Here is a 72,089-nt window from a genome sequence, read left to right as displayed (position 1 = left end):
ATGTGATGTGTTATGTGAATTGCTTTTTCTTATAATCATATGCCAAACCATTAATCTGGAACATGGACTTCACAGCATTTTTATGGCTTCATATATTCTATAATTATTCCCATGTTAAAAACTAAAAACTATCTGTCTAAAAGTTTTTTTTTTCACAACACATCTAAACATTTTGGGAGCATTCCTGTAAATAAAAGTAATCATCTGATTTTGTGCTATAATCGAAATCATACAGCAGTATTTGAGAAAGCAAAAAAAAAAAAAACAGCATTTCATCATATATTCATCTCCATATCTTCATATCTCCATCCGAGAAGCTTCATTTTCAATAATGTCGAGGTCGACAAAGATAACGTTAAATTAGTAATCGTTTTAACTTATCAAAGAGATCTCTTTATTTTCTTCATTAGAGACTAGTATGACCTTTCTCACCACAATGTTGATGCACAAAACTCAGACTCGAGTGTCTCAGACCTCCCCGGCCCTTTTTGAGCCGGACTAAAAGCGTTCCGCCGGCACATCATGGAACAGTTTAGGGCCTGTAAGATCCCAAGAGATTCAAAGATGAGAGAAATCCATACAGCAGGCAGCTGATGCCTGTCATCACAGTTCTACAGCAGCCTGAGATGCCCTTTTAATTACCCAACATCCCCTGCACAGTCTGGCCCTCACAAATTACCGTCCATTTAGGTCGAGCGATAGAGCTGTCAGCGAGAGATCTGCATTTCAGTCCCGGAGGGTTAGAGGGGGGAGACTGGTGATTGTTTGCCGGTAGAGGAGATGACGCGTGCACACACACACACACACACACACACACACACACACACACACACACACACACACACACACACACACACACACACACACACACACACACACACACACACACACATGCACACTTAACTTTCTGCACCACCAGCAAAGGCAAACCAACAGCTGAACTGACACTCTAACAATTCAGAGAGATGGTGAAATAGCAGTGATGGTGGAAATACATTGTTACTGTGTTTGTGTAAAACTATATACCCCCTGCTTAAATATTACTCCATTAAAGTTGAAGTTTTTCTTCATGAAATGTAAAGTGCACTTTTTAAATTTCTACTTCAGTACAATTACAAAATTACTCTTCTGAATGTACTTAAATCTATTAAAAGTAGAACAATTGATTAGATTCAGTGTTCCATTCTCCTGCATATCATACCCGTTGACAGGGTCCTTATTTATCACATTCTATGTATTCACTTCAAGGTAGTGAGAAACGGCATTTGATTCTGAAATGTAGCAGATTAAAAACTCCCAAAATGAGAATGGTCTGATAAAAAAACAGAAAGTTAGTACTTAGTAAAAAATATTTTGTTTCTGTCCATTATTGGCAAGGTGTGAATGTATTATTGTGTTTGTGTGTGTATATATATATATATATGATAAAAAGAAAAAAACAAACAAACAAACAAACAAACAAACCCCAGTATGTGTCTATGAGACACAAAAGAAACTGGAAGTAAAAAAGAAATAAAAATGTGTTTAAGAGACAGCAATAATAAAAAGCATCATATGAGTTTATTAAAAATATGTTCTATAATCTGTAGTCTATTATTATTAATAATAATACTAATTATTATTAGCATTGTTAATATTAACAACTTATTATTATTTTTATTGTTAATAAAATAATAATAATAAAACGCATCATATAAGTATAATCAAAATATGTTCTATAATCTGTAGTCTATGACAACAATTATAAAAATAATAATACATTATTAATAATATTAATAATGATAATAATGATAATAATAATTATAATTATTATTATTATAATCACAATACATTATTACACAGAGATTATATGCATTATATGAATTTTATAACTTTAGATCACAGGCTCATCATAACAGCTTTTCTATTCTCTAAGTAGCAGAAAGCCCATTCAAAGCATTAAATAATGATCTCTGAGTCTTTTGAGGGAAATGATGCCATAAAGAGAAATGAAGGCAAATAAGAACTGAGTGGTGGAACAGACAGCACCATGCCTTTCTTTGACAGACATCACACGAGAACCCTCATGGCCCCTGGGCACAACCCAACTCTTGTTTTATGAAATTGCAGGTCTCCACATGGACTTGGCCCTGTCCATCACACACAACATCTCAAAGACACTGTGCAGAGAACGAAGTCACGTCATTATGAGATTATTTAACAAAGGCAGAAAATACGAGGTATCATTTTGCTGGGTTGAAGTCGTAAAAGCCAAAATGTAGCAAAATATAAAAAGATTTTATTGGTGCAAGAAATATCTGTAAATCCTCTTTTCATTTCATCTTCATAGGTTGTGTATTGGTAGTCAATTTTAATATTATGCATTTAAAAATGAAATAACAAAATCACTTATAATTAATGAAAAAAAGAAACATTAGCATTACCTCATATCATGGTAATATATATAAAAATATAAAAAGCAGTTCTCCAACTTCTTTGCAAATCCACATGTGTTAAGTGCATATTTAAAGGTGTATAATAAATAATAATATTCTGCACAATCATTGGAACCATTTATCATTTTCTTTTTTTTAATTGTTGAACACACCCCAGAACATAAGAGTTTCAACATGACAATTCATAGACCTGCTTGTTTTTGAGTTATTGTGGTTTTAACTTTATGTGGATTTAACATTTATGAGACCAGTTAAGCAGGCTACTAAGCCATTAATAATGATATTTGCTTTGATGAATAGTTGGCTGTGATTTTAATCATTGTAAAAAAAAAATATATATATAATAAACTCTTGTAATAATAATAATTAAAAAAATTAAATTTCACTGGAAAAGATGTGCGTGAGATATACTATATATATATATATATATATATATATATATATATATATATATATATATATATATATATATATATATATATATATATATATATAGTGAATGACTGACTATAAAAGAAGGATTTATGTAAAATGAAGCACAGGAGAACTGCAGGGTCGAGCAACATCCAATTACAAATAAATCAGCAAACAAATACATTTTTTTTCAATATAAATATTTCTGTATTTATTATTTATTTAATTCAAATAGTCTTGTTTCTAAAAAAAATTAAAAATAATTAAATCACATTAGTATAGAAAACATTATCTAAACAATATTTCCAGTTTTTTTTCTATCTATCTATCTATCTATCTATCTATCTATCTATCTATCTATCTATCTATCTATCTATCTATCTATCTATCTATCTATCTATCTATCTATCTATCGATCTATCGATCTATCTATCTGTATATAATATGTAGATATACACTATATTGTCAAAAGTATTGGGTCACCTGACCTTTCCTGCTGTATGTGGCTCTTTTCCAAACTGTTACCACAAAGATGGAGGCACACAATTGTGTAGGACGTCTATAGATGCGCTATAATAACATTTTGCATTCACTTGAACTTGGAAACCCAAACCGGTTCCAGCATGGCAATGCCCCTGTGCACAAAGTGAGCTCATTGAAGATCTGGTTTACATGGTTTGGAGAGGAAGATCTTGAGTGGTCTGCTAATAGAGCTCTGATCTCATCCCTACTGAACACCTTTGGGATGAATTGGAATGCTGACTGCACCCCAGGTCTCCTCACCTGCATCAGTACCTGACTTAAGTCAAGTCAAGTCAAGTCAAGTCAAGTTTATTTGTATAGCACTTTTCACAACAGACATTGTCTCAAAGCAGCTTTACAGAAAACAGCAGCTTTACAGAAAACTTATAGTAAGTAATACCCTTAATACCCCTATAAGTAATACCCTTGTGGCTAATTAACACAGATATCCATAATTCACACTCCAAGATCTAGTGGAACATCTTCCCAGAAGAGGGGAGAGAATTATAAGAGCATATTGGAACTTAATGTGGAATGCAATGTTAAAAAAAATCAAATACCAAACTTATAAACAGATATATATATATATATATATGGTGCTAGAGAAAGGAGTGGTGTCTTATTTATATTACATTTATTTTATATCTTAGTAATTACAGATGAAACTGAAAATAATACTGCATAAACACACAATTCGGTCTCTCACTCGTCATGTCCAGAACTGCCAGGCAAGTCAAGTCAAGTCAAGTTTATTTGTATAGCGCTTTTCACAACAGACATTGTCTCAAAGCAGCTTTACAGAAAACAACAGTGAAGGTGAATGGTGTGCGTTTGTCCCTGATGAGCAGCCGTGGCGACAGTGGCAAGGAAAAACTCCCTTAGATGATATGAGGAAGAAACCTTGAGAGGAACCAGACTCAAAGGGGAGGTGTGGCTTTCAGCACATTAATTGTCCAAAATTTGCTGAAAGGTGCCAAAATAGGGTGGGGTGTACATGAGTGGGTATAAATGGGTGTGACTGTGAGCAATTATTCTATAACAGTGCATTAGGGATCAAGATCCGCAATATCTTTTCTTCTTGTTCCAACTCCAAGTTACACATTAGTTACACAAAATAGTGCTTTTAAGGGTTTTTGTGATTCTTAGGTGTTTAACATAGAAAGCTGCCTGGCAAGAAAACACTCTCATCTGTACTCTCTATTAGATTCATAAAGACCTTTTAAGAATTTCCTAACGGTATAAGCCATTAAACCAAAAACTTAACATTATCAGTGTCTTCCTTTAAACACACACACACACACACACACACACACACACACACACACACACACACACACACACACACACACACACACACACACACACACACAAAAGGAACAAAAATTCCAGAAATAGCTTTATTTTTAAGTATGTTTACACACACAAGGAATTTGACTTGGTGACAGGAGCTTCCAGTGCAGGAGAAAGTACAGACATAATATAACAAAATATAAGTAAAACAGAGAATTAAATAATGCACTTTATACAGAAGTAGAAATATTGTTTAAATGAATGTACAGATGCTATTTGATGGACAATTTATGGTAAATATAAATGTGTAGTTATGCATATTTAATTGTTCAGACTGAGTATAGCCTGCAAGGAAAAAACTGTTTTTGTGCTTGGCTGTTCTGGTAGTTGGTGCTTTGTAGCGCCAACCAGAAGGCAATAGTTTGAAGAGAGAGTGTGCTGGATGTGTGGGGTCCAAAGTGATTTTCTTAGCCCTTTACTCCACACTGGAGGAGTGAAGATCTTGGAGATTGGGCAGTGGGGCACCTATAATCCTCTCAGCAGTCCTGACCGTCCGCTGTAGTCTCTTGAAGTCTGATTTGGTTGCTGAACTTGGGGGGATTTGATAGGTTGTTCTGATTGCACCAGACAGCCAGTTCTTTAACCTCCTGTCTGACTCGCAGTCTCGTCTCCTTCCTGGATGAGGCAGAATACTGTAATGTCGTCTGCGAATTTTAGGAGCTTGGCAGAGGGTTTTTTAGAGGTGCAGTCATTTGTGTACAGGAAGAAGAGCAGCGGGGTGAGAACGCAACCCTGGGGAGCACCAGTCCTGATAGTGAGAGACCTGGATGTGAGTTTGCCCCTGCCTGCATTGAGAGCCTGGTCAGTTTGGCTGAGAGAAGGTCTGGTATGAATGATGGTGTTAAAGGCCGAACTGAAGTCTACAAACAAGATCCTTGCGAAGGTTCCGGGTCTATTAATATGTTGCAGAATATAATTCAGTCCCATGATGACTGCATCATCCGCAGCAAAGGTCCAGTGATGTCCTTCAGGTAGGACCAGTCTTTCAAATGAATCCATGATCACAGACATGAGAGCAAGAGGTCTGTAGTCATTAAGACCAGTGGTTCGGAGTTTTTTGGGGGAATGATAGTGAAGCATTTAAAGCAGCAGGGAACTACACATAGCTCCAGTGATCTGTTGAAGATCTGAGTGAAGAGGGGGGCCAGTTGGTCAGCACTTTTAGACAGGCAAGTAAAACACCGTCTGGGCCTGAAGCTTTCCTAGTCGTCTGACCTAAAGACTCATTTCACATCCTCTACACATACCTTTAGCGCAGGTTAAATGAAGAGGGAGGCAGAAAGGGGGGGTTGCAGGAGGGTTATGTGAATGTGTAAAGTTATTAAAACAAAGATGAAATGATATTGGCCTGTGTTCAGAGATGAAACACATGCACCAATTTACTACTATTAACTAAAAGATTTACTACCATTGCTGTGTACACTGGCAGTTAGATCTGTTCAGAAATTGCGTGACAGTTATGTGCATGAGGTGTGACTCAGTCAGGTGCAGCTCTGAACTTGAACACAGGCATTTATTTCTTGTAATGAATAGATAAATGTAACCACAAATATGTCATGTTTGAGTATATGCTTTGTCTTGAACATACCCACACAATAAACTGTAAACAACATGCAGGTCATTTGCATAATTTTTATGCAGACCGGATATAATTTTAATACACAACTTTTCTAATGCAAATATACATTACATGGACAAAGGTATTGGGACACCTAACATTCGACATGCGATATGTGGTTCTAACCCAAACTGTTATTGCAATGCTGAAGGCACACAATTGTATGTCCTTAGATGCAGTAGCATGAAATTTTCCCCTTACTTTAACTAGGAAACCCAAATCTGTTCCAGCATGACAGTATCCCTGTGCACAAATCTGTCTCCATGAAGACATGCTTTTCATAGTTCAAAGTGAAGTGAAGATCTCCTGCTATAAAGTTGTGACCTTCACCCTGTTAAACATCTTTCGGATGAATGTGAACAATGACTGCACCTCAGGCCTCCTCACCTCACCTACATCAGTATTTGACTTTACTAACACCCTTCTGTCTGAATGAGCACAAATCTCCACAAACACTCCAAAATATAATGGAACATCTTCTCAGAAGAGTGGAGAGAATTATAAGAGCAAATGAGACTAATTGTGAAATGCGATGGTTAAAAAAGCACATACCCTATTTAAGACCAGCACAATAGTGTAGATGGCACTGATGCAAAATTTGTATTGATGAATCTAGGTGGAACGTTGGTGACTCATGGTTGCAAGGTTCAGGGTTTTTCACCCAGAATAGGATAAGTAATTATGCATAATGACTAAAGATAATACATTTATTATGATTATTATGATAATGATTATTATTATACAATTTATGCCAATCCAGTGTGAACTCGCAACAAATTCGAAAAAACAGTCTAACTGCATGATCTGTTGGACCAATCTGGCAACACTTGTCTAATTGCTATAAAAGAAGATCAGAGATCTACCACTGGGCCAGACACACTGACGTAGCGCCATGGCTGTGTGTGCATTTGCGAGTCATTAAAATACTTTTTGCCCTGTAATTAATTTGTTTCGCCTCTTGTCCCATTTGGTTGGACAATGTGGGGTGTGTTATTTTCTGGAATGTGTATAAGCCTTTTATACGCAAGTGTGCCTTGGGTCTACATTATATAGTGTTACCATCACATTTTATGGGATTGAACTGTCTTTCATTGAAAGAAAGTACAGCCAATTTGCTAATTACAGCAAATAGACATTTCTTGCGTACGTAAAATGAGAACTACTTTTCCATTCAAGCAAGACAAAACATTTCTGGATGTGTCCCTGTACTACTATAGTAAATGCAATGTTTAATTAGTAGTCTGTCATGACATTTTGGTGCACTTCTAGTATTTTAGTATTAGTAAAGTCATTAGTAAAGTCAGGTGTTAATGTAGCATGAGGGGCAGTGGGGTGCAGTCAGCCTTCTAAGTCACTGCAAAAAAGTTCAGAAGTTCAGAAGTCTATTGCAGTAAACTATATTTTCATGGCACTCACTTTCTGTACAAATGTCTTTGTCATGATGGAACAGGTTTGGGTCTTTAGTTCAACTTTCAAGGTAAGCCTTATCCAAAGACCTCCTATACAATTGTGTGCCACATTTGGAGAACCACATTTGGCTGAGAAAGTAAAGTGTCCCAATACTCTTGTATATGTAGAGTATTTTAGGCCACCTCGAGGCTATGAATGAATACTAAAGCAGTAATTGGTATGTTAAAATATCTATTATGGCGAAAAAAAAAATAAAATCCACCCTGACTTCCATATTAATCTTTATAATTCACATGCACTTTTCAATGGAACGCAAGGTTTATTTTATAATGACATTTTGGGTTTGTGCAAATGTAACATCACGTCACACACTAAATACAACCCTGGCAAAGCTCAGTGCACCTCAGTCCTATCCAGCTTCTTACTCCACACATCAAACCCAGTTTGGTTTGATGAAACTAGCTTGCGTACACAAATTACATCACCTAGGAGAAGAGCGAAGTTCACAGTCCTGCCTCTCCTACCTGCGTTCTAGAAAGCAGCAATGGCATGCTTTTTATTTTGACAAAATTGTGTGTGTGTTGTGTGCGTTACCAGGCTTCATTAAAACTGGCATTCGAGTCCACATAAATCCATTGATTATGTTATAAAGAGCACTCAAATGTTTGTTTCGGTGTTTCCCTCATATAATGTAAATTGCTGCAAGCTGCAGGGCTTCGGAAAGTTTTTTTTCTGAACTGTGCTGCCCCTCGCCGACTAAATTGAGGCTAAATGTTGTTCTTAAATAGCTACAGACAATTTAGTCTTGGAATTGGTACCCCTCTAGGTAATACACACACACACACACACACACACACACACACACACACACACACACACACACACACACACACACACACACACACACCCCTTCTCTTCATTTCATGGCTTTCAGCTGTCATTTTGACAGTTGTTACTCATTTCATTTTTCCTTGTTGGCTTTACAGCTCCAATATGGCCTTATTTTTTGTTGAAGTCAAAATCCACATAAGGAAATGTGGCATTGCTGAGAGCACAAGCAGACTAATGAATGACATGCAAGCGTTCCATTTTGAAAAGTTCAGCTCAGTGGTTAAACCGAACAAAGTCATTACAATCTGTTTGTTTTTCTTGTAAGGGCTCTGAAACGTACAAACGGCAAAAAAGACCTATAAAAACTCTGTTCTGTGCACTGCAGAAGACGATTTTATGACCCAGGCACAAATCACAGGCAGGCCGAGCACAAATTCCACACGGTAGCTGAAGAACAGTGATTTATAAAGTCACTTTAAATACACATTATCATGGGGCCTTTAAAACAGTCCGACATGCTGATCTGTGCCAGGATCCAATATACAGTAGAGCCAACTAGCCTTGTGATCACACCCGTCTTTAAATGCTGTGGGGAGAGTGTGAGAAAGAATAGCATGAGTTCAGCAATTACAGCTGAGCCACGATAACAGTAGTTTATTTTATAAGGCAATACGTCAAATTCAACAACAAAATAAAATCCACCTCAACTGACACTAAAGATAATTTAATCCCAACTGAAGCTATAATGAACTAAAAAAAAACCTCTAACTAAATTGAAGCTTGTTATACTTTAAAATAATGTATACTATAAAAAATTATATTAATTTAGAATTATACTTTAAAAAACCCTCATCCTCACCAAAAACTATAAAACTCAAATTCAATTGAAACTAAACTAAACTCATACACACAGTGCATTAAAATCAACTAAAACCCAACCAAATATATTACATAATCTTAATCTAATACTCAAATTACTCCAATATAATTAAAACTCATCAGAAAATGTAATGAACTCAAACTAAACTGACTAAAATTATATCAAATTCACCTGAAAACTGAAACTCACCCGAAACTATTATAAACTCAAATTAATCTAAAATTAATCTAAAATTATAAAGGACTCAAACTCAAGTGATGTTTAAAATGCTAAATTACATGCTATTAAATAAAAAAAAATGAAATCATAACACACACAAATATAAATATATATAAAATAAGTAAAATATTGTACAATGTTCAAAACAACACAGAACCCAGTATGTTTGGTTGATGTGCAACTGAGCTGAAGGGTCTTGCTTGTGTAGTGATGCTGGGATTTAAACATATGACTTTCATACAGAGTCATGTGATTCAATGCAATCTATCAGTGGATTGAAAGTAGTGGTGGAAGTGGGTGACTCACTGTATGCTAGTTGAGGTGTGGTTGTGGTTTCGTTGTAGTGACTCAGTGGTTGAAGCTTTCAGAAGGTTGTGTTCAAATTCTAGCACCGCCAAGCCGTCACGGTAACCAAGATTCTTCATCTTCAGCTGTCCTGGTTTATGTATTAGTTATACAACATTAAGATATTACAGTATTATGTTTTACAGCTGTTGCCAGTAAATTGCTGTAAATATATAACACTTTTTTCTACAGTGGAGAGTGGAAAGTGGTAAACTCTGTGATGTACCTACTTTAATCGAAATATGCTTTGCTGTTGTCAAAACTTTTTTTTTTTCTTTTTTTCTTTCTGCAAATGGTTTGTATTTTGCTAGAACTGCACATCTGGTCTGGATTGGGTTTTTTTTTTGGAAAGCATCTTTTACTAGAAAGCATATAGCAACAGCTGGGCAGAACCAATCAACACCAAACAGACAGATTGATTACTTGTAACTGTCAGCTGCTTGCAACACAATAGTAAGATGGCTAACTTTTTCATTATTATTATTATTATTATAGCATGTATTGCATGTATAAGCTACACATTTGATTGGATGCATGCACACAAAATGTAAATGTGGATGAGATGATGCACTGACATGCACCCATATCTCACACAGTACAAGCTCACTAATAAGTGGTTTCCATCTATAATAACCACACATTTTATTTGTGAATTCAATTAATCAAGATGAGGAACAAAGTTTCATTCTGTCAAGACATTTTTTTTTTTTTAGAAAAAAAAGTACTATTTGTCAAATATTTTGATCTCAAATTTACACTTTTATAACAAGTTCTACATTTAGCTTTAGCTATTGTGTATGAGAGAAAGACTAAAAGAATGAAGGAGGGAATAGAAATAAATCTGAACATGACTACACTGCTAGACTGTGCTGTCCTGATCAAGCTGAGTCAGCAAATAATTACCCCTATATTAGAATGATTGGCTGTGACATGGGCTGAGGTAGGAGTCATCCTTCATCAGATTTAGTATCAGACAGGATAAATGACTCGACTGAAACTGTACATGACACTCCCTTTGCTGGTCCAATCTTCTCCGCTCGGACAATTTTAAATGGACTTGTATTAAATTCGAAATCGCTTTGATCCAATTGAGGCGTCAATCCAAGCAGCTAGCTGTTAAAAAAAGTTAAAACTAACACAGGTGGTACACGACTTCCCATTTCTATACAGCCTTAAATATTTCCACCCAAGTAGAACATTATACAATTATACAAGCATCCAAGGAAACAGGGATTGTGGGAACACTTTAGCTAAGGCCAATTTACAATCTAATTTCTCAATTACTAGCTATACAACAACCGTGACAATACAGATAGAATGCAGATAACAACCATGACAAGTCACAATACAAATTAGCTGAATGCTAATAGTCACCTGTCACAATTCAACCCCTTGCTAAATACAAAGTGTTTACAGAGGCAGATAAATGATGACTGTTACTGGAATAAGTCTAATTCTGGCTGTCATGCGCTACACTTTAGATATGTTAGGAATTTACATCAAGTCTTTGAAAGTATCTGAGGATTAAACATCATCTTAAGGCTTTTAAATTATGGTTTTTTTATTTTAAACTATCAAAGTCTATCAAAGTCGAAGTATTAGGTATTTGCTGTTATAATAAGCTCTGCTCTTTAGGGAAGATTTTCCACTTGATTTTGGGGTGTGGAGATTAGTACTCGTTCAGCCACAAAGGTGTTAATAAAGTCAGGTGCTGATGTAGATGAGGTGAGGAGGCCTGGGCTGCATTCAGCGTTCAAATTCATCCCAAAGGTGTTCAAAAGGGTTGAGGTCAGAGTTAAGAGAAGTTTCCACTTCTAAACTAGATCTTCATGGAGCTTGCTTTGTGCACAGGGGCATTGCCATGCTGGAACAGGTTTGAGTCTCATTGTTCAAGTCAGGACTCCCAATAGTCCTTTATTTTTATATCTATGAATGTGTGACAAAATTATTTAGTTACTTTTTATAGTACACAGTGGAAATTGTCTGGCATCATTATACATTGCACACAAAGACAGAATAAAAAAACAACACAAAAATACACAAAAACAATTGTTTATTCAAAATCTCAGTTTTTAAGATCTTGAGCTAATTTGTTATTCTGGTGATGTATTTTTGATATTGCCATGAGATGTTACAATGTAGTTGCAATAGACCTGTAATAGAAGATAAAACCCTGAACAATCAGGTTTTACAAAACTTTTTTTATGATCATATCATGTATTGATAATGAAAGTATTAATACAAAATATTGTTTGAAATCTTTTTATTGTAATAGAGTAATTTTAAATCCGGCGGAAATGTGGTAAATGCAAAATAGTGAACATTGAACTCCAAACTAGTGAGTGGACAATACAGTAAAGTGTGTGTGTGTGTGTGTGTGTGTGTGTGTGTGTGTGTGTGTGTATGTGTGTGTGTGTGTGTGTGTGTGTGTGTGTGTGTGTGTGTTTAATTTTTTATACCAAAGTGAAAATACACCAATAAGTTAAAGGAAAAAGAATCATTGCAAAATGAATTTTGGACATTGTTAAGGATCCAATATATATATATATATATATATATATATATATATATATATATATATATATATATATATATATATATATATGCAAGTTATTCAAGCTTGAATTTTTCCCATAGGTTATTATACTATTTTGTATTAAAAAGTATTTGACCTTTTGTATTTCTCACCTCTGCCACCAAGTGACCAGAAACAACACAAGGTATTTGAAAGAAAAACAATAAAGCCAAAGTTAAACATGAGGCTTGGAGCAATTTGCTAGTACTTTGGAGTGACACAAATACTAACCACAAAAACTAGCCAAAACACTTAGGATTGTACATAAACATGAACTATCTGAGGGGGTCTGACTCAGAGGTTCCCTTCCCATATTTTAACCATAATAACTACAATAGAAAAAAAACACAGTCTAGGACAACAAACACCCCCCGCCCCCCCCTTTACCTCCAACCCCAGCACACAAACACACGCAAGCATGCTGAGATGCCATGCGTAATGAAAACCCTCTGTTTTTCCTTGACATTTCACCCATTAGTTACTAGCCTAAGGTTTAATTACAGGATGTTGTAAAAATAATTTGTCCAGTGACTAAAGGAAGAGGAGATTAAACAGGCCTGTTTTATTTATTTTTTTGAGTGGGATGGCACAGACGATGCCATTTGAGTCAGTAAAATGACTAAAGTGACCTCGTATTCTCAACCACAAGCTCTCGGATAATTACTACCTCCAGCTTAAACCTCTAGCAAATTCTCTTCCAGAGCAAGCTGGAGTTAATTAAGGAAAATTTATTTACATCCAAAAAAAAAAAACATTCTTTTTTTTAATCAGTCCGAAACCATTATTCAGGATTAATCCAATTTCTGTAATAATGGCAGTTGCCAGGTCTTCTGCAAATACCCCACATGGCCTCTAGGTGGCTCTGTTGGTGTTTATCCCTTCTTACATCCTATTCAGCTCTGTGTTTGATGTAAGGGTGGGTGTGTGTGAGCAGAGTGTGAGGTGGGTGACACTAATGGTGTGATGATGAGGGACTGGATTGTAGGGCCGAGATAATTATGGTGTAGGTCAGGGGGAATGTGTAATGCTGCTGTCATCAGTCTGTTTGTCTGAGAGAGGGCGAGATGTGTGCGTGTGTGCGTGTGTGTGTGTGTGAAAGCAAAGTGCTTCTAAGTGTGCATGTTTAGGTTGTCTGCTGTGAGGGTGCTTTTCTCTTCTGGCGCCATTGCTGGGGAGATCATACAGACTAACACACACACACACACACACACACACACACACACACAGCCAATGGGTTTGACCCTTATCAACTCAGCACTTCACCACTTCACAAGCCCCCTCAACTCTGTTTTAATCATCCTGTCTGGATTTCCATCACTTTCTTCCTTCATTCGTTTTCTACTCAGGCATCTCGCTTGCTTTTTTTTCACCTGTATCTTTTCTCGTTTTTATTTTACTTGTCCATAGAAAAAAAAGTGCACACTTACTGTCATCAGCTGGATTTCTTCTGCTCTGTTCAGCTCTCACATTCAGACTGCTGTCTCGATCATGTTCGATATTTTCAATGGAATTAAAACCCCCAAAACCCACTTTACTTTAAAAACTATAATGATTAAAAGAAATCTAAGGTTCGTTGATGGGGTATCATAAATCATTCCTGAGCCAATGAATTTGTTAAGATATTTGCGTATTATTCTGTAGAACTCTCAGATAGGCGATATATTTTTCACTAACAAAGATATATGTGCGACATGCATAGTCTCAGTCAGCGATCCAAGAGCAAATGAGTTTTCAATCCTTTTAAACAATGGCGCAAGTAAAAAAACATTTCCTGCTGCTATGTTAATCGGCGTAACCACAAATTCTTTTTTCTGTGAAAAAGTAGTTCAGTCTCTGAAAGGAATAATTACATTCTGAGCAAAACGAACTACCTGTATCTAGTGACCTGCTCCAATTAAACTGGTTTGTGATTCTTTTGCTCATGAGAAGAAAAAAAAAAACCTACACAAACTGAGCCTGATGTAGGATCAATTGGAAAAACACAGAGCTTATACTGTTATTGAACACATTTTTTTTTATTTTTTATAAATGATATATTCCAACCCGGTATAAGAAAATGTTTTAAAAGGTAATGCCATCAAAATATTCAGTGTTTTAACATTTTGAGGACCTTCTGTGTTTCTTTCCGGGGACCATGAAATGAGAAAAAAAAAGAAAAAAGGCACCGAGTCACTCCCACTCTGCTATTCATCAAAGACACTTCTGTCTAGGGGGGAAACGCCAAATCCGAGTCATGGACAGTCACAACAAATCGAACAGTTTCAACAAATGAACAGTCATAACAAACGAAAAGCGTCCAAACAAATGCAACCTAAACTAATAGTTTACACTGTAGAACTGCTCCTGCTGTAAACTAGCTGTTCCAGAAAGGGGGCGCCGCTGCTAGCCGGAGTCCGTGACAGATTTAATACGTTTCTTTGAAAACGCTTTCTGTTTCTTCATCAAACACACAACACACACACCCACACACACCTTACACATTACCCAGTGCATGCGCTTTCGATCTCCTGGCAACGTTAGCTGTGCCTTGACCAAGCCAAGGCCCAGTAAATGCCCTCATAAATACTTTAAAACACTTTATTTGGTTCCATGCCCTGGGCAAAGTGAAATTTTAGGTCCTGTCACTTGGAGCGAGTGTGAAAAAGCGAGAGAGAGAGAGAGAGAGAGAGAGAGAGAGAGAGAGAGAGAGAGAGAGAGAGAGAGAGAGAGAGAGAGAGAGAGAGAGAGAGAGAGAGAGAGAGAGAGAGAGAGAGAGAGAGAGAGAGAGAGAGAGAGAGAGAGAGAGAGAGAGAGATGAAAATGTTGATTTCATTATAGAGCAGAGAGTGCAAGGTGGTGGTGTGAAAAATGTGGGAGTGTAAATGAGATGCAGACAGACGCACAGCAGGCTCGCCAAACACTCTCGCACATACCTACGTGTGCACACGCGCACACACACACACACTTGGTCTCATTTACACGTGCATCTTTATTTGTTTAGTTTTTAAAACCCTTTTGCGGCATTTTGTAAGCATGGAGTTGTGTGGTACATCACCAATACACTGCATATAGATACATGAGCTTTAATTTGCATGCTAATGCACATGTTAATTAGTGGTGAGAAAGACATGCCAAGTTCTAAGAACAGACTTGAAAGGCTTAAAATAACACCGTTTGGTGTTCTAATTAAAAAAAAAAAGAAAAAACAAGCAACTGGACTTTAAGGTTCTGAATACTGAAATCTTTATTTCCATAAGATGAAGCCAGTTAATAACAGCAGACTGCCACATATACACATGACTTAATAGTCGAGAATTAACATCAGTAGCTGCTTCTTCAAAAGAATTTTCCACCTAATCGTTCTGTTCCAGTAAAAAAATACATACCCAACCAAAAAGTATGAAAATAAATTGAAAATAAATCTCGAGCTTAATAATATACCACAAAGTAACACATTTAACTCAGTAGTTACAGTAAATAAATACTCAAAAAGCTATTTATTAAATAAAAAAAAATTGATGCATAAATAAACAATAAATAAATCATTTTCGGTACAATGAAAACAAAGTGTGGGGGGAATATTGTACAGGTGGTATTCAGAGATGGTAAAGTGAGCACATTCATAGCGGCATCCTTTTAAATACATACATTGCGAGGACACCTTCGCTTCGTTTTGGGGTTTCACATTCTCGAACAGGATGTTTAATGAAATATGTCGACAGTTGCTGGTGGCTTGAATTTGACGTGGAATGTCCATTTGTGTGCAAAAAAAAAAAAAACGAAAAAAAAAAAACGGAATACACCAAGTGATAAAATACATATCAAAATCCTGTTCACTTTGTATTTTCACGTTACATTCAGCAATTTGTTCATTTTCATGTAAACAGCCTGTGATTATATAGCGATCTCTACATGGGTATAAAGTCTTGTCTATGCATAAAGCAAAACATGGCTTGCTAGCTTTATTATATTTCTAGAACTGATCACATGTTCTAAGCAAAATGTAATTAGGAGAAAAAAAATTTATAGGTTAATGATTTTTGATTTTTTTAGAAAAAAAATTTATAGGTTAATGATTTTTGATTTTTTTTCCTGGTTAGGTTTTTCTGAAGAGCACATTTTACACGCCATGCATGTTTTATTTATTTATTTTTTTCTGCTAATCTAAGCTACTTTCACGTTAAAAACGAGTGAGAGGTGGAACTGGTGAAAAGCACAAACACCGAAGCGAAAAACTAATGAATCCACAAGAGCACAATGAAGTCGTGAAAGCTAAAGAATGAGTCGCTAATATCTACGCTGGATTTAATACACCGAGACGGGTTTGTGAAAAGCTGATAGCGTTTGTATTGTCAAGTATAAGTTAAGGAAGATTCCTCAGAGAGGCCTGCTGACTTCAAAAGGCTTTTCAGTATTTTAAAGACGATATATTCTTGATTTCGTCAGGATTTCTGGATGCTAAGGACACACACACACACACACACACACACACACACACACACACACACACACACACACACACACACACACACACACACACACACACACAGGTACACGCTTCCTGTAAAATGCTGTACTTGCTCTTTCACGCAAACAAAAATACACATAACCTCTCGGCCCTAGCTCCTCCTCCTCCAGCGTCCCCTCTTTCCGTCTTTCACTGCTGGGAGTGGCTCGGCTCGCCCTTGGCCTTCTGGGATTCCTTCATGGCGTTAATTACAGGCAGCCAGGGAGATGAGAGCTCAGGGAGAGCCTTCTTAGCTGGGTTCAGATGGCTGATGGCGGTGTACAGGCTTCCCCTCGAGCCCGCGTCCTGCTCCGGGTAGTACATCTCCAGAGCAGCTGGGGTGCAGTGCTTATGCTGCGAAATCAGGGAATATGTTCATTTATACATAATGGCAAAATGTAACAGAACGCTTTAATGCAGAAACCTAATAAGGATTGAGTCATTTTGCGCTTCACCATCTGATTTAATTTCTGTTCAGGATGGCACAATATAATCATGCTGTACGCACACATTGTGCGGCTTGAATTTGGATTTTTATAGCATTCTTTTTTCTCTCAGCACCTGTCAATTTTCTAAACATTTTCTTTTTTCTTCCGCCATTTGGTTTGCTACATTTCCACACACACACACGGGGGAAAAAACTCTCATATTTACATGATTAATCCTTTTCTACTCTAGAAAAAGGCTCTGATTAGGTTTTATTATATTAATAATAATAATAATAATAATAATAATAATAAACATGGCAGGGGACCAGTGTGTTCATTGTCTAATTCAGCAATATAAACGTGATTAGAATTCTGTATCTGATACAATGATACTTCATACTATTATTTTTACTCCCTATTTATTTACATTTTAAAATATCTTCTAGTTACCATTTACACTACTGCACCTATACAATTTTTCAAGTGAATACGATAAAACAAAACACTTAAAAAGCACCGACTCTATATAGAAATTGTTAAAAATACAGTGTAGGTTTTCTTACAAATATGATTTGAGCTATTTAATTTTTTTGTTATGAGGTATAAAAATTAAGCGTCTGCAATTCAATTTCTTGTGAATGAGCTGTTACCATAGAAACAATAATGCATTGAAATATCGAGTGTGGTAATCTGATTCAAGGTTTCAGTGGTATAATCCAGTGTAAAGATGGTGAGTGTTTAAGGTACTTATCCTGAACAGAAAAACATTCCTCGGCAAACAAATAAATAATACATTTGGTAACCTTAAATATTAGGATAAACGTATTATACAAGCTCATAGTGCACTGATATCGCTAATGTCTGTTCTAATTAAACACTTTGTTTATTAAATCACTACGCCTAGAAGGTTTGATTATATATGTATATAATCAAACCTTCTAGGCGTAATGATTCCTTCGTGAAAAAATGTTGTGAAATTGGGTTAGGGTTGTTTTTTGTGAACGTGACCAGAGTACCAGAGTACTTTTACTAAGAATGAGCTCATTTTGAAACACAGGACGAGGCTAATTTACAGCTGGGATCACACACGCGAGCAACAATGTACATACAGCCATTCTGACAGACTTATTAAAAGTATGAAATAGTCGTGTCATAAAGGATGATGGACGGCTGCCAAATTAAAAGTGATTCTGTGTTGTTCCTCTGACTGAAAGCTACTGCATGTCAACAAGCCTTGGCGGACCTCATTCCTCCTTAATGAGAGGCAATTTTCCTTCTTTTCAAGTCGACTGTACTGCGTTAGCATATCTCGCTAATGGCATCTGTGGCATCGACTTCAAAGGGGCAGAGGTGGAAGCTACCGTGGGCCTTAATCACAGTTTAGTCACAGCTAGGACTAATTAAAGACATTCTGACACTCCTACGCTGAAGGAAGGGAAAATGCCCTGAATGCTACTCTGCTGGTCAAGTAACCGCAGGCTATAAGCTGGTAGCTTGTATTTAGAGGACACAGTAGCTTTGTGTGAGATTATTAGATGCATTGTTACGAATGTTCTGAGGTAAACCCTTCATATAGGAATGTTTCTAATGGCTTCTTTAAAACCATCTACTATAAAAACACTTATTTGAGAACTAAGAACACAGCAGCGGCTAATTCACTAAACATGAACAACGCTTTGAGCTAACACTAGTTTCTCCTTCTAGCTTACATTACCAGCAGGATGTCTGTCTGAGGTAAAGATTTCCTGAAGGCTTGTTTTGTTTTTGTTTCGAAAAAAAGTTTGAGCAAAACTGTAGTTACCTTGAGGACAAAGCCTTCGGGGCAGCTGAGCTGGTCATACCACAGAGCTTTATACATAACCAGTAGCAGCAGACACGCGAGGAAAGCCAAGGTGATAAGAATTAAGCCTGTGAGCTGAAACACACACACACACACACACACACACACACACACACACACACACACACACACACACACACACACACACACACACACACACACACACACACACACACACACACACACACACACACACACAGCATATTAAAATAAGCTGATTAATACCCAAAGTCATTATGCAAATATTTAATGAGAGGGGAAACATGACATGAATTACAGCCCCACCATTTTGTATAGGAGCGTGGGAATTCGTTTTTTACAGGCATTTATAGAAAACCCAGTTTCAGCAATAACATTTTAAGGTGACGTCAGTGAATGTTATTTTTTTTATCCAGCGAATGGAATATGTTTAAATACCTGACTTTTCCAGCTGTATGTGGTTCTACCCCAAACTGTTACCTCAGAGTTGGAGGCACATAATTGTATAGAATGTATTTGGATGCAGTAGCATTAAATTCTCCCTTCACTTGAACTCGGAGACCCAAACCTGCTACAGCATGACAATACCCATGTACAGAAAGAAAGCTCCATGAAGATATGGTTTATTACTATAGAGCTCTGACCTTAACCCTACAAAACACCTTTTGGATGAATTGGAACGCTGAGTGCACCCCAGATCAGTACCTGACTTTAATAATGCCTTCGTGACTGAATCTACACAAACACACTCCGAAATCTTGTGAAACATCTTCCAAGAAGAGCTGCCAATGCTGGGCCCTTGAGCAAGGCCCTTAAATCTCAACTGCTTGGATGTAATTCTGGATAAGGGTGTCTGCCAAATGCAAAAAATTTTTAATGTGGATACAACAGCATTAAATTCTCCCTTCCCTTGCAGTGTGAGATCTAAACCTGTTCCAGCAAGACAATTCCCCTGTGCACGAAGAGAGCTTTATAAACATACGGTCTACACGGGTTTCTGAGGAAGATCTTGATCGTCCTGCTCTAGAGCTCTGACCTTAACCCTACTGAATTCTCTTGGGATAAAAACATCCACAAATATTCACAAACACACCCCAAAATCTTCCTAGAAGTGTGCAGCTCATTATAACAGCAAATGAGGACTAAATGCATGTATATTAAACTTGATTGCATATTAAAAATGATCTCTACAGTAGGATTGTTTCAGCTATACCAATCTTGCGCTACTATACATCGGACCTGCTTCTATTTTATAACAAATAGGTTTTTTTTTTTTACTTAAAGCACAGTGTCAGCTTACCTTGACCTTCTCTGACACCTCATCGTAAAGGTTTATGTTCAACTTCTTAATGCTCGGCATGTACAGTTTCTTCTTTTGCTTCTTCTGCAGCTGATACTCGGTGGTTGTTTTGACGATGACCTGCAGGAATGATGAAAGGAAGAAGACAATTCATGCTTTGCACGCAGACCGTCATGCGGAAAAGCTCTTTGGAATGGTGCAGAGACGCCATTGCACCAGGCGTGTTTGAACGTTTTTACGGACGTTGGCACGAGTAGTAAAACGATAATGAAATACAGAATATGGCTGAGAGAGGACGAGTGAATTATTCTGCATCCGAATGCAGATGCAAAATGATGACATCTCGCATTATTTACCTTTCTGACACACTCGCACACAAAACACATCTGGCTTACAATACAATAAGCAGCTTTGACAGAATTGGTAATGCAGTTGATTAGTGCAAATCCTATTCTCTGCTGCGGTAAACCCAAATGTCACCAAAACACTTACACCTTGCTAATGCCTATAGAAAACTTTGCTTCGATATGTTCAGATTCTTTGCCAGTGCATTGCAGATACAGTGTACCACTGTGGACCCACAATTCAGTGCAGGATTAAACAACAAGTCTGACTATGCATCAGCATCACTTCACGACTGTTGTTCTGGGCCAAAGAGTAACAACTGAAACCAGTGGGTAGGCAGAAAATCTTATATTGTTTAATTCAGAAAGCTCTTTCGCTCTCGCGCTCACTCTCTCTCTCAAAGACACACACGAAAGCAATGATAAACACACAGATCTGGTAATGCTATGTAATTTTGGCCGTTACTGTCACTGAGAAATGAGTCACTTGCCTATGAAATACAAACACTCTGCTCCGATTCTCTCTCAGCAGATCGAGTGCTGCTCACGCCATCCGTGTGTGTGAAATCACAGCCAGTCCTCATGAGACGCTTAACAAGAGAGTGCATCAGAACGCATTCACGAGCATTATGTATGACAATGTCTCTGCTACGACACCCGACAATCCCATGACACCCTCGAACGCTTGAAAACAGTCACGCTCGCTTGTACTGCACTCCCGTCCTTAAGCACCTTCCGGACTCATGTGTACGATACGCCGAGGAGGAAGGGAGTTGCCGTGGTAATACGGAGATGTGCTAGATGTGCTGGCTGTCTTGGGTGATTGCTTACCTTATCGGGAAATGGTTTCTGGAGCTGGTTAACCTCCAGTGGCGTGATCAGAGGGATGTTATCAAAGCCATCTTCCAAAGACGGCTCCCTCTCCACCTTCTCGCCAAGAGTGCTCCCCAGTTTCACCATGTCTGGCAAACACACACACACACACACACGTGCACTTTTATGACGCACACATTCCAAAGGTTTTTCGATACATAACACAATTAATAACCCCAAAGCGTTATGATGTTAAGGTGAACTAGTAGAGAGAGTGTTAAATGTGATGCTCGCTCCCTCACTTAGCTCTGATCTTTGTATGATTCGATGCTTATGGGGAAACTCTCATCATTAAAAAAAAATTAAATGCAGTTGGAGTTACAACAAAATGACGGCGCAGATAATCAGAGAAAACGTACATAACGCACAGTGTGGCTTCACAAAGACGACGCAGCTCTATAAACTGCTCCACACAAAACAGACACACAGATTTTTCCACTTATGTGTTAACAGTCACTCAACACTCTACACAGCTTGAAGCATAAAGCAGGCAATATTTGTCTACACTGACTCAAGAACTGATTTTGCGATTAAATGTATGTTTAATGTTTAAACATATTTAATTTCAGCCCCCAAGTGGCCCATGTGGGAGCTACAAGGCACCCGGGAAAAGACGTCCTCTTTATGATGTCGGTCACCTCAACAAGGTGAAAACCAACCCCTCATGATTATATCCAGAAATAAATAAATGCATAAAAAAATAAAATAAGGAAAAATAAAAATAACAAAATAAGAAATCAATAAATATACAAACATTACATTCACAGTGTTATTGTGTTGTTGCACTAAATGTCTCTTGTACACAGGCACTTGATGTAATGCCCTGTGTATGTAAAAGGTCTGTATGTTCTAGAAAGTTTTGCGCTATTTTGTGTTAATTTATGCTGTTTCATGTTCAATGTGTACTGTAATCTACAAAACCCCCAAAAATCAAAAGAAAAAACAAAAAAACCCCAGAAATAAACACTTAAAAACAACATTGTAATCAAATACAAAATAAATTAAAAATACTTACATTAATAACTGTGTGATAAAAATTGTTCATTTTTAATTGTTTTTTTATAACCAATTGCATTTCTTTTTTATGTATGTATATTAGCGGAGCAACAGTACATGTATTTTCTGGTACAGGGCTTTTGGTTCGGTACACACGTGTACACATAAGATTTGTTTTTGTGAATGCATAAAAACGCTAAAGAATTCATAACCAGGAAGTGGCAAGAGGCTAACGCTCGCACTGTGGATTCTTCAGCCTTTTATGTCCAGCTTCAAGAATTTCTCTTAAAAGGAGAAAATCCTGACAAAAGGAATGAAGACATTTGTTAAAGTATGCTGTGTTTTACCCAAATGGGGTCTAACAAGTGTAAACTATTAAAGTTTTAGATTTATAATTTTTTTTTTATCAATTTAATTTGAGGCAATTTAATCAATATTTAAAAAAAATTGATTGCTTTAATTTGATGTATCCTATTTTATTTATTTTTTTTAAATAAAATATTATTTTATATATTATTTAACCTGGCTGGCATTTTATTTAAAAGTATTTTATAAATGTAAACTGATGATGTTCACAAATGTTAATAATAAACTGCTTTAATAAAAACAACTAGCAATTTATATATATATATATATATATATAAATTTATTACAGTCTATAGTATTTAACACATTTATTTGACTTGATTATATGTAAAATCTTTCTGCCACAGTATGACTCTCTTCCAGCGACTCATCAAATAATTATACTATATTTAGCTCCAATATCACACGTTACAAATTATCAAAATATTGAAACGTGTAAACATGTTTACTCCCCATGTCGCTATTTTACTAAAGCGTGAGCTAAGGTTAATTGAAAACTAGTTAGCAGGGGACACATGTCAGTTTGATAAATAGCTCTTGGCAATATGAAGAAAAATCTGTAAACCAAAACAGCACACAAAATATTGGCTTAAATAACTTCAATTAGCATATTCTTCATCCTTCATTGATTCTGCAGATTACGTATTCGGGAAAACATCATTCTGATGCAATGTTGCTGAATTCTACTATATATACGAACATTGTATTATATGAAGGATTACATATACTACTGATTATATATACTGCAGTTCTGTGAAAAGACATTTGATGCACATGTTGTTTTTCTCCACTTCCCTGCATCTCAAGCCAGGTCATTATGAGTCAGTGTGAACACACATTCTCTCACACACACACACTCCCACACACAAGGATGAAACAAGCACAGATACATTATCCGTAGAAGAGCATAGGACAGCATGTATCTCACAGTCGACTCCTACTCGCTTTCTGTTTTTGTTTTTGTCGTTCACTGTGAGCTTATGGATCAGCTGGAACATCTAAAACAGCTTCCTAGCTGTTTGGGGATTTTTTTCTTTCAACACTACACAATCTGAATGTACTTTAAATATAAAAAAAGTTTGATTGGTTTCACCTCCTCCAGCTTCACACATATGAAACACATCTGTCCGGATGTCTCGCTTGTCTGAGTAATAAAATGTATGATGCTTACATTTATGACTGGATTTACACTCTGGAGTTCCTATAACACATGTACATCAACAGAGATGATTTTTTAATTGAGCTGCCAGCGATTCAATCAGCGGACTAATTATACAGTTGTGCTTCCATGGTACATGACCAATTTCTGTTTATGTTATTTATGAATTGGGGAAAACATTTAAGATGAGGAAGGCCACTGCCCTCCTAAATGCACTTTTATATCCCACAATGCCTTCCCATGCCATCTCAAAGCCTCCTTATCCCGTCCATAGCCCCAATGCCCTTCCTAATGCCCTCTAATGCCACTGATGCCCTCCCACACCCTCCCTCATGCACTCCCATGCCATCTCACTGCTTCTCTGATGCCCTTCCATGCCCTCCCCAATGCCATTCCATGCCCCCTCAATGCTCTCACTAATGCCCTCCCATGCCCCTAATGCCCTTCCACACCCTCCTATGCCTCCCAAAATGCCTTTCTATGTCCACTAATGCCCTCCCTTATCCTCTTCTATTTAAACTCACTGTCTGAGCCTCTGAATTAAAATTGTATTGTGTATATATGACTTTGTGGGCATTTTGAAGGGAAAATAACACAATTTTGAGATCCAGGCCTTTTCATAAATTAAGCACAAATGTAACCCAAAGCAAACAGTCAGTGACAATGGATACATGATACAACACTCACATGGTTCAGTCTAAATAAAAATCGAAAGGTTTTATTTTAAAATAACCTTCATTCATAGTCTTCATTAAAGCATGCAGGTGTTTAGTCAGTAGGCCTATACTCTTATTTATCTGTATATCAAACCGGTAATTAAATCATATTCCTACTTAAGAGCATGTAAAGTACGCAATAGTACGCAATGGCTTTCTGTTTCTTCCTTTGTCTAGTGACATTTCTGTGTAAAAAACAAAAAACACCCAGCATTAGCTCTTAAAAAATTTATAAAAAAAAAAAAAAAGGAAAACGGGGGGATAGTACAGTCTAAGCCGCATGCATAATAGCCTACTAAATAGTATGTAATAGAGTACGCTGCTGACTGCATACCTGTTTAGTAGGCTAGATTTAGTACGCAAGATTCGATGCCTGAATCCCAGAAACAGGAGCCAATGACAAAGGACACCAGCCACTAAAAATTTAGCCATTTCTTGCTCCAAACGGCTCCAAAAATGTCTAGTATTTAATATATGTCTATCTTTAAAAGCATTAAATGCGAATATCAATATTTGTTTAAAACCGTATGTAGAAAACGCAACGTCCTCTCGGCACCAAATGAACGGTATAACAGTTACCTTAGTAACCACCGATATCACGCCGTTAATACTTATATTACGCTCCATTGTATCAACTCACCGACTTCCTGTAGCAGTAACGGTAGTAGTCGTTCCTTTTTGGCGAATATTTCTAGGAGAAACGGACAAGATTAAAAAATTAATAAAACGGAATAAATCAGTGCGACTGAGCGGAGCAGCGCGGTTACCGAGGCAATGCCGGATTCAGCGGAGGCTGCGTCGGCTACGTCGTCTATTTGCACCGCGCATGCGCGGAGCGTCACTCATCAACGCGCTGTCGCTCACGTATGATGTCAGCCACGCAGAGAGAGCTGATGCGCAAGTTAATGATTTGAATCAATTTCACACACACACACACACACACACACACACACACACACACACACACACACACACACACACACTGTGTACAGAATGTGGGATATACAAATGTACAACTGTACAAATGTTATACACCTTGTAGATACAGATGTGCAGATATGAGAGATAGAATTATTGAATAGAATAATTTTATTATATACACAATATTGGTCCAGAATATTTTTTGAATGTACAGAATGTATTCAGTAAAGTGTCAGTGAGCCAGCAGGGTTTTTTCTCCACAATTAAGGGTGGAGAAAAAAAAAATACTCCCCTATAATGCTGACAAAATGGCAATGCATGGAAAAGAAATGTCACAATGCCTGACAAAAAAATAATTTCTTTGCACGAAAAAGGTCAAGGTTATATAGACTGTGCAAAAGTGATAAAAAAAAAAAAGACTTGTGGGAAGTTTGCTGAGACGTCCAGGATGTAAGGTGAAGGTGATAATTTTCATACAATTTGCAGAATCTGCCAATGTTAATTTGTTAAAAATATGAGGAATAATATGCTTTATAATTTTGCTTCTCCCCTCAATAAGGTATTTCACATAGTACATGTTTATATATAGCACACACAACACAATTCTAACTGTATTTACACAAATTACACAATTACTCAAATTACACAAATTAAGTTTTAATTAATTATTAGTGCTGCATTGTGTTACATGGAGGAATGATGACTGTTTTTATGTTTTGTAAATGTTGTTTATGAATCCCTGTGATTGCCTGGAGCAGTTAAATTGCCTGTTACTCATGAGAAAAATTCCGCAAGAGCCGTACATTATTGGCATTTTCATGTTCTTCATATTTGATTCATTTTTAACAGTGGCTATATGATTTTGAGATCCATTATTTCACAATTAGGACAACTGAGAGACATGCACATGACTAACTATATATTGAATCTCAGTAATTACAGCAGACTGCAGTCAAAATCTATACAAAGGAAAAAAAAAAAATATAAATATACTCTCTGTGTGTGTATATGTATGTATGTATGTATGTATATATATATATATATATATATATATATATATATATATATATATATATATATATATATATATGAAAAAATGCTTTTTTTTTTTTTTTTTTTACCAATTAACAACCAATTATTTAATGAAGTAAATAAAAAGAAGAGCACAAAATACATCAAATCAATATATGGTGTGGCCAACCTTTACCTGCAAAACTGCATCTACTCTTTTAGGTACACTTGCACTGATAAGTACAGTTTTTGTAGGAACTTGACAGTTGGTTGTTTCCAAACATTTTGGACAAATAACCACAGATCGTCTGTGCATGTAGGCTGCCTCAAATCCTTCTGTCTCTTAATGTAATCCCAGACAGACTCAAAGACGTTGAGATCAGGACACTGTGGGGGCCAAAACTATTACTTCCAAAACTCCTTGTAGTTCTCTACACTTAAGATAGTTCTAAATGACATTGGCAGTACAAATACACATATATACATATACACATACACATACATATACATATACATATGAAGTAAAGAAATCCTATGCAATGAAAAAAAACAAAAACAAACCCCCCCCCCCAAAAAAAAAAAAAAAAAAAGTTTGTTTTTTGTTAAAACAAACTAACAAGCTAACAAATAAATAGTCATCTTTAACCTGGATCACATAATAAATGAACCTCATAATTCTCTCTTGAACACTATTATAGAAAAAACTCTTCCACCAGCTGAGCAGTGACTAATCCTCAAGACGCCTGTCTCAGCTGAACGAAGTGCTCGACATGGGTTATACTGTTTCAGGATTTTAGTGAGATATGCTGGAGATAAACCATCCAGAGCTGTAAATGTCATGAGCAGGACTTTGTAGTCAACATGGATTTTATTAGCCAACTAGTATAGTCTGGATAAGACAGGGGTAATAATGATTACCCAAGTTCCCTTCATTGGTGCTGTCGTTTATTATTCTGGTAGGGATGTGTGCTGCTGCACTCTGAGCAAATATCCTTTAAAGAGCATTCTTGAAGAGTTATCAAAACCAACCTAGGAGTTTTAAAAGCACAAACTAGTTTCTAAATGTTATCAGGGGTTTGCAGCATTCTAAATGTATATATTATTAGATGCCAGTAAACAGTTGTAATTGCATGGATTGTTAGTTATATAGAAAACAATTATAAAGTAGGGCTGCACCATTACATGATACATGATATTATACTTAGATAAAGTGTAGTTGTCCCACTCCAGAATAAAATCAGTGTCTATTCTTTGCATTTAATTTCAAAATGGTTGTTGGATTTAAAAAAAGAAACAAATGAGAAACAAACAAACAAACAAACAAAAAAGGATTACTGGTAATGAAGCCTACTTTATCAAAAATCTTTTGAAGAATGAATTTTATGTAATCATCCGTTTTAAATTGACTTGGTTTTTGGCTTTAAATTTTTTTTTATTTATTTTGGATTATGGCAAATGCACTAGTGGTAAAATGACAAGAATGTCAAGCAGCATTTTGAATAGGCTGAGATATTTGCAGCTTCGACTGAAGTGCTATATGAATGCTTTCCTTGAGCTTTAATCATGTGATCAGGGCCACTTACAGTTGGCATGTCTGACAAGCAATGACAGACATGCAAAAATTCAAGCAATTGATATTCCTTCAGATTTTTTTTGACCATAATGATGCCTCAGGGAAGATATGATTAGCAAATGGGTGAGATTCTTGAAAGTGGATGTAACCCTGAATTGGCAAGCAGGTAGAATGTGAACAAGAGGATGAGAAAAAGAGTGAGAGAGTGTCAGGCTGAGAGAGAAATAGATACAGTGTGAAAAAGGATGAAAAGTGGGTGAGAAAGGCACAGCGGCAGAGAGAGAGAGAGAGAAATATTTCTCAGCAAAACCCACAGACTGTTGGAGCCAACCCTGTCTGAGTGCATGAACCTTCCATTCTTTCTCTTGTGGAATCGTGCTGCGCTGTCTTTGGATACGTCCAACTCAATGAATTCAACACGTCTCCTCTCGTGCACTCGTCCTCCCCTAGATTCGCTGTTTTGTGCCCGACCCCCTCCTTCGCCAGGCTTCAATTGGGCTTACATTTATTATTTTGACCTTTAGTTAGCAGGGGACACACTTCAAAAGGCAAGCCTGACTCTCTGGCGCTTTGAGGAGAGCTCTCTCCGGGTCAAGCACACTGAGAGCAACAGAGAGCTTCCCTCCTCTGGCTCGGGCCCAGTCCCACAGGACAAAAGCCTCTCGTGGTGACTAATGAAAATGAGAATCAATTAGGATATGGGTTTCTCAGACAAGGGGAGGCCTTTGTCTTCACAATAAAAAGCTTGAAGTGGCAATCCTGTGCTTTTGTGGGTTGTGGAGCGATGGAACAGTGACGACCAGCACAATAAGGCATATAGAGGAGGGTTATGGGATGAGTAGATTGGGTGATTTTAGTGAAATGGTTGTTTTTTTTTTTTTAGCATTTTCTAATTTGTGTAAGCTTAAATAATCAGTAACAATACAAATTTACTGGTTAGAAAATTGATAATTTGCTAAATGAATTCAACAAAAAAAATCACTTGCAACCTCAGGAATGTAGAATGTGTGCTGTTGAGAGGTTGAAACTTCATCTTGGGGTGGTTTGCTCATTAAACTAGTTACAAAAAAATAGAGCAACAGACAGCAATAAACATTGCAAGTGGTAATTTTATTTATATGTATACAAATTCACTGTAAAGTCATCTTCTGAAGAGTTTTTCTTTTGACCTGCCCTTGTTATAAATCTCTTTCGCTGAGTTTCGCAGGGGAAATTGAACACAGCTTTACATATTTTTAGTTCAGTGTCTAAATCTCTCTCTATCTATATCTCTATATCTCTTTTTCGTTATCTCTCTGTCAAACACACACTCTCTTGTCATTCAATACCTAGGAAATTGTACAATGCATTAATTCCATTCTCAGTCAAACCTCCGTTCTTGTATGAACAAACCACTATAACAAATAAATTATGTACAGGTTTTATACTCTTCTGTCTTTAATGCATTAAGATCATTAATCTCCATAAACACATATTGTGTATATACAGGAAAATGACTGGTTTGAGCAGAGCTGACAGGAGGTCTGCAGTACCACTATCAAATGACCACAATTTACAACCATAGTGAACAGAAAAGCATCTCAGATTAAATGCAAATGTTAAAGAGGATGGACTATGACAGCAGTGGAGCGCACAACTCCAATAAAAAAAAGATCAATAAACAACAAGAAACGACCGCTGAAGAATGGAAACTTTTATTTATTTTTTTTGCTGGCATACTTTGGATTTATTTGTTCGCTTTTGACTGAAGTGTTACTGCAAATCAATACAATTCCCAAGATGAAGCATTTTCATCCTGATGGAAGTGCTTCCATCCACACTGCATTAGTATTTAGAGGTTTGATGAGTTTGAAAGAAAACTCATGCTATGGCTTTTACATTCACCCAAATCAAAACCAAGTTGAACACCGTTGGGAAACATTCACACATTGAATTATCTTTGCTTTGTCAGAGTAATTAAAAACATTTACTTTACTATATTATAATGAATAATATTGTACTTTTTACTCACTTTTTACTATTTTGCAGAAAAACATGCCGTTTTTCACTACTTTGAAGCGAACACATAAACTGTGTTAAATGATCACCAGTCACTAGACCTAATAGTAAGATCTTTCCCACAGTGTGTCTGTGATAGACGAAAAACTCTCTCCTTAAAAAGGTGTCCTGATCGGAGGAATGGAACTTCAAATTTCATAAAAGATTAAAATATATTTCTTATAGATCTTAACTTTTACATTTAATACCAAGATAAATAAAAAAATAAAAAGCAACTACTTTTGTACTTTTACTAAAGCAGAATAATCAAGTAATATGATAAAAATATAAGCAGTGAATTTGTACTTTTACTCAACTATAGGAAAGGTGTACTTCATCTACCACTGAAGCCATCAGACAGCACATTTTAGTTTTATCATTCAGTACAGATCCAGAGATTTGTGCAGTGAAGCTCCTCTGGTAGGCCACAATTTAATTCACCTCTCCCCCCCCCGGTAAAATTGACACACATTTGTATACACAACTATAGACTATATCATTCATAATTCTAACAAAAAGGCTGTAATTTAACTGTAGCCATTAAATTCATTAATACCTGGGTGCCTTAAAATAGAAAAACATACATACATAAAAAATACAGCTTCTGAACAAGCTGTGGAAATGTTCAGTGAAGCTTTTCCTGATCAATAATCTTATGATCTGATATCTCCTTATTTATTCCATTAAAGATGTAAAAGTGCAGGACACCTCATTATATATATATATATATATATAAAATAAACTTTAACACATCACATTCTCATTTACAGGTACATATTTACTACATTTGAAATATTATTAAGAAATCAGTAAATACAGTAAATTGATAGCACTTTCTATGTCATGTACCACTTTATATCAGGTAAATACAGACACCTGAACATTATTGGATTATGAGAATCAGCATGAGAACGATTATGTTAAAGATCTATTCTATGTGCCCATTATTTTGTAGATTGAGAAATTGGTGATTATAAATTTTACAATTCAATTCAATTCAATTCAATTCAATTCAATTCAATTCAATTCAATTCAATTCACACAGAGAATGGACAAAGAATCTTTTATTGAAATACATAAATTCAGAATATATATTTTTAAAATAATTAAATATAACTTTACAAAGTCATATTAAATAAATGAACCCCATTTAGATTTTTTGAGATAATTAATTGATTTTCTTATATAGCACCTCTGAAAGGGACCAACATGATAGAGTTGCTACACTTGCAGATTTTTTTTTTTAATTGTGGAATTTTCTCTTTTGTGTTGCTGGAAGTTTATTTAGCTTATTGGGATGTAGCCTTCAGTGTCAGTGCTTTGTTACATTCAGAGATAAAGCAATTAGTTTGACATGACAAAGTTATTTAGGATATAATTCTTGTTGATAAGTTTTGTGAACAGATCAGCCAAATAGTATCATGGTCATGAATCACTAGACTGCATCTGGAATATTTTTCTTTTTTTCACACCACCTTTCACATCGTCTCATTCCTCACTTGTGATACAGTTATCTATTGAACTGTGTGCAAAACTCCACCTAATGCACTATTGTGCTGGAACAATTTGACCAGAAGATGGCAGTGTAAGAGCAGTGTAAATATCTGAAAGGATAGATAGATAGATAGATAGATAGATAGATAGATAGATAGATAGATAGATAGATAGATAGATAGATAGATAGATAGATAGATAGATAGATAGATAGATAGATAGATAGACTCAGTCAACACCGTATGAAAGAATTCATTTTTAAAAGTGCACATAATACGTGTGTGGGATATTTGACGTCAGTAATCCATTTTCAGTCCCAGCCAGTGTTCCACACTGCGACCCTGACCGAGATAAAGCGATTATGGAGAGTGAGCGAGTGAGTAATGCATTTTTTTCTTTCTTATTTTTTATTGTGCATTCATATATATATATATACAGTGGGTACGGAAAGTATTCAGACCCCATTACATTTTTCACTCTTTTTTATTTTGCAGCCATTTGCTAAAATCATTTAAGTTCATTTCTTTTCCTCATGAATCTACACACAGCTCCCCATACTGACAGAAAAACACAGAATTGTTGACACTGTTGCAGATTTATTAAAAAAGAAAAACTGAAATATCACATGGTCCTAAGTATTTTTAACCTTTTCTCAGTATTTAGTAGAAGCCCCCTTTTGATCTAATACAGCCAGGAGTCTTTTTGGGAAGGATGCAACAAGTTTTTCACACCTGGATTCAGGGATCCTCTGCCATTCCTCCTTGCAGATCCTCTCCAGTTCTGTCAGGTTGGACGGTAAACGTTGGTGGACAGCTATTTTTAGGTCTCTCCAGAGATGCTCAATTGGGTTTAAGTCAAGGCTCTGGCTGGGCCATTCAAGAACAGTCACGGAGTTGTTGTGAAGCCACTCCATCGTTATTTTAGCTGTGTGCTTAGGGTTATTGTCTTGTTGGAAGGTAAACCTTCGGCCCAGTCTGAGGTCCAGAGCAGGTTTTTGTCCAGGATATCCCTGTGCTTGGTCACATTCATCTTTCCCTTGATTGCAACCAGTCGTCCTGTCCCTGCAGCTGAAAAACACCCCCACAGCATGATGCTGCCACCACCATGCTTCACTGTTGAGACTGTACTGGACAGGTGATGAGCAGTGCCTGGTTTTCTCCACACATACCGCTTAGAATTAAGGCCAAAAAGTTCTATCTTGGTCTCATCAGACCAGAGAATCTTATTTCTCACCATCTTGGAGAACTCCATGCGGGCTTTCATGTGTCCTGCACTGAGGAGAGGCTTCCGTCTGGCCACTCTGCCATAAAGCCCCACTGGTGAAGGGCTGCAGTGATGGTTGACTTTCTACAACTTTCTCCCATCTCCCGACTGCATCTCTGGAGCTCAGCCGCAGTGATCTTTGGGTTCTTCTTTACCTCTCTCACCAAGGCTCTTCTCCCCCAATAGCTCAGTTTGGCCGGTCGGCCAGCTCTAGGAATGGTTCTCGTCGTCCCAGACGTCTTCCATTTGAGGATTATGGAGGCCACTGTGCTCTTAGGAACCTTAAGTGCAGCAGAAATCTTTTTGGAACCTTGGCCAGATCTGTGCCTTGCCACAATTCTGTCTCTGAGCTCTTCAGGCAGTTCCTTTGACCTTAATGATTCTCATTTGCTCTGACATGCATTGTGATCTGTAAGGTCTTATATAAACAGGTGTGTGGCTTTCCTAATCAAGTCCAATCAGTATAATCAAAAATTGCTGGACTCAAATGAAGGTGTAGAACCATCTCAAGGATGATCAGAAGAAATGGAGAGCACCTGAGTTAAATATATGAGTGTCACAGCAAAGGGTCTGAATACTTAGGACCATGTGATATTTCCGTTTTTCTTTTTTAATAAATCTGCAAAAAGGTCAACAATTCTGTGTTTTTCTGTCAGTATGGGGTGCTATGTGTACATTCATGAGGAAGAAGAATGAACTTAAATGATTTTAGCAAATGGCTGCAATATAACAAAAAGTGAAAAATTTAAGGGGGTCTGAATACTTTCCGTACCCACTGTATATAATTCTAATCATTTTGTTGTTATATTTATATTTGTATTATCTATAGGTATATTTGAATCTTTTTTTTACTGTATATAGTTTTGCGTAGTGCATTGGGTTCATTTGATTGAGCAGGGATGCTAAATCCTGAATTCCTAAACAAAAATTTGAATAGAGCCCAGTGTGAGCATTGACAATATTCCTCATATATCATACAACTGTCTTAAAGAGGAAGGTGAAGGTGATGGAGTGGGCAAGTATGTCTCCAGACCTGAACCCTATTGAGCACCTGTGATGGAGCCTCAAGCAGAAGGTGGAGAAGCACCATGTGTCTAACACCCAGCAGCTCCGTGATGTCATTATGGGAAATGGAAGAGGATCCCAGCAACAACCTGTGCAGCTCTGGTGAAGTCCATGTCCAGGAGGATTAAAGCAGTACTACATAACAATGGTTCTCACACAAAATATTTACACTTAGGACACAGATTTGACGTTCACTTAGGGTGTACTCGCTTTTGTTGGCAGTTATTTAGACAATAATGGCTGTATGTTGAGTTATTTTTACAGTAAATCTGTACTGCTGTACAAGCTGCACATTGACTACTGTAAAATATATCTAAAAGTCTATATAGACAACATGCTCACTGGTGATGTTATAGTTACACCATGTTTCCATCTGCAGGGTGCTATTTTGAAAGATTCACTGCTTCATTAGTTCATTACAACTGTAGTGGAGTCCAAGAGCTTTACGGAGAGAAAATCTGACTTTTTGTACAGAGGGATTAACATACAAAATTGTGACCTACAGTTGTCTTTTGTTAGCTGTTTACACGGAAGTGGTAATATCAGTAACGAGGGTTGCCAGGTTTCAGGAAAAAATCCTATTGAAACTCAAAAACCACAAAGAAACCCTGAACCTAGCACTTTTAGTAACATTCTGGCAAGCAACACATGCATTATTCTTCTTTTTTTTCATCCTTTGTGTGAAAAACAAGGTCACCATTTTGCACAAACATTTCTGATGTACAGTCATGATTCTCTCCTTAATCCTCCTTTTTTTCACTCAAGCCTTGCAATGTATCTAACAAAAGAAATAGTTGTGGACATCATACAGTTTGTTATTTATTAGATTTAACAATAGTTGTTTGCTATACAACAAAAGAATGACCCTGGCGCAGTAGTAGTTGAAAGGGTGCAGGTATGGTTTAACTAGTGCCAAAAAAAAAAAAAAAGTAGAATAACAAGAACAAAAGCAAACATGGAAATCCAAGGACATGACAAGACCTATGTATTTGGAACATGACAGAACATGTCAAGCACTCTGTATTTGTGGAGACATGATCACCTGAATTGGCATAAACTATTAAAAGGTGTCCACAGATCTACACTAGACAATCTACCAGGAAATCTAGCACCATTCGTTTCATTCCCACATTCTACGATTTGGGACACAAAGCTAGAAAAGAAAGGGTGATGCAGCATCACTCTTTTCTCGATGGGCTTCTATTAGCTGTTGTTGCAGTTCTAACTACTGGGTACTAAAATATGAGATGGTATCAAAATAATTTTAAACTAGTTTTCTAACACGCAAACAGATGGCAACACAAGCCTTCACGCACAATCACAGGGAGCACTGACCTTCATAAGTCAGTTTGCCAAAAGACATTGTCTTGTGTACATTGGGAGATAAAGCTATTCTGTCAACGTGCATTACCACGTCTGCAATTTTATAATTTACAGCAAGTTACAACAAGGAGCAAACATGAAATTTTGTGTGAAACTGGCCAAATCATGATTGACATGATTCGAGAAGTTTACGGTTATGCTGCAATAAGTCACTTCAAGAATGAAAACCTCACCCGAAGACATCAGGAAAACTTTCAATGAGCTCAACAGAGAAATCATTAGGCCTTAGAAATCATGCACCTTGTGCATGTTGATCTTCTGAGAACAATCCACAACATTGCTGCCATTGTCGGTGTGTCATACGAAACAGTCCAGGCAATCCTCACGTGCGATTTGAACGTGTCTTGTTGCTGCCAAGTTCGTCCCCAGGCTGCTGACTCAGGAGCAGAAGGGTTTTTCATGACTGTGCAACATTTGTGCCAATCACTAGAATGTCAAATTGCTGATTACTCAAAAGAAATTCAGTATATTAACAGAATTGGAATGATATGGAGTTATGAACAAGGATTTTATTTAATACACCAATCAGCCATAAGATTAGAATCACTGACAGACCACCCAGCCACATGGTGATGCATCCCCAAGGCACATGTGGCACATAATTCAACCATTCCTTGGTTAAATAGGTCTTAACATACCATAGTGTTTAGCATTTAACACATAGTTAGAATGTGTTAGAAAGCCAATTAACATTTAAAATTAACATTTAACATGTCCAAAGAGAAAACACAAGGTACCATTTGCATTCAGATGAATAATTTCTCAGAAAACCACAATAATTATACAATACTGTGCAGTTCATGATTCCTCCATTCGATGAACAATAACCCAGAATGTTATTTCCTATTCCCTTTTATCCCTATGACTAAACCTTATGACTCGACTTCCTGTTATTTGCAAAGAGCTTCAAAATACATTGAATAAGACATTCTTTGTATTGAAGTGCCCCTCAGTGAACAGTTGATAATCTCAACGGTGATAAAACTATAATGAGTGGACATTCACTGTCAATGAGGATGTGTTCCCTTTCGAGGCTGGTTCCTCTCAAGATCTCTTCTTCATACCATCTCAAGGAATTTTTCATTGAAACTCTCACCACTAGCTTGTTCATCACGGATAAACTATCAAGGACTAATTTCTATTGAAAAAGAAATAAATAAATACATTTAAAGAAATTATATATATATAATTCTTTAAAGCTGCTTTAGAACAACATATAATATACAAAGCAAATTCTACTGAATTTTGTCATCACTGTCATCAGTTCAAATGTTGAAATGTTGATATGATCTTTTATTATATTATGCGTTATGGTTATTATATGCTCTACACTTTGACTCTGCATGTTTTGAAATGCTGCTTAAATTTTCCAAAACAGGACCACAAAAATGTTGTTCAGTGCCAAAATCATTTTATCATTTTACCTTCTTTGTAGTAGTGTAGACATCGTAAAAGAATTATACACAGCCACGAACAGGAAAAAAAGGTCACTAGTGAAATTCCTTTGAATTTAATTTGAATTGAACAGTTTTGTTTATTTTATTTTATATGTATTAAAAAACGAGGAAGAACAAAAGGACATATACATTTATACAGAATAACTGAACATAATATACAAGTATGAAATAATTCAGAATGAATTGAAATATTTTGTTCCCTTTTTTTCTCATATGTGTTTTTTTTCTTATATAAATTTTACATTTTAGAAATTACATAAATAAAACAAAATAAAATAAAAAAAAATACACACTACTGCAATATGTAGTACTGTACACTATAAATGTGCTGAACTTATAGATTTCTTTCTTTCACCCTTCTTTTATGTTCATTCCAAACCAGCTCTATGGGTATTAAGTCTGGTGAAATCCTGACACCTATGTTTTTTGGTAATCATGTTTTAGGATAAACCCCTAACCAAGTAGAAGTACAGTATATCAGAGAGTACTGCATGGCACTGTTAAATGCTGTGGTTGTAGGTTTAGTTCAGAGTGCCACTCACACTGGGTGAGATGTTCAACGCCAAGGAACCATCCTTTTGCCTACTCAACATGCATGATAAACCAAAGATTTAAAATTTTTATTTGTTGGTCCATAAGACCCTTTTCCAGTCATCAGTATAGCACTGGGGGAGCTCAATGGCCCAGGCAAGAATATTTTTTTTATTATTTTTCCGACTTATCAGTTACTTTCTTACTGCCACTTAACCTGTCAAACCTGCAGCTCAAATTCCCCTCTTCATGGTTGAACCTGAGACTTGCTTATTTTGATCAGTCTTTAGCTGTGCTGTAAGCTGTTGTCCAGTGAGCCCCCCGGCCTTGCAAGCTGTTGACTCTCAGAAACTGGTCTTCTGATTCTGTGAGGCTTTGGGTCTGCCAGTCCTCTTCCTGTCAGGTTTCCCTTCAGTGTTCAAGTGGCTTTTGATAGTGTAGAAAACTGTACTCTCTGATACCTTGGCTTTCTTTGCAATTTCTTTGAAGGAATTTGCCTTTTACTCATTCTCATTTTAAGAGTAATATTCTACTTTCTGTAGTACAATATTGTCCAAATATTGAACCAAAAGGTTACATCCAGCCAAATATTTACATGTACAGTATTTATTTTTTGATTTGTATATGGACAATCCTTTTTGCACAACCATCTGTACTGTATTTTTGCACAACCTTTTTTTTATGTTGTTTGCTGTAGCACTTTGGTCATTGGGAAATGTTGTTTTCTTTTACTGTGCACTGCACTGTATTTGGGTGAAATGAAAATAAATCCTACTTGACTTGATTTGACTTGAAATATTGCTTAGAGGATGCATTAACAGTCTGTCCCAACACTGCTTTTATACAGACACAGGGTTTGTAATAAATCAACAGACATTCGGACACCTGTAGTAATTGTTTGCATCAACTTTCAAAGCTTAATTTACATTGTTGGAAAACAGCTAAAATGTGTTAACCCATTTTATTTCCAAGAAAAGGGCTTTTTGTGTAACTTTGATAAGAAGAGTATTTCTATATATTTTTTTCTTGTAACCCAAACTTTTGTATTGTTCCACTGTCACAGGTACCACAGTACAACTTCTCTTTGCAGCCCTTGAACTGCTTAAATAAAAAAAAAATCTTGAAGGATTTGGTTGTCCCAATACCTTTTGCACAGCATTTGTAGAGTGTATGTTTACAGTATACAGTGTATACTAAAACCTGTAAGGATGTTTGTGAGTGTTCTGAGTCTACATTTTTACTATATGATGTAAGCCTTCTTGTTGTAGTATTGTGTACATTTTGTAGAAATTTTGCACCACTGGCTCAAATGTAAGCTAAATTACTACAGATAATGTTTTAGGATACATAACGTGGTACTTTTGGTACTATCTTGAGCTACATATTGCTACTGTATCTAATCCTGAATATTTTTGTTACGAGTCTTCAAATGGCTTTATTTATTTAAAGAAACATTTTTTGCAATCTTCAACTGTCCAATTTAGGTGATTCTGTGCTCACTGTAGATTACAATTTTTAGTTCTTGCCTGACTGGAGTAAAATTTAAATTTTATTGTCTGCTGTTGTAGTACATATATTTAAGGTTTTGTATAGTGCTTTTCTACTTACCACAGTTGTATAGCTTTCATATCAGTTTAAACCAGTTTGACCATTCTCTTTTGAACTTAATAAAGTGCTTACAATAGTTTTTAGCTTTTTTGTTTTTTTTTGCCAGCTTTTTACACAATACTCAAACTGGCTGATCTAGAAACAACAACTATACTACATTCAAAGTCCCTGAGATAATTTTTTTTCCCATTCTGATCTTTGGGGCAAACATTAACTGAAGCTCTTTGTGATGAAGGAGACATCTCTGCTGGGTGCATACATACATGCACACGCATGCGCACGCACACACACACACACACACACACACACACACACACACACACACACACACACACACACACACACACACACACACACACACACACACACACACACACACACACGTGATTTCACATCAATCTCTCCCTCTCAGCTTGGCTGTTGACAAAGCAGGTGCACATGCACACCAATAACCCATACACGTTTCCACACACACATTACCCATCCTGCAGTTTCTTACCCCATTCACAAGTAATAATGCTTCACTGTAAAAGGGAGTGAACTGACCCTATATATATAACATAGATTAGTGTGCGGCTGTGTGCAAGTGTGCATTTTAAGCATATTTCTGATACCCTTTGTATATCGATACAGTATCTATACAGTTTTCTTCTTCTTTCGGCTTCTCCAAATAGGGGTCGCCACAGCGGATCATTCATCTCCACACCCCCCTGTCCTCTACATCTGCCTCTGTCACACCAAGTACCTGCATGTCTTCCTTCACCACATCTATAAACCTCCTCTTTGGTCTTTCTCTTTTCCTCCTTCCTGGTGGCTCCATCCTCAGCATTCTCCTACTGATATACCCCATGTCCCTCCTCTGCACATGTTCAAACCATCTCAATCTCGCCTCCCTCACCTTGTCTCCAAAACATCCTACATGCGCTGTCCCTCTAATAAACTCATTTCTAATCCTGTCTATCCTCGTCACTCCCAACAAAAACCTCAACATCTTCAGCTCTGCTACCTCCAGCTCCACCTCCTGTCTTTTACTCAATGCCACTGTCTCTAAAACATACAACATCGCAGGTCTCACCACAGTCCTATAAACTTTCCCTTTCACTCTTGTAGATACCCTTCTATCACAAATCACTCCTGCCACTCTTCTCCACCCACTCCAGTCTGCCTGCACTATTTTCTTCACTTCTCTAACACACTCTCCATTACTTTGCACTGTTGACCCCATGTACCTGATCTCCTCCACCTTCTCCACCTCTTCTCCCTGTAACCGCATCACTCCACTGCCCTACCTCACATTTACACACATGTACTCTGTCTTACTCCTGCTGACTTTCATTCCCCTTCTCTCAACACACTCTCCTCACTAGTCAACACATTTCCATCTCCATCCTTTATTGCTCTAACTTGCAGCACATCCTTCCCAGCTCAGTCTCTCTGCCTGGCCAATATGTATAAATCCTTTTCTCCTTCCTTAGTGTACAACTAATCATACAGCTCCTCATATGCCTTTTCCTTAGCTTTCACCACATTCCTCTTTAACTGCTGCCGCATCTCCTTGCACTCCTGCCTACTTTTCTCATCACTCTGTCGATCCCAATTCTGATTTGCAAACCTATTTCTCTTTATGCTTTGCTGCACTTCTTCATTCCACCACAACATCTCTTTGTCTTCCTTTTTATTTCCAGATGTCACACCAAGTACCTTTCTAGCTGTTTCCCTTATCACTTCTGCAGTAGTTGCCCAATCATCCAGCACCTCTTCACCACTACCGAGCCCCTGTCTGACCTCTTCCATGAATCTCACACTACAGTCTTCCTCCTTCAGTTTCCACCATCTTATTCTTCTTTCAGTCTTCACTCTCCTCCTCTTCTTCTTCACCTCCAAAACCATCCTACAGACCACCATCTGATGCTGCCCAGCTACACTGTCCCCCACCAACACCTTACAGTCTCCAATCTCCTTCAGGTTGCATCTCCTACATAGAACATTGTCCACCTGTGTGCACCTTCCTCTACTCTTATACGCTATTTCCATCCTTTTAGTAAAATCTATCACCATCTGCCCTTCCACATTCCTCTTCTTAAGGCCATACCCACACATCACCTTCTCATCCCCTCTGTTCCCTTCACCTACATGCCCAATAAAGTATCGTTCATTCCCAGGTACACCATCTACCATTTAACATCTAATTCACTCCAGAATATTTCCTTCTCCTTCATCTTGCAGCCGACTTGTGGAGCATAGGCATTGATGACATTCATCATCAACCCTTCAACTTCCAGCTTCACATTCATCAGAAACTCTCTTCACCTCCACTACATTCTTACTGTACTTTTCCTTCAGAATTACCCCTACAGCATTTCTCTTTCAATCCACACCATGATAGAACAGTTTAAACCCACCTCCAATGTTCCTGCCCTTATTTAATTTACACTTGGTCTCCTGAACACACAACATGTCTACCTTTCTCCTCTCCATCATATCAGCTACCTCTCTCTCTTTACCAGTTATAGTGCCAACATTTAAATTATCAACCCTCGCCTCCACTCTCCTCCACTTCGCCTTTTCCTGCCGCCTCTGTAGATGTCTTCCTCCTCTCCTTCTCCTCCTTCGGCCAACAGTAGCCCAATTTCCACCGGTACCCTGTTGGGTAACAATACCTGTGGCGGTCGTTGTTAACTCGGGCCTCGACCGATCCGGTATAAAATTTTTATTCGTGATCCGGATGTTTGATTTGGCACATGTTTTACGCTGGATGCCTTTCCTAACGCAACCCTCCCTATTTATCCGGGCTTGGGACCGGCACTAAGAGTGCACTGGCTTGTGCAACCATAATGGCTGGGTTACAGTATCTATACAGTACAGTATAATAATGATATAATACATATGTATACTGGATCTCACAAAAGTAAGTACACCCCACACATTTCAGCAACCATTTCAATTTATCTTCACAAGGGACAATATAATAGAAATAAAACGGATATATTTAAATCATTGTGAAGCTTGTATAACAGTACATATTTACTGTGCTCTAAAAATAAATTAACATACAGCCATTATTGTCTAAATAGCTAGAAACAAAAGTGAGTACACCGTAAGTGATAACAGCTGTATGTTGTGTAACTATGCAAAGCCATATGTCCTATTCATCATGTTCATGTTTTTGTCTGATTGACAGGACCATACAAATGTGTGTATCTTGTATTAGAACAGTTCAAATGTGGTGCTTTGAGTACAATTCTCTCATACTGACCACTAGATGTTCATCATGGCACCTCATGGCAAAGACTCTCTGAAGATTAGAAAATTAGTATTGTTGCTCTCCACAAAGATGGCCTTGGCTATAAAAAGATCTGTAACGCTTTGAAACTGAGTTACAGTACAGAGGCCAGGGTCATACAGAGGTTTTCCAAAATGGGTTTCACTCGAAACAGACCTCGCAAGGGTCCATCAAAGAAGTTGAGTCCTCATGCTGTGCGTCAGGTGCAGAAGCTGCTTCAAAAAACAGCTGCAGCATTACTTTAGAGGTTGCAGAAGTGGAGGGTCCGCTTGTCAGTGCTCAGACCATATGCCACACACTGCAACAAGTCGGGTTGCATGACTATTATCCCAGAAGGAAGCTCCTTCTGAAGTTGGCTCACAAAAAAAGCCTGCAAACAGTTTGCTTAAGATCACCTGTCCAACAGCATGAATTCCTGAAACCATATCCTGTGGTCTGATGAGACTAAGATGAACTTGTTTGGCTCAGATGGTGTCCAGCATGTGTGGCGACGCACTGGTGAGGACCAAAAAAATGTGTCTTGCCTACAGTCAGGCATGGTGGTGGTATCTTAATGCTCTGGGGCTACATGACTGATGCTGGTACTGGGGAGCTGCTGTTCATTGAGGGAAACAAGGATTCCAACATGGTCTGTGACCTTCTGAAGCAGAGCATAAGGCCCTCCTTCAGAAATTGGACCGAACGGCGGTTTTCCGACATAATAACAACCCCAAACACACTGCCAAGATGACAATTACCTTGCTGTGGGAGCTGAAGGTGAAGGTGATGGATTGGCCAAGTATGTCTCTATTGAGCACCTGTGGGGCATTCTCAAGCGGAAGGTGTGTTTAACATCCAGCAGCTCACTGAGGTCATTATGCAGGAGTGGAAGAGGATCCCAGCAATGACCTGTGAAGCTCTGGTGAAGTCCATGCCCAGAAGGATTAAGGAGGTGCTACAGTAGATAACAATGGTGCTCACAAAAAAATATTGACATTTTGGACACAGTTTTAACATGTTCACTTAGGGTTTACTCACTTTTGTTGCCAGTTATTGTGGACATGTGTGCTCTTCAGCCACAAGGGTGTTGGTAAAGTTAGGAACTGATTTTGGTGAGGAGGCCTGGGGTGCAGTAAGTGTTCCAATTTATCGCAAAGGTGTTTAGTAGGGTTGAGGTCAGAGCTCTATAGCTGGCCAATCAAGATCTTCCTCTCCAAGCCATGCAAAGCATATATTCATGGAGCTCGCTTCATGCACAGGGGCATTGCCATGCTGTAACAGATTTGGGTTTCCAAGTTCAAGTGAACGCAACAATTTATTACACTGCATTCAAAGAAGTTTTATACAATTGAGTGCCTCCAGCTTTTTGGTAACAGTTTACAGAAGAACCACATATGGCAGGAAAGGTCAGGTGTCCCAATACTTTTGCCAATAGTGTATTTTTAAAGGACAGTAAATCTATACTGCTATAAGCTGCACATTGATTACTCTAAAATATATCCAAGTTTCATTTCAAGTCAAGTCATGTAGGCTTAGTTGTCATTTCAACCATATACAATGCTGTTCAACAGTGAAACATAACAACGTTTCCCTAGGACCAAGGTGCTACAGCAAACAACATAAGTTAAAACAAGGAACACAGAAGTAGACATAACTCATAGGAGACAACATAGGACAAGAAAAAACAGAAACACAGTAGTGCTGACCAGTACATTAGGTTGTGCAAAAGTGTGCAAACAGCAGTTTGGGCAAACTGTTTATTTTTTCCTCTGTTGATTCTGTGTATATCAGACCAGTTCCTTCATGTTGAGAAATCTGATGGCTTGTGGTAAAAAACTGTTACACATTCTGAATGTGGCTCTAATACTTCTGTACCTTTTTCCAGATGGCAGGAGAGTAAAGAGTGTGTGTGTGAGGGGTGTGTGTGTCCCTTCTCCGGCGCTGCCGACTCAGTTAAAGGAGGGTCCGCACAGCTCTTCTTAGAGCTTCCCAGAGCTATGCTTGCTGGGCCAACCGGAGGTGCCTTCCTGCACCCCATTACTGGGTTGGTCAAAAGGCTTAGCTTTTAAGGTACCAATATGTCTTCTGCCTGATTTGAATTTCGTTTAAAGTTTGTTTTTAAAGTTAAAATAATGTATAGTAAATGCTGGTGGTTGCTGTGATAAAAAATAATTAACAACAAGGTGGTGTGATTTCATGAAGGTAATACTTTTTTTAATACCTTTAATAACTTCTGTAAGAGAGACTTGAAATTATCATGAGAATCAGACATTCTAGCCAAAAGCCACAGCAGAGGCGATGAATCCAAATGCAAGGAAGAACTCAGTTGTTGTTAATTTTTTAAGAGTTTCAAAACGAATCCAAATCAACAACTGAAACATAGGAATTTAATGCTAAACTTATCTCCCAGGTTTAAAAGGTAAATACAAAAATATATAAAAAATCCAGAAATTTAAATCCACAAAGTAAAATGCCCCAATTTAAAAGGTCCTCAGGGAAAAATAAGGAAATCTCAAAATACATAAAAAAAAAAACAGGCAAGAGTATTATTTACTTGACACTTGAGACTTATTTACTAGGTCTTGGCAGTACTAGACTAAACAAGAATCAAAGAAATTAGGAAACAAGGCAGCATAAACACATGGGTGAAATGGGACACAGGTGGCAGTAATGGCACGATGAACCATTACGCAAAGTTTTTTCAATTTTTTTTATTCCATGACAATTTGCCAGTTGCCAATCCTTTATTTTGGTCAATGCTTTATTTATTAACAAATAAAATTCATATTACATACCTGTTTGGAACATAGTTCTGGTTATAGCGGTTATGTTAACGCAATAAAAACAATTGTTTCTTCACCAAATTAGCTTTTTTTTTTTTTTTTTAAAGACAAAAGTGTTACATAGAAAAAGTAAAGCACAAATTGATGTGTCTTGGAGAAAAAAAAAGAGCTTTGACGCAGGACAATGGAAACTCCATCCTTACATAAACATTAACATAAACATATCCTTCCAAATGCTTTACCAGCAATTATATGTTTTTAAACCATTTATTATTGATGTAAATTACAGGATTATCTGCTATAAAAGTTCCTGTAAACAAGGTGGAATTATAGATACACACTAATATATTTATACAAATCACACGTGTTCAGTTCAAAAGACTAATGTGTAATTTAGCAGTAATTTACATTGAAATCAGCAAATATTGAACATTTCTAGCTATATATGTACCTAGCTTTTCACTTACTATAATCATGGCAGCATTTCTTGTACTGCATCCCCCATTGTGTACTGTATAATTAAAATTGATTGCTGAGATTATTATGCACAGAGACAGAACAAAGCACATAATCAGTTAGATCTAGTAATTAGATTTTGAATCTAAACCAGCATTGCCTCGCTCTGTCATTCTCCCCTCATTTCCTCTGTCATGCGTTTCATTTGATTAGCTAATTAGCTATTCAGATACATTTACAGAACATTCTTTACCCATCAGGACAGAACAATGGGATCTAATTAATCCTAATTTGTAACTGATGCAACAACAATCATGACATTGGGCAGCTTTGCACATCATACAATCTCTAGTTCTGCTCAGTGCATTTAGTAAGAATGCTCTAGGCAGCCCTGGTTTTAAATATTCAGTAACCTGAAAAACGTTGTGTGCTAATACTGATAAATGATTTAGGAAAAAGTTCTCCTGGCAGAACTCTAGGTTGTTAAGTTGGTTACATATGATACAGATGAGGCACGTGTGGCGTCTTTTGGGAAGTGGTTGCTCAGTAGTTAAGATATTGGTCTTCTGATCAGAAGGTCATGAGTTCAAATCCCAGAACCACCATGCTACCACTATTGGGCTCTTGAGCAAGGTCATTAACCCTTAATTGCAAGTATGTATGCCATTTGGCATAAATGTAAATATCAGCATCTGCAGTCATATTTTCATTTTGAAACCGAAGCCAGTGGCTCTGGTGATGAACCCTTTTGCACTATACGCTGGTTGTCTTGAAAGTCTTACATTACTTTATCTGTATTGTCTTATTTGTCTTGTTTCTTTTTGTTTTCTTTACTTTAGTTTTGCATATAACTTCCCCAAAATTAGCTTTGACACACAATTTGGTCTCATTCAATACAATACAATCCTAAATCAGGGAACTCGAGGCACAATTCTCATTACAAACTCATTACAATGCACAATTGCACACTAGCTTCAACAAATACTTTCAATATTAAACCAGACGTTTTAAAAACACAGACTGGTTTACTAGAGAAATCTTTTTGGTGACACACAGGAAAGTTTCTTTGGAATACAATAGCAAATTTCCAGTACAATTAGCTGTTTCAATAAGCTTCCTCTGTGTGGTCTACATTTCTTGTAATGTCCTCATACTTCATTACTTTCACTATACAAGCTTTATTTATTTACAAGTACAAAGTGTAACATGAGTTTGATTTTTTCAAAAGGACCTCGGCTATCTTAAGTGAACTTTGTGCATTTTTACAAGAAAAGTAGTTCATTTTTTCTAAAACAACTTGGAAACTGCTACAGTTCTTTATATTTTTGTCTGTAAATTGTTGTAATATGTTGCTTTCTTTATTGCCATACAATCATTTTGGAATCAATCTTAAATATTTAAGGCAAACTTATATATATATATATATAAAAACATCTATGACTTAGATAGAAAATATTATATATATATATATGCATGTAACTATAACCATATGTCAAGTCATGACAAATCAATCACTCCATTACTCAGCAAAAATCCTAGTCTTCAAATATGGCACAAACTATGACTCCCACACACTGCAGCTCTCTTAGTTAGTGAGTTACAGATTAAACACACCTGTGTTTAATTATAGCCACACTCACACACCACTCTCTTTCATTCACCCAAAGTATCTGCTCAGTTCTCCTCTTTATATGCTTGACTTTACCACACCTTATAGTGCTTATTGCAATGTTGATATTGACTTGTTTTTGGCCCATGTTCATGATTTTTTGCAAAGTCTGCTGTTGTTTGAAGATCACCAACCCTGAATTAACAGAAGAACTGCTTTAAGTCTTGCCGTTAAATCTGTAATGATATCGGATGATGAGCTATTTTATGAGTTTCTCAGGAGCTCCTGGTTCAACTTTGACTGTATACGAATTTAGAAAGGACATTCCTCATAATCACACACTGGTTTATATGGTATTTCTCACTCTCTGGGGTTTTGCATTGTTTTTTTAATTTATAATTACACTCTTGATATCATCCAAATGAGGTCGGGTCCTGATTTTGAGTCTGGCTCCTCTATGAGGTTTCTTCCTCATACCATCTAAAGGAGTTTTTTCCTTTTGCAGTAGCCCCAGGTTTGTTGAAATACAAATATTTCACTTATATTTAAATTTTTTGTTTTATAATTCTTACACTCTGTAAAGCTCTAAAACGCTATAGAAATAAACTTTATCTCTTGCTCTTGGATCATCCATCCATATCCCCATTATATAATTAATCAGTGATAGCAGATGTGTTAACTGACAGTCAAATCAGCTTTGCTTTCCAACTTTCCAACTTTGTCAGTTTAAACACCTGCATAAGTGAGGGGCTTCTCAAGTATTTCAAGTCCAAGGATTATGCAATTGGAAAGGGACACGCTTGGCTTCAGTGTAAATAAGCATAATAACAATAAGCAGAGAATAAACCGTTCTCCCACAGGGCCCTCACATCCTCATACCATGTATGACCATATACCCAAGTGTACATAGCTCATAACCAGTAAACCCTTACTCTCCCTGATTGCTGTTATTAAATGTCATGCATTTTGTTTCATATGCTATTCTTGATGACAATACCGTTATCACATTATGACTTGTGGATTAACAATGTGGGAACACTTGTCAGGATGTGACATGATCTTCATGAATGTGCTCAGATTCACAGCTGAGTGCGTAATGAGCTGAAAGAATTATGAAACAATTTTGGAAGAGTCTCAACATGAAACAGTATGTGTTTGGCTCAGTTTAAATTTCTGTGGAAAAACAGTCTCCACATGATGTCCCCACTTGCAATCACATGATTTTAGTTCTGCAGTTAATCACATTCCTGTCAGCTATCGCATGTATATGGAGAAATGTTTTTTTAGAACAAAGTTCAGATCTTTAATATCAAAAAAGATATCTGAATGAGTTAATGGGAGTTATGTTGTTGAGTAGATGATAAACATATAAAGATCCCCGCTGGAAAAAAACAACAGAAAAAAATCACATGATTTTCCACTTCAAATGCCATTACAAACCACCAGCTGCTAACTATTAACACAATCAGCAAATAGTTTCCATTGTGTAGTGTCTTTATGTACATCATTAAATCATTATCATCAAACCAAAGAAACCAGTTTAAACTTAATGGAATCTGAATGCTTATTCACATCCTTATGGTCTACATATGAGTGACAGGTGTCCCAATACTTTTTAACATTGCAAATTTTTACTATGCTCTTAAGACGATTTTTTCTGAAGTCCTTTGAAGAGTTGTAAAATTTATTTTGGGAGATTCATATATGCATATCATCATTATCCATTCTGTTGAAAATAAACAGCAGAACAGAGACTTACACCTAACACATGAATAGTTTATATATTATAGTTTTCTTTATATATTCTTTACAGTGATCGGTCAAAACATTTAAATTATAACTCTCCCCAAAGATTAATTCAAGATGTTTATGGTTTGTATTGGTTTTAATGGAAAATGGTTAACGTGGTTTAGAGTAAGAGATATCAAGTGGCCTGCTTTAGAGCTCTGACCTCAGAACTATTGAACACTTTTGGGATGAATTTTTAATGCTGAGAGCACCACAGGCCTTCTCACTCTACTTCAGTCCCTGTCTTTACTAACACCCTTTTGATTGATTAAGCAAAAATGTCCACAATTACACTACAAAATCTGGTGAAACATCTTCCCAGAAAAGTGAAGGTTATAATACCAGCAAAATGTGGAAAGGAATGTTCAAAAAGCACAAATGAATCTTATGGTCAGGCTCAGACCAACACCCTTGACCACAAGTTACTGCACTATACATGTGCGGATCTGTACATCTGACATGTGGGTCTGAAATTGTCATCGTAGGTGCATGTCCACTGTGAGAGACATAATCTAAAAAAAAAAAAATCCAGAAATCACAATGTATGATTTTTTAACTATTTATTTGTATGATACAGCTGCAAATAAGTATTTGAACATCTGAGAAAGTCAATGTTAATATTTGGTACAGTAGCCTTTGTTTGCAAGGTTTGCACACACTGCAGGAGGGATTTTGGCCCACTCCTCCACACAGATCTTCTCTAGATCAGTCAGGTTTCTGGCCTGTCGCTGAGAAACACGGAGTTTGAGCTCCCTCCAAATATTCTCTATTGGGTTTAGGTCTGGAGACTGGCTAGGCCACGCCAGAACCTTGATATGCTTCTTACAGAGCCACTCCTTGGTTATCCGGGCTGTGTGCTTCAGGTCATTGTCATGTTGGCAGACTCAGCCTCGACCCATCTTCAATGCTCTAACTGAGGGAAGGAGGTTGTTCCCCAAAATCTCGCAATACATGGCCCCGGTCATCCTCTTCTTAATACAGTGCAGTCACCCTGTCCCATGTGCAGAAAAACATCCCCAAAGCATAATGCTACCACCCCCATGCTTCACAGTAGGGATGGTGTTCTTGGGATGGTACTCATCATTCTTCTTCCTCCAAACACGTTTAGTGGAATTATGACCCAAAAGTTCTATTTTGGTCTCATCTGACCACATGACTTTCTCCCATGACTCCTTTGGATCATCAAAATGATCATTGGCAAACTTAAGACGTGCCTGGACATGTGCTGGTTTAAGCAGGGGAACCTTCCGTGCCATGCATGATTTCAAACCATGACGTCTTAGTGTATTACCAACAGTAACCTTGGAAACGGTGGTCCCAGCTCTTTTCAGGTCATTGACCAGCTCCTCCCGTGTAGTTCTGGGCTAATTTCTCACCTTCCTTAGGATCATTGAGACCCCACGAGGTGAGATCTTGCATGGAGCCCCAGTCCGAGGGAGATTGACAGTCATGTTTAGCTTCTTCTATTTTCTAATGATTGCTCCAACAATGGACTTTTTTTCACCAAGCTGCTTGGCAATTTCCCCGTAGCCCTTTCCAGCCTTGTGGAGGTGTACAATTTTGTCTCTAGTGTCTTTGGACAGCTCTTTGGCCTTGGCCATGTTAGTAGTTGGATTCTTACTGATTGTATGGGGTGGACAGGTGTCTTTATGCAGCTAACGACCTCAAACAGGTGCATCCAATTTAGGATAATAAATGTAGTGGAGGTGGACATTTTAAAGGCAGACTAACAGGTCTTTGAGGGTCAGAATTCTAGCTGATAGACAGGTGTTCAAATACTTATTTGCAGCTGTATCATACAAATAAATAGTTTAAAAATCATATATTGTGATTTCTGGATTTTTGTTTTTAGATTATGTCTCTCACAGTGGACATGCACCTACGATGACAATTTCAGACCCCTCCATGATTTCTAAGTGGGAGAACTTGCAAAATAACAGGGTGTTCAAATACTTATTTTCCTCACTGTAAATAAAACTAGAACGGTCACACTGGTATTGGGCACAAAACACAATACTTGTTGGAAACCCAACAACGCTGTTCACTATGAAGACCATACTGTTGTAGTAGCATATGCAGTGGAGATCCTTTTCTTTATCAGGATGAACTAGGAAACTGGTCAGAGGTTAGAGTAAAAAAAAGATTGAGCCAAATACATGACATTCCAGAAGAATCTGTTTGCCAGAGACCTGAGACTGGAATGGAATTTCATCTTTCAACAGGACAAAAAAAATCAATCATACTGCCAAAGCTACACAGAAATGGTTCAGATATTTATGCAATCAAACAACTATACACTTTTTGGTTAAAGTAACATTTTTGTCACAATAAATAAATGTTTATTTTTGCACCTTTAGTGATTAGATATAAATGAAAACTTTAATGGAAGTCTATATAATACAAGCTTCTAGCATTTTAAAATAAAGGAGGACAAGATTTATACAAGGCAATTTATTTAGACGGATTTAACTATTTATATTGGCTCTGATGGTCATTGTTCTCTGGAATACCAAATTAAGTTTCGTTTTCCCCCAAATCACAAGCTTTCCCAACACTGAGCCCTCACAGCTGCATTGGCTAAGTAAACAGCTTGTCAGCCTTCCAGTTATCCTCCTGCCAAGTTTGCAAATCAAGAAGTTCTAAGGTGTGAGGGTTGGACATGTGGGCCTTGCTTAGCTTTCCCAGGGCATCTAATGGTAAAGACTGGGTGCTATGATTCCATTTCCTATACTGTTTTTTCAGAACCGGTAAAATCAGTGATAATACTTTCATTTTTAAAGTAGATGTGGGGGATTTGTTTTTTCAATTGTAAGATGTAGAGATGTCCGAACTTGTCCAGGTTTACATAAAAGAATCGATTGTTCAGTTATAAAACCTTATTTATCTGATTTAAAAAATCAGGCCAGATAAATCAGATAAACAGGTCACTGAGGACAAATAAAACAAATGCATGCCCCCCCCCCCCAACTAACTTACTTAACCAATATTTATTTAAAAGGACAATAGTGCTTGAAAGTTTGTGAACCCTGTGAAATCTTTTATGTAATTACATTGATATGATCTACAACATCAACAGATTTTTACACTTAAACAGACTAATTAAACTAATGACACAGAAAAAATGACACTGCCATTTATTTATTGAGGAAGTGGCCCAATATTGCATATCTTCAAAATCAGTGCCGTTGTGGAATTTTTATGCACAAATCTTCCCATGACATTGATAAAGCAACCAAATCATGCGAAAACACAAGACCTGTGTGAACACATATTTTGGTAACGGAAGAGGATGTTGCATAACCAGGTTTTAAAGCCTCAAGATCACCTCTTTCGCAGAAGGTTCACATACAGTGAATGCGTCAAAAGCACTAATTAGTCTGGTGTGAACCTTCGGATTCATCGCAACAGGTTAGTCGAGTATTTGCCCTGGCTTGTTGCAAGAACGACAATTACACTGTAAGGATGTGAACTTTGTTATGATCGAGAGCTACTGAAAGTATTGTAAAACAGTTTATTGCATCAAATTCTTACCTGGTCGCAAACAAAAATGTACTCAAGTTCCACAGTAAATTGTTAAAGTGATGTCAAATAACATTGCAGCAGATCAGATTCGAAGAGTGTAATCCTGCAAATTTATATAATATAGGAAAGGTACAAAAATGATCAAAAATGGGGAATAAACATTTGTATGTATTCCTGGTAACATTATACATTTTATGGTATAGAAGTACATTCTTAATATTATCATTATAATGCCAAGGCTACAGAAACCATCCAAAAGAGTGCTACATCACAGACGGTATCTCATACAGTGAAAATGCATGAACAAGTTTTCTTTCATTGCAGCCACAGTTGCTACAGGGCACCAGCAGTGCTGACTGTAAAGAGCTTACGGCAGATACCTTTGACCTCAGCGACACGTGATGTGACTGCTGAAATCTGATTAGATAGAAACTCTAACCTAAACTTTCACTCAGTTGCACTGCACTTGGGAGAAAAGCATTGAAATGAAGTGTATAAACTATTGGGAATAATTTCATACAAATTCATGGAAGAAAATGAATAAATCTATTAAACTATAAGTGAATTTTATAGTTTTTAGATCAGCAGAGAAGACCGTGCTGACCCTGATGGCCTGCCACTGTTAAGTGTGACACACAAAACAACACGTTTGTAAAACAACAAAATCTTGACAATAAAACACAAAAATCAGAATTTAAATAGTGGTGCATACTAGAGGCAATACAGTAGAAATGTAAGCAATAATTGGACCATCTGACATGGGCATGTGATGTGCAAAGGCAGATAGTTAATGCAGTTTAGCAATGATTATATATAACTTTCATCCACTTAAAAGAACCTGTATACATGTCTTCAGTCAAATGTATTAATGTAAGTGGAGCAAACTGTTTCAATTCACTAACACACAAAAGAGAAATGGTACTTTTCCTTTTTAAGTGTGATTCTTCGGCACTTTATCAGCCCCAACCCCCCCCCTCAACTCCCCCTTTCTCCTTCTTTCACTCTGTGCATTCCCATGAGCTCATAAGCATGGCTGGAAATTCGTGTGCTTTCCAGTAAGGGGTGTTCCTTTTGGAAACTCCGTCACATATATAAGAGTAAAAGTTGTCCTCTTCTACTCACTTCACTTTTACACAATTCTCCTCTAGAACATAGGAAAACCGGAATTTCATTTCTTTCCTTATTAAACCTGCAGTACAATGGCTTTTCTCCCCCACGCAGTCATCTTTATCCTGGCTGTGGTCCTTTGCATCCAACAGAGTGATGGTAAGCCTGCAATAATGCATTTGTCTCAATTTGTGTTGAATTTTACACTTGTCATTGTTTTGAATTTGTTACTGATGACCTAGCGAATGATTAGATAGTAGAAAAATGTAGCTGTCAAATTTGTTATTTTTTATGCATTTAAAGAAAAAAAAAGCATAAGCATAAAGCATTAAGCATTCTATTATAGAGGTTTGGTATATCTTTGCCTCTAAGCATGCATTAATCTGTATATCTTTTGCACAGCTCAGTCAATACCAGACAGATGCTGGTGTCAGAACCCGTCCTCTAAAGCTTTTAGATGGAAAAACATTGAAGAGTTCTCTGTCACTGCACCAAAATCCCGCTGCAAAGTGACCGAGATCATGTGAGTGTTCTCGCAACTACTTATTGCTTAAACAGTGATAGGGGATCTCCCATTTGACTGATTCGAATGATTTGTGCTAATGATTTTTTGTTTTTTGCTTTTTTTTTTTAAGATTGACACTGAAGACAAACAGTAAACGCTGTATTAACCCAAAAATATACCAGGGCGAACAACTTCTGGAATGTTGGAAGAGGTAAGGACACAATTGTGATTTTATGACACAGCCTGGACATTACTAGAATGTGTGTGCCTTCTTTTATTTCAAACTCGTTATAAGGGGATGACCATTTAGTAATTGCATGCTGGGAAATAATTTAAGTGAATGTCAGAAAGAGCATGAACACTTGGTTTTAGTATTTTAGTGATCTACATTTTTTGCTGCTTTTATATATATATATCTGCTGTTCTTGCATTTATAACAATTCGAAATAACTGAAATAATCTGCTGTTTTAACAGAATAAACATGGAAAACAAAAGAGCGACTATCAAGCTGTCTGAATGTGGATTTAACAGAAACGCAACAATTAAAATTGAAAACACAACCCCAGTAATCCAGCTCTAAGCAGCTGCACAGAGGGGAGTGTGGAAACTCCAGAAATCTGACAAAATCCAATGGGACGCCGGGATCCTGCCTCCTCCCCGTGTTTGGAAACTCCAGCTGGATGACCTCTGGATAATGTTTCCAAAAACTGTCCAACACAGATGTTTAGCAGAAGTGGACTTGTTGCAGGATAACTTTGTACACTGAATATTTTACAGGCATCACTATCACTAAGTGGGCCATCACTATATTATTATACATATAAGCAGTATTTAAGTTCTTATTTCATATTTATTTGTTGTATTTTTTTAAACTATGATTGTACATTTTGTAATCTGAATCATTTTGTATAACAAGTTTTGTGTTTATAAAGAAGAAAACTGCGATTATACTCTGAATGTAAACTGTGATTTAAAAGCTGTCATGGTTTTGAACAGAAAGTAAACAAACTGAAACTGAAGAGGGCCTAGTTGGCTGGTCATGTGATCTGTGTTCATACAGGGGGATTGAGCCCCATCTGCTGACCGCTCTGTAACATCTGACTAGAATATATGTTAACTTTTTTTTTTTTTTTTTTTTTTTTTTTTTTTTTTATAATTAAATGATGATAATATTTAAATGACAGACTTCATCATTTCCACATATCATGCATATTTTTCTTCCAATTGCAAACTAAGGCATAAAATAATCACAGAGCGACATAACTAACATTTCTTGGGTCAATTGTAAAATGTAAACAAATAAGAAAAAAATGACATGTAAAGTTACATGTATAAAAACATTTCAAGGCTCAATGCTGTTTATTTGTGCTGTGAAATACATATTGCATATATATCCCAGCTAAATCTTTTTTTCTTACTCATTTCACATTGCAACAACATACTTTGTGTGTGTGTGTGTGTGTGTGTGTGTGTATACATGTGTGTGTATATATATATATATATATATATATATATATATATATATATATATATATATATATATATATATATATATATATATATATATATATATAAATGTGGTGCTTTGGGTACAATTCTCCTATACTGACCACTGGATGTTCAACATGGCACCTCATGGCAAAGACTCTCTGAGGATTTGAAAATTAGAATTGTTGCTCTCCACAAAGATGCCTCGACTATAAGAGGATCGCTAACACCCAAAAAAAGTGAGTTACTGTACAGTGGCCAGGGTCATACAGAGGTTTTCCAAGACTTTTTCCACTTCTAACAGGCCTCGCAAGGGTCAATTAAAAGAGTTAAGTCCTCGTGCTGTGTGTCAGGAGCAGAAGCTGCTTCAAAAAACAGATGCACAAATGCTGCTAGCATTACTTTAAAGGTCGCAGAAGTGGAGGGTCCGCTTGTCAGTGCTCAGAATATACGCCACACATTGCAACAAGTCGTTTTGCATTGCCGTCATCCCAGAAGAAAGCTTCTTCTGAAGCTGGCTCACAAGAAAGCCAGAAAACATTTTTGCTGAAGACCACAGAATAATCACCTATTTTAACATGGATTGTAAGTGACTGATGGTAAATGGTTGATGGACTATAAAAGTATAAGCTATAGTTTTAATAGTGTAACCATAATTGTTTTTTTTTTTTTTTTATTATTATAAAGGGTAACATCTTTCTGCACTTTGCATTGATTTCCTGGGTGAATATTAGTATGTGCATCATTGCTGTCTTTGCAGCAGTTCACTGCTTGTAACAGTCTGCTGGTCTTCACGTTTGTGTCTAATTATAGCAAGTAATAACATAACACATTCTTGCTTACAATCTTGCAAAAATTGTAACCATAGTAGCAGTGTGTAGAGATTTATTAAATTTTTTTTATCTAAGTTTTGACAAGAAAATGACAAATTCTTCTGTTTTTTTTTGTTCTATGGCACAAATTTAGCTTTTTTAGTGCCATAGAACAAAAAAAAAACAGAAGAATTTGTCATTTTCTTGTCAAAACTTAGATAAAATTTTTTTTATAAATTTCTACACACTGCTACTATGGTTAAAATTTTTGCAAGATTGTACACAAGAATGTGTTATGTTATTACTTGCTATAATTAGACACAAACGTGAAGACCAGCAAACTGTTACAAGCAGTGAACTGCTGCAAAGACAGCAATGATGCACATACTAATATTCACCCAGGAAATCAATGCAAAGTGCAGAAAGATGTTAGAGATTTATAAAAAAAATTTTATCTAAGTTTTGACAAGAAAATGACAAATTCTTCTGTTTTTTTTTTTGTTCTATGGCACAAATTTAGCTTTTTAACAAATGTCTCCAGTAAGAGTTAAATAAAACCAGCTGCTTTTCCCTCATGTAGCACTGAGACACAAATAAGTCACAGATGCATGGGTGCATTTAGAAAATATTCCAATTGTTCCAGCTTTTTTAGGGATATGGTAGCTCAGGTTAAGATGTTGGCATTCTGATTAAAAGGTCATGGGTTCAAATCCCAGCACTGCCAAACACTTAACTGCTCCCTTGTACAAACCCGATTCCAAAAAGGTGGGACACTGTACAAATTGTAAAAAAAAAAAAAAAGGAATGCAATAATTTACAAATCTGATAAACTTATATTTTATTCACAATAGAATACAGATAACATATCAAATGTTGAAAGCGAGACATTTTGAAATGTCATGCCAAATATTGGCTCATTTTGGTTTTCATTAAAGCTACACATTCCCACAAAGTTGCGACAGGTAGCAATATGAGGTCATTTGGCAACATGATTGGGTATAAAAAGAGCCTCTCAGAGTGGCAGTGTCTCTCAGTCAAGATGGGCAGAGGATCACCAATTCCCCCAATACTGCAGCGAAAAATAGTCTAGCAATATCAGAAAGGAATTATTCAGAGAAAAATTGCAAAGAGTTTGAAGTTATCATTATCTACAGTACATAATATCATCCAAAGATTCAGAGAATCTGGAACAATCTCTGTGCATAAGGGTCAAGGCCAGAAAACCATACTGGATGCACTGCATCACATTCAGGAATGCTACTGTAATAAAAAATAACAACATGGGCTCAGGAATACTTCCAGAAAACATTGTCGGTGAACACAATCCACCGTGCCATTAGGTCAAAAAAGAAGCCATCTCCAAACATGATCCAGAAGTGCAGGCGTTTTCTCTGGGCCAAGGCTCATTTAAAATGGACTGTGGCAAAGTGAAAAACTGTTCTATGGTCAGACGAATCAATATTTAAAGTTATTTTTGGAAAACTGGGACGCCATGTCATCTGGACTAAAGAGGACAAAGACAACACAAGTTGTTATCAGCACTCAGTTCAGAAGCCTGCATCTCTGATGGTATCGGGTTGCATTAGTGCTTGTTGCATGGGCAGCTTACACATCTGGAAAGGCACCATCAATGCTGAAAGGTATATCCAAGTTCTAGAACAACATATGCTAAACTTGAGTAACTTGTCTCCTCAGTCCCCAGACGTTTGCAGACTGTTATAAAAAGAAGAGGGGATGCCACACAGTGGTAAACATGGCCTTGTCCCAACTTTTTTGAGACGTGTTGATGCCATGAAATCTAAAATCAACTAATTTTTCCCTTAAAATTATACATTTTCTCAGTTTAAACATTTGATATGTCATCTATGTCGTATTCTGAATAAAATATAGAAATTTGAATCTTCCACATCATTGCATTCTGTTTTTATTCACAATTTGTACAGTGTCCCAACTTTTTTGGAATCGGGTTTGTATAAATAAAAAAGGAAAATTAAACAATTTTAATGAGATCAATGAATTAATGTTTGATAAAAAAAAAAAAATTAATAATAATAATAATAATAATAATGATAATAAAGTGGGGGAGTGGTGGCTCCAGCGGTTAAGGCGCTGGGTTGCTGATCGGAAGGTCTGGGGTTCAAGCCCCGGTATCGCCAGGCTGCCACTCTTGGGCCCTTGAGCAAGGCCCTTAACCCTCTATGCTCTGGGGGTCCCTTACAAGGGAAATATCAAGGTCTGTGACGTGGGGCCGCCTTCCCGTGGGCTCACCACCTGCAGGAGGGACCGTAAGGGACGGTGCTGTGAGGATTGGGCAGCAGTCGAAGGCGGGGGCCTGCTTAGACTGCTGCCCCCGCGACCCGAATTGCGGATGAGCAGGAGAAAATGAATGAATGAATGATAATAAAAAAGCTACAACAGAAAATCAATTATTCAATCTAGCGGGTTTGGTTTTAGTCATAAATATAAACCTGGTGCAAATTAACAAGAGGTTAAAAACAGGCACTAGTCAGGAATTACATTCAGGTCAATTGTCTTTCATTGCAATGCCAGACATAACTTTGCCTGTGGCCTCAGAAATGCTAAAACTGTCCCTGATCATGTCTATGAAAGGTAATTGAGAAACAGATATGACATGGATGTGCACAGAATTGTAAAATTCATAATGTTTGATAAGTTTATCAAATTTAATTCACCGTACACTCATGAAAGGCTTAATCCTTGATGTCGACGATGTCCTGTAAGCAAAGATTGAGTGGACTACACTGTCTTTGTGTGTGAGTGAGAGAGAGAGAGAGAGAGAGAGAGAGAGTGAGAGTGAGTGTGTTCGTTCGTCCCTGTTGTCTCCAGGGAAATCAAGACCTTTCTTCGGGTTTAACTAACAGAGAGTGTGTGGGGAGAATAGATCCTCCATAAATTTGAACACTTTGTCAGTCTGGAGGGCCGGCTGGCGCTTTGTCTTTTTTTAATGCTCTCTCTCTCTCTCTCTCTCTCTCTCTCTCTCTCTCTCTCTCTCTCTCTCTAGTTCTCTCTTTAGCTCTATTCCCCTCTCCCTCTCGCCCTACTGATTAATCTCATGCCTTCAAACACATTGAAATATCAAGTGAATACCGCTAGAAATAATAATTGCTTGCGTTCATTTCTAGTCCTCAGGAAGCGCAAGTGGATATATACCACACAAGGAGAACACAGTTTGTTGTTTCATTCTCAAACCCCGCCCCCCAAAAAAACACAAAACAAATAGGAATTAAATTCTTACTTTTATCTATCACTTGCTTTTTTCTCCTCCTCTCTGTATTGTCTGTCAGTATAAAGACTTCCAGCCTGCACTGTAAAAAGACGACATTCTTGCTCAACTACAGCGAATAAATACTGACAGAAAAACAGCCAATAAACTGCTGTATATTCACAAGCACTTTACTGTAATCCTTCTTTTACAGTGCAGTCCAATCGATATTTAGAGCCAATTACTGCAGCTTAACAAATGCTTTTAAAAATTTAACTGGGCCTTTTAAATTGAGCTCAGAGCTTAAGCCTAACTCATGAAAGAAATTATACAGTATGTTTTTTTCCTTTGTAAAAACTCTATCCATGCTGATGTCTCTTTTTATGCCACTTTTATTATTCAGGCTATGTTAATTGTGTTTCCTGTTTTTTAAGTATATTCTAAAGTTCTTATGGGTGCATATATACTTACTGTCCACTTTAATATTTATGTAATTAATTATTAAAATTGTAATCTCAGCACCTTTTACAATGAAAAAGTTGTTAGTACTATTAAGTGTTTCATAAACTGCTGATCTCTGGGGATTTTAAAACATAACCTCTAGAGGTTATACAGAATAGTGCGAAAAACAACAAAAAAAAAAGTGTGCAACGTTGTTTTGAGCTGCCAGGAAGAATAAAGTAACTAATATCATTACCCTTTACAACTGCATTAAGCAGAAATGCATTTAGGTTTACACAGAACAATAAACTTTGAGACGGGTGAGCCAAAACAGCAGAAGACCACATTAGGTTCCACTCCTGTCATCCAGGGCTCATCCAAGTTGCACAGCTAAGTTGATGATCAGTATATGTACGAGAAAGGTACACCATAAGTAAAGCAATTTGATCATTATTACAGTTGATCCCGTTGTAACTCATAAAACTTCCCAACATGCAGAGGTGGGAAGTATTGAAGTACAAATACTTTGTTACTGTACTCAAGTAGATTTTTCTGGTATCAGTACTTTACTTTGCTATTTATTTTTCAGACAACTTTTTACTTTTACTCATTAAATTTTTACACAAATATCTGTACTTTCCACTACTTACATTTCCAAAACAGGCTCGTTACTTTAGTTTTAATCTATTTGTTAAAATGTAATTTTTTTCCCTTCTCATTGCGCGGTTTTCAGACCATCAGCCTATTTCCTGTTATTGTGCATCTTTTTTAATCCTCCACTGGTGTATTATTTCCTGTCTGGGGCTAATGTGGATGAGACAGAGGGAGTCAGTGATGTAAACATTACTGAGGACAGAGACATTCCTGGTCACCTGATCATCATCTTTTTTCTGTGTCAGGAATTCACCTGCCACGCCCCCCCTTCGGCGGCTGTCATTGCCTCCGCGTTCTCTGAAACCGCGGCTTCATTGCACACACCTGGGACTCATTCACTCACTCATCCCCTGCTCCCATATAAACCCCCCACTTCCACTCACTCACTGTCCATTATTGTATGTTCATGTGTGTCTTTGCGTATGTGTATCCCGTTCCATACTTTTAGTTTCGGACTCCTCACGCTCTCCACGGCTGTGCTTGCCTTCCAAAGGGCACCCCGGATTTACCCCGATCCTTCGGTTGCTGTTTTCCACGCACACGCTTTCTAGGCTACGTTTCTCCGTGGCTGCCTGTGCGTAGCGCTTCCCCCGAAGCACCCCTCGGATTGTGTTTACGGACTGCCTTTTGGCAGTGCGGGACTTTGTGGACTTAATGGAGAGAGGTAAGATCGCGCTCCACATCTCTCTACTGTCTGGGGAATTCCTCTCTCTAGCCAGTTAGTTGTGGAGCACGACTGGAGGCGAGTTCGGCTTGTGCGCCCATTTTATCCGGCTTCTCACAAGGGAACTCGGGATGGTTACAGCGGATCTCCACCATTATTTTCCCGGAGAGCTCCGTTCCGCTCCAGAGTTTGCCGGAGAGCTCCGTTCCGCTCCAGAGTTTCCCGGAGAGCTCTGTTGCATTCCAGAGTGTCCCCGAGAGCTCCTCTCCACTCCAGAGTCCCCAAGAGAGCGCCGCTCCGCTCCTGAGCTCCCCAGAGCACTCAACCCAGCTCCAGGATGGTGAAAGGGACGTCGAACCGCCTCCTGGCCGCGAAGGGGACGTCGAACCGCCGCCTGGCCACAAAGGGGACGTCATACTACCGCCTGGCCGCAAAGGGGACGCCGTACCGCCGTCTGGCCGCGAAGGGGACATGTAAATAAAACTGTTTGCTGTTACTTAGGCTTCCGCCGCCATTTCTCCGCATGACACTCTGCTTGTGTTCTATATAATAGAAGTTCAGCCTGGACACATTCGTTAGGTAACAAAATCTTTAATTAGTTTTGTATTAATATATTAAAGCTGTCAAAATGCTAATTAATTTTAACAGCACTGTTTTTATTACCGTGTGATTAATGCAAATAAATAAATAAATAAATATAAAAGAGGCGTATTAAAACCTTCAACACAACACATGTTTATTTACAATGTCTTTTCTTTCCTCGGCTATAATAAATAAATAAGCTATAATTATTTTTAATCAGTAAAAAAAACACCAAAATTTGCCTGATGCACACATTCGACAATTATTCCTCTGGGGGTCAATAAACGCACCAACGAGTTTTGTGGCATTTTTTCCCTCATAACGGCAAAATGAACATAAATTACTGTATTTTTTTTTCGTACAGATAACAGCAATATATTATTCAAATATGTAAAAGGGCTACTTTTATTTGTACACACTCATAATAACAACAAAATGTTGTGCTTTTGTAAAGTAAAGAAAACAGACAGGGAGCTCTCTCTGCCGTCTCTGTCACCACCCTTCACAGACACACAAATAAAACAACCTGAATCTAAGTGAATATTTAACACTCACAGACATAATAAATATATGTATAGAAAGCTTGAAAATTCTACTTTTAAATAAACAAATTAACATCAAATTCAAATATTCTCTGTTTATGTAATGTATGAAAGTTATGTGAAATCATAGCAAAGGTTTCGTTTGGTGTCCTGATAATTAATGTAATTTAAAACAACATTATTACTTTAAAAAATGTTTACGAGAATATTTTGTCCTCATGCTGTCAGGGATCCACCTGCCACGCCCCCCTCGACGGCTGTCATACTGCGGCTCTCTCTGCCACTCCCGGCTTTGATTACAGACACCTGACACTCGTTACTGTTTCCTTAATATAAGCTCTTATTCCCATCTCACTCGTGTCGGACCTACTAGTTGGATATGGTGATCGACCTGGTTCCTGACTGCCAGCATTCCCTGCTGGTTCTGACTCCTACCTCCTGTTCTGCGGATTATTCCCGTTCCGTGGATCGTACCCGTTCTGTGGATCGTACCCGTTCCATGAATCATACCTGTTTCTTGGTTTCCCCTTTCTATATCGGATTACACGGGCATTACGGACCTAACCCGCATCACAGTTTATAAAGCTCTCTGTCCTCTGTTTATGTACTGACTTCTTCAATAAACATGATAGAACCTACTCCCGCTTCCAAACTCCGTACCCTGACAGAAGGTCCGACCTTAACAAAAAGAGGAGACATTGCTCTACCGTGAAGGATCGGCAGCCTGATTCCACTTCGGATCTTACCCGGAAGCCCGCTGCCACTCCTTGTGGAATATATTTACCGGCGCCACCTCTGAGAGCCCTGGCTCACTTCTCCAGCGAAGTGGGCGAGTGGGGCGGTGGCCTATGGCACGTCGGCAGGTACGTGGATGTGCAGTCATCCCAATTCCCCACAGAGTGAGCCAAGGCACCGTCGCATTTCACGTATCCTCCAAAAATTACTTTGCAGTCCCAACGTTCCCCAAGGGCGACGTGGCGTTTCAAGACTCCTCCGGAGGCGATGGGCGCTGTCACGTTCGAGGTACCTCAGAAGGCGACATTGCGCTCCAAACAGCCACAATGGGCAGCGCCATTCTGCGGACGTCCACAGAGGATGCCGTCACACTCCAGAGTTCCGCCGTAGACGTCGTCTCCTCCTCCGAGTTCCTCATGCCTCGCAGTCCTGCCACAGGCGTCACCGCCTTCCTGGATTCCCTCGTAGTCACTGTGGCACCTCAACCGCCACTGAGGGTGCCACCGCGCTCCTGATTTCTGCAGAGGAATCCTGCCATCGTACCCCAGTGTCTGCTCCAATTTTCAGCAGAGGGCATACCTCGGCCTCTGATCCCCCCCGAGGACGTCGCTGTGCTCCTGTCCTCCGCCGAGTTCATCCCTCTGCCTCTGATCCCCGCTGAGGGCGTCGCTTGGCTACTGATCTCCACCAAGAGCTTCGCTCAGCCTCTGATCTCCGCCAAGGATGTCACTCAGCCCCTGATCTTTGCCAAGGGTGTCGCTCCGTTCCGGGCCTCTGCTGAGGGCGCCGCTCTGTTCCAGATCTTCATGGTGGGCGTCGCTTCATTCCAGATCTTTGCAGAGGGCGTTGCTCTGCCTCAAATCTCCGCAGAGGAAGTCGCTCCGCCTAGGGTCCTTCCCGACCTTCCACGGTTCCTTGGGTGCATTCTGGGCCTCCTCCTTCGACCCTGACGGATGGCAAGGCCCTCCTCAAGTGCCCTGGCCCACCTGGCATGGGTGGGTTTGGGGCGTCAGGCGCCGCCACTGGAGGGGGGGGTAATGTCAGGGATCCACCTGCCATGCCCCCCTCAGCAGCTATCATGCTACCGCTCTCTCTGCCACTTCCGGCTTTGATTACAGACACCTGACACTCATTACTGATTCCCTTATATAAGCTCTCATTCCCATCTCACTCGTGTCAGACCTACTAGTTGGATATGGTGACTGACCTGGTTCCTGACTGGCAGCATTCCCCGCTGGTTCCGACTCCAACCTCCTGTCCGCGGATTATCCCCGTTCCGTGGATCGAACCCCTAGGGTTCGTAAAGCTCTCTGTCTTCTGTTTATGTACTGACTTCTTCAATAAACATGATAGATTTACTCCCGCTTCCGACTCATGGGCAGTACCCTGACACATGCTCTATGTTGAGTTTGGTTTCATAAAAAATAAACATGCATTTGCATAAAGTATCCATATTTGTCTATGCCATGTTGATTATTAATTGAAGTATTAATTGAAGGTACATTTAGAACAGCCCAATTAAAAATTTTAATTGATTGCCGTAATATTAATATGATATGGCGTACATTTTCCAGTGTGACACTAAAACAGCTAGCAGTAAAGTACGGTGGCCGAGAAGTGCAAAACACATTAACAAATCCAAAAACAAATTAACAAATCCGAAAACAAATTACCAAATCCAAAAACAAATTAACAAATCCAAAAACAAATTAACAAATCCAAAAACAAATTAACAAATCCAAAAACAAATCAACAAATCCGAAAACAAATTAACAAATTCAAAAACAAAACAACAAATCCAAAAACACAACAACAAATCCGAAAACAAATTAACAAATTAGAAAACATTAACAAATCCAAAAACAAAATAACAAATCCAAAAACAGATTAACAAATTCAAAAACAAAATAACAAATCCAAAAACAAATTAACAAATTCAAAAACAAATTAACAAATCCGAAAACAAATTAACAAATTCAAAAACAAATTAACAAATCCAAAAAACACAACGACAAGCCAGACAAACCGGAAAAGGTAGGTATAGTTTGCGAATGGAAACTTACAGATCATTGGACAAGACACCTGTCAGTCAAGATATACAGGTGAGTGACAGGTGTCTCGTGCAATGATCTGTAAGTTTCCATTCACAAACTATACCTACCTTTTCCGGTTTGTCTGACTTGTCGTTGTGTTTTTTGGATTTGTTAATGTGTTTCGTGCAACGATTCAGACAAACCGGAAAAGGTAGGTAGTTTGTGAATGGAAACTTACAGATCATTGGACAAGACACCTGTCAGTCAAGATATACAGGTGAGTGACAGGTGTCTCGTGCAATGATCTGTAAGTTTCCATTCACAAACTATACCTACCTTTTCCGGTTTGTCTGACTTGTCGTTGTGTTTTTTGGATTTGTTAATGTGTTTCGTGCAACGATTCAGACAAACCGGAAAAGGTAGGTAGTTTGTGAATGGAAACTTACAGATCATTGGACAAGACACCTGTCAGTCAAGATATACAGGTGAGTGACAGGTGCCTCGTCCAATGATCTGTAAGTTTCCATTCACAAACTATACCTACCTTTTCCGGTTTGTCTGACTTGTAGTTGTGTTTTTTGGATTTGTTAATGTGTTTCGTGCAACGATTCAGACAAACCGGAAAAGGTAGGTATAGTTTGTGAATGGAAACTTACCGATGATTGGACGAGACACCTGTCATTCAAAATATACAGGAAGTATGAAATCTTATAACTTTGTTTCTTGTACATGTGTAAAATTGTCCGTTTACTTTAAACTTTTTCATATTATTTGGATTAGTGCACCTTTAAATATAAAAAAATAACAGAAATAAACATTGGCAAGCAAGGAGAAACTGGAATTAATCCAAAGATACTTTGAGGAAGGAAATTCATATGCAGTGATGTTGGAGATGCTGCAGTATATCATGACAAATAGATCTAAGAAATTTTACGATTTGGCACCTGTTTTACGCTGGATGACCTTCCTAACGCAACCCTCCCCATTTATCCGGGCTTGGGACCGGCACTGTTTGTGCAACTCTAATGGCTGGGTTTGGTTCTCTGACCGGGAATCGAACCTGGGCCGCGGCGGTTAGAGCACCAAATCCTAACCACTAGACCACCAAGGAACCCAAGCTGTGATAAACAATAACAGAGACGACTTTCTTGTTAATAATATACTTCTGATGGGAAAATTTTATTTACAAAATCGAAATACTTGAAACCAACGTTTTTTTGTTCTTTTTTTGCATTTTATAATGAGTTTATTTCGTTCACAACAGCCCTAAAAGTGATTAGTAAGAAAAATGCAATGAATCTTTTGTCCTTTATAGAAAAATATGATTTACAGAATAAACCATAGCCCTGTTTATTTTTACCCTTTTTTTTACTTTAATTTGATGATTATTATTATAAATTGTATTTATGTATGTGTATATATTTGTATTTTTATGCACCTGTTCTGTGTATTGTAATGTTAATTGTACATGTTATTGCCAAGTTGTTTGTATATGGTTAATTGCTTAATAAAAACATAAATAAATAGATAAATAAATAAATAAAAGGAGAAAAAAAGTTGTACTTCCTGTATATTTTGAATGACAGGTGTCTCGTCCAATGATCTGTAAGTTTCCATTCGCAAACTATACCTACCTCTTCCGGTTTGTCTGGCTTGTCGTTGTGTTTTTTGGATTTGTTAATGTGTTTCGTGCACCGATTCAGACAAACCGGAAAAGGTAGGTATAGTTTGTGAACGTAAACTTACAGATCATTGGACAAGACACCTGTCAGTCAAGATATACAGGTGAATGACAGGTGTCTCGTCCAATGATCTGTAAGTTTCCATTCACAAACTACCTACCTTTTCCGGTTTGTCTGAATCGTTGCGCGAAACACATTAACAAATCCAAAAAACACAACGACAAGTCAGACAAACCGGAAAAGGTAGGTATAGTTTGCGAATGGAAACTTACAGATCATTGGACGAGATACCTGTCACTCACCTGTATATCTTGACTGACAGGTGTCTTGTCCAATGATCTGTAAGTTTACGTTCACAAACTATACCTACCTTTTCCGGTTTGTCTGGCTTGTCGTTGTGTTTTTTGGATTTGTTAATTTGTTTTCGGATTTGTTAATTTGTTTTCGGATTTGTTATTTTGTTTTTGGATTTGTTAGTGTTTTCTAATTTGTTAATTTGTTTTCGGATTTGTTAGTGTGTTTTTGGATTTGTTGTTTTGTTTTTGAATTTGTTAATTTGTTTTCGGATTTGTTGTTTTGTTTTTGGATTTGTTAATTTGTTTTTGGATTTGATAATTAGTTTTTTGGTTTGTTAATTTGTTTTTGGATTTGTTAATTTGTTTTTGGAAATTGTTGTTTTGTTTTTGGATTTGTTAATTTGTTTTCGGATTTGTTAATGTGTTTTGCACTTCTCGGCCACCGTAGTAAAGGCTACTTTTTACTTAAGTTCATGTCAGAGCTTAAACTTCTTTACTTTACCCTGAGTAAAAAGTATAGTCAGTACTTAAACTTTTACCACAGTATTTTTTAAACACGAGTATCTGTACTTTTACTTAAGTGTCTGTAAGGATGTGTGTACTTTTGCCACCACTTCCAACACGAAACTTTAATGGGAAGGCAGTAGCTCAGTGCTTAAAGCTCTGTGTTACTGATCAGAAGATCGGGTGTCCAAGCCAGAAAAATCACCAAGCTGCCACTCCTGGGGCCCCTGAGCAAGGCCCTTAACCCTTTGTGCTCCAAGGGTGCAGTAACATGGCTGACCCTGTGCTCTGACTCTAGCTTCCTACATCACTGGGATATGTAATGAAATGACATTTTCCCTGTGGGATCAATAAAGTATTCTAAAATAAAAATAATAAAAAAGAAGTGTAGCATGAAGTGAATACATCATTTAAGGTCCCAAAATGTGCAGGGGCTACATTATGTGATACTATGACAAAATACTGTAGTTTTAAGTCTAAAAAAGAAACATGGATGTAGAGTTACACAAAGTTACTATGTAAATAATAATAATAATAATAATAATAATAATAATAATAATAATAAAAAAAACATTTAAAAAAGTACATTTACATCTAATGGTAGTGGTCTTTTCTTAACAAAGCAGTCAGACTAACATGGTTTCCAAAGGAGACAAAGGAGAAAGTTCAGGATCCTTTTGCAGGAAGGCTTTATTGACGGCACCAAAGAAATGTCCAGAATCCCAAATGATTGAGCAAACCATGAGCAAAACCAAATGACAAAACATGTGGACAATCTATAGCATTAACAGGGGAACAGGAAAATAGTCTAGCTAAACAGGAATAAACAAGTCTCAAAGCTAGTGAATTGCTAGGTTTTTACAAGGTGATACTAAGATCTGTGAGTATATAAATAAAATAGGTATGTCAACAGGAAATTTGACTTAATCAGTGCAAGATCTCGGTAAAGTGTGACTTCTGGCAAGAAGGGGAAACATGGTGGGTGTTCCAATCTTTTTTGCCATTCAAAATTTATGCTTATTGTCATTTAGCACTTATCAGTGTCAGGGTATATCCACAGGACAGCAGTTTGTTGGATATGGCTCTTGATAGATGGGATTGAGCATATTCACAACCCTGAAGCTTTACACATACCTCTCTATACAACATTTAGTAAGGCGTTTTATTATAATTTTTTAATCAAATGCTTTTTTTTTTTTTTTACCTGTTGTTTCACCAGTCCATATCATACATTTCTAATTTCTTGGCTTATCTAGACATTGTTTTGCTTAATACTGACCTAGAATTGTGATGACTTGTGATGATTTTTGTTCTCATTGTTCTTCCACATCATGGTTGCCCTTAAGTGTACTTGTGCCACTTACTACAAATGTGTTAAGCAAAGCCTTTCTGCAGATTGTTAGTGTAATTTAATTTGCCTAGGCACTTTATTTTAATTCATTTTGCTGTCATGAAGAACAAATGACTTATCCATCATGCTCATTATCTTCCTTTTTCTAAAATGTTGCTACACAATGGCCAGCAATTATAAATAATTTTTTTATTTTGCATTTTTTAGAGTTCCAGCATGCAGTATCTTATACAGAAAGCATGGTCCATGATTTGCCAAGGCTGGCATAGAAGTACTTAACTGGCTTTTACAAACTCTGACCTCACTCTAACTGAACACCACAACTGCAACACTGACTGCACCTAAAGTTACCTCACACATCCTACCGGGAAAAGTGGAGGATATTATAACATCGATGGGGCACAAATGGGAATTTTTTAATGCTGGGTTTCAAAATGTATAGAGCTCCAACATAGTTTGTTTCTTTCAAAAATAAACATACACTGCGAATAATGTTTTCCAGTAAAAGAAACTGTTTGTTTCTCTTAACTAATTGCAATTCTCATAAGAGCATTCCAGTGAAAGAGGTCATCCGGGAAAAATGCTTTTGGAAAGATGAGTAGTTTCCCATATTCTGAAGCAAAAAGAAAAAACCCAATGTAGCACTTTTATCATGAAAGGTGTCAACACTTCTAGAGAAGACTATCTACAAATTCTTGGTGGCATTATTAATGTAGTTAACTGCATATACTATATCTATATATCTATAAGTATAGATATTTTTTAATGTGAGCTCTGAGTGAACAAGGAAGCTGTCTGCCAGTTTGATTTCTCAGCTCTGAGCTCTGATCGGCCTTAACAGAGCATTTTCTCTGTGTTGGTCTTCCGAACTCAACCCATATCTGTCAGATATCAGGTAGACTTTGAACACAGTGCCAGGTTGCATAAGTGAAGGTGTTCGGCAGTCTCCCCTGCCTTTCATGTTGACAAGTAGGTTCACTCTGTGTGTATCTGGAGGATGATCTGCAAATCTTTATCTCTTTCTTCAATTTGATTGGTGCTTCTTTTCTTTGAGACACCCCGGTGTTACATGGTACCTGGACATTTGCTGCCTGATTGCTTCATATGACTCTGTCGCTGCACAGCAGGCCATGCAACGCCGACGCCTTGTGGTATGTGGGTGGTTTGGTTGCATCGGCATGAAAGGACTCTGACTGGAAAAACATGCCGATTGTAATACTCAACTGACCTTTCTGAGCATGAGAAAGGCTCAAAGCATGCACATTACTATTCTTCTATTTGCTCTTCTTCTTAGGCTTACCAACAATCACCACAATACAATGTCAGTGGTTTTATTAACTTCAGTAATAAGCATTGATACTGCTATTTCACTGAAGCTGATAAAAATCTGCCAAAACATTTGAAAACAATGGGGCCTGCTGTGAAAGAAAAATGAGCACCAAAATGCCGCATGAAGTGAAGCTACCAGTTCAAATCTGATTATTTACCAATAACTGCATGTTTTATGTTATCCCATCCTCCTATAAACCACAACATTTTTCCAACATCTTTACAATTTAAACTATTTAAATGACAGAATTAATTAATTGATTGATTGAAAGATAATGCATTTTTAACCATTTTGTTACTTTCAATGTGCAAAAACTTCAAGACAAGTTCTGTTGTCACTTATGTTAGATCAGCTCTACTTTATTGTTCCCCCAGTAGCCTCCTTTATTCTTTCTCTTGGGTTAATAAAACAATAGCCATAGTTATACAGTGTCACGTTTTATTGCTCACAGTTACACCCACCATGCACGCAGAATGATAAGAGGCTCAGAGTTGACTCGAATTGCAGTCCCTTCTGCGCTGTCCAATTTATTCTGTTCGTAAACTTTTCCTTTTGTTTTCCCCTTTATTCCTTTAATCCTTTATTTATACAGTTGGAAAAGACCCATGTGCGTAACTGTGAGAAATCATAAAAGCGCCCACCAATATGTCTGCTTGTACATATACAATATTCATGCGTTGTGGTGCCATGCTGCTTCCACGACACCTATAGACTACAGATGAACATTACGGCACTTCAAATCAAGCAAATGATATCGGAGCAAATAAAAAAAACCAAACAAAAACATTGCAACATTCTGACAACGAACCCAATTACGACACAATAAGAGGCACCTTTTATTGAAGGCTCAGGAAACAGCTTGTTATGTTGTCTCACTTTGTTTTATCTTTCACGGAAGCTTTTCTCTAATCCACTTGGCTCCAAATGGAACTTCTGATGTCCCGTCTTGTCAATCAAACTGCATTGGCATGATAAATAAAGAATAACAAAGCTGTCCAGCTGCACCGCATCTGTTCCGCAGGCCCTCCGAGAGCATGATGGGAACAGAGCACTTGTCATTTTCCAAGCTGAGGGTGAAGAAAAAAAAAAAAGGACAAAAGTAATGAAGTAGAAGTTACCCAAAAAAGTATGAGCTGCTATATTTCTAGTGGATATGTGTATAGAGCTTGCATCTAACAAGCCTCCTCACTGATGCTCAGAAGTGTAACACATCCTCCGGATGTTTCTGTTCCTTAGTCGATTGATGACTACAGTATGTTGCTTGTTCATTGCATCATTATACACATGCTA

General features: G+C 37.6%; 2 protein-coding genes across 3 annotated transcripts; one reads left to right on the top strand and one right to left on the bottom strand.

Moving 5' to 3' along the window:
- Window positions 1–15,804: 15,804 nt before the first annotated feature.
- caly (calcyon neuron-specific vesicular protein) lies at window positions 15,805–25,961 on the bottom strand. 2 transcript variants are annotated; one of them, XM_083523165.1, is made up of 6 exons: window positions 25,854–25,961; window positions 25,727–25,777; window positions 21,808–21,938; window positions 20,633–20,752; window positions 19,315–19,428; window positions 15,805–17,439 (listed from the first exon to the last, which is right to left on the bottom strand). In XM_083523165.1, exons 3-6 carry the CDS (start codon window positions 21,934–21,936, stop codon window positions 17,236–17,238), a joined length of 567 nt encoding a protein of 188 aa, XP_083379291.1. In that variant the 5' UTR covers window positions 21,937–21,938; window positions 25,727–25,777; window positions 25,854–25,961; the 3' UTR covers window positions 15,805–17,235. The 2 variants fall into 2 exon arrangements, with proteins under 2 accessions (XP_083379291.1, XP_083379290.1); XM_083523164.1 differs by having other exon boundaries at window positions 25,727–25,949.
- Window positions 25,962–53,864: 27,903 nt separating this feature from the next.
- On the top strand, window positions 53,865–55,860 carry cxcl18b (chemokine (C-X-C motif) ligand 18b). The gene is made up of 4 exons (XM_083521924.1): window positions 53,865–54,115; window positions 54,359–54,479; window positions 54,592–54,672; window positions 54,937–55,860. The coding sequence occupies exons 1-4, from the start codon at window positions 54,049–54,051 to the stop codon at window positions 55,040–55,042; spliced, it is 375 nt and encodes a 124-aa protein (XP_083378050.1). The 5' UTR covers window positions 53,865–54,048; the 3' UTR covers window positions 55,043–55,860.
- The last annotated feature ends 16,229 nt before the right edge of the window (window positions 55,861–72,089 follow it).

The sequence above is a fragment of the Silurus aristotelis genome (assembly GCF_946808225.1).
Source record: "Silurus aristotelis genome assembly, chromosome: 20".
In the NCBI taxonomy this organism is placed as follows: Eukaryota; Metazoa; Chordata; class Actinopteri; order Siluriformes; family Siluridae; genus Silurus; species Silurus aristotelis.
This window is presented reverse-complemented; position numbering and strand designations above follow the sequence as displayed.

Excerpts from the sequence above, each read along its gene's own strand:
- caly (XM_083523165.1), bottom strand. The coding sequence starts at position 21,936 with ATGGTGAAACTGGGGAGCACTCTTGGCGAGAAGGTGGAGAGGGAGCCG. Across the intron at positions 19,429-20,632 it reads AGGTGTCAGAGAAGGTCAAG|CTCACAGGCTTAATTCTTAT; the intron begins GTAAGCTGACAC and ends TGTGTGTTTCAG. Across the intron at positions 17,440-19,314 it reads CCGAAGGCTTTGTCCTCAAG|CATAAGCACTGCACCCCAGC; the intron begins GTAACTACAGTT and ends CTGATTTCGCAG.
- cxcl18b (XM_083521924.1), top strand. The coding sequence starts at position 54,049 with ATGGCTTTTCTCCCCCACGCAGTCATCTTTATCCTGGCTGTGGTCCTT. Across the intron at positions 54,116-54,358 it reads TTGCATCCAACAGAGTGATG|CTCAGTCAATACCAGACAGA; the intron begins GTAAGCCTGCAA and ends TCTTTTGCACAG. Across the intron at positions 54,480-54,591 it reads TGCAAAGTGACCGAGATCAT|ATTGACACTGAAGACAAACA; the intron begins GTGAGTGTTCTC and ends TTTTTTTTTAAG.